The sequence below is a fragment of the Piliocolobus tephrosceles genome, chromosome 16 (assembly GCF_002776525.5).
Source record: "Piliocolobus tephrosceles isolate RC106 chromosome 16, ASM277652v3, whole genome shotgun sequence".
Taxonomy (NCBI): domain Eukaryota; kingdom Metazoa; phylum Chordata; class Mammalia; order Primates; family Cercopithecidae; genus Piliocolobus; species Piliocolobus tephrosceles.
Window position 1 is genome coordinate 34,428,098 of NC_045449.1, and position 72,089 is coordinate 34,500,186.

The 72,089-nt window shown below is 40.0% G+C and overlaps 1 protein-coding gene and 1 pseudogene across 4 annotated transcripts; one reads left to right on the forward strand and one right to left on the reverse strand.

Moving 5' to 3' along the window:
• Window positions 1-2,208: 2,208 nt before the first annotated feature.
• DHX40 (DEAH-box helicase 40) lies at window positions 2,209-44,428 on the reverse strand. 4 transcript variants are annotated; one of them, XM_023204644.3, is made up of 18 exons: window positions 44,175-44,428; window positions 43,182-43,349; window positions 39,647-39,792; window positions 37,028-37,147; window positions 36,305-36,532; window positions 36,018-36,084; window positions 34,866-34,997; window positions 33,028-33,127; window positions 30,872-30,958; window positions 30,551-30,733; window positions 22,405-22,485; window positions 20,316-20,473; window positions 12,115-12,229; window positions 11,485-11,593; window positions 8,375-8,469; window positions 4,856-4,925; window positions 4,388-4,616; window positions 2,209-3,516 (listed from the first exon to the last, which is right to left on the reverse strand). In XM_023204644.3, exons 1-18 carry the CDS (start codon window positions 44,284-44,286, stop codon window positions 3,377-3,379), a joined length of 2,340 nt encoding a protein of 779 aa, XP_023060412.1. In that variant the 5' UTR covers window positions 44,287-44,428; the 3' UTR covers window positions 2,209-3,376. The 4 variants fall into 4 exon arrangements, with proteins under 4 accessions (XP_023060412.1, XP_023060413.1, XP_023060414.1 ...); XM_023204645.2 differs by having other exon boundaries at window positions 2,214-3,516; window positions 44,158-44,351; XM_023204646.2 differs by lacking the exon at window positions 39,647-39,792 and having other exon boundaries at window positions 2,214-3,516; window positions 44,175-44,400.
• Window positions 44,429-71,385: 26,957 nt separating this feature from the next.
• Window positions 71,386-71,537, forward strand: LOC111537715 (annotated as a pseudogene).
• Window positions 71,538-72,089: the final 552 nt, after the last annotated feature.

Genomic DNA, 72,089 nt, shown 5'->3' on the forward strand with positions numbered 1-72,089 from the left:
CTGAGACAGGAGAATCGCTTGAACCCGGGGGGGCAGAGGTTGTGGTGAGCTGAGATCACACCATTACACTCCAGCCTGGCCAACAACAGCGAAACTCCATCTCAAAAACAAAAAACAAAAAAACAATCAGTCAGGTGTGTTGGCACACACCTGTACTCTCAGCTACTCAGGAGGCTAAAGTGGGACATCTGCTTGAGCCTAGGAGATCAAAGAAGTAGTGAGTCATGCTGTACTCCAGCCTGGGCAACAGAGCTGTATGAAAAAATTAATTAAATAAGAGCAATTTATTCTTCACCACCACCACTATTCAGGAGTATTAATTATTGCTAATCTGATGGAAATGAATGCCACCTCCCTAATTACAAGTTAGGTTCATTGTCTTCTTTTATTTATTGACCTTTCTTGTTTCCCCTTTTATAAAAGGACCAGCCATGTCCTTTGCCCATTTTTCTATCATAACATTTGTCGGCTGCGTGCAGTGGCTCATGTCTGTAATCCCAACACTTTGGGAGGCGGAGGTGGGTGGATCACGAGATCAGGAGTTCGAGACCAGCCTGGCCAGCCTGGTGAAACCCCGTCTCTACTGAAAATACAAAAAAATTAGCCAGGCATGGTGGCACACACCTGTAATCCCAGCTACTTGGGAGGCTGAGGCAGGAGAACTGCTTGAACCTGGGAGGCCGAGGTTGTGGTGAGCCGAGATCGTGCCATTGCACTCCAGCCTGGGCAACAAGAGCAAAACTCCATCTCAAAAAAAAAAATTTGTCTTTGATTCTTTTTGTTTTGTTTCATTTAGTAACTTGAAGGTGTATTCCCATTCTTTTAAGAACAAACTCCTCCATAAAACCCACCTTTCCTCCAAGGCTGCTTCCACGTTCTTGCCTTAACTAGATCCAGCATTCCCTTGATACTACTACTCTCACAGTCCTCGAAATGCAAACTGAGATACAGAAATTTTTTATCAATAACACTGTCACAGTTATCACAAAACTGTAATGATGTCCTTCCCTTCTAACAAATCCATAAAGTAATTCCAAATTCCATAGATTGGTTTTCAAAGCTTTCTATAATCTGACCTCAACATTTTCAGCCACCTACTCTCCTATATATATTCTATGCACCAAGTAAACTCAACTGTTTGCCACCATCTCAAACACCCCCTGTGCTTTCTGTAAATAATTCTCTATCTTGATCCATGCTCTTCCTAGCACCCACCTGTTCATCAGACATTCATCCTTCAAGGAAAACTCTTCCTTACAATATAATACCAACAAATATAGAAAAGAATTAGAAAAAAAAAAAAATCACCATTTTGCAGCCATAAGAATAAAATAGATTCAGGCAAGAATCATCAATTGATGGTAAATCCAAAATGTCATATTTTATAAGGAACAATATATTTTATATAATAAAAGTATCTCCCCCTCACATTATTTATGAATTATAAGGATAACCAGGTTGATATAACTTTAAAAGCACCCTAATAAGTAATTAAAATTAATACCACCAGTAAGGGGAAAATGCCACGTACCTCCAGATGTGATACCATGACGCTACTACTTATGCAGTATTCTAGTTAAAAATGCATAACCATGAAGAAACATTGGAGAAACCCAAATTGAGAACATTCTATAAAATAACTAGCCTATATTATTTTACAATGTTAATGTTATGAAAGAAAAGGACTGAGGACTTTTTCCAGATTAAGAGACTAAATACAATACATGATCCTAGACTAAATCTTGAACTACAGAAAAATGCCATAAAGGACATTACCAAAACAACTGATATAATTTGAGTGTGATGTGTAGATTCAGAATGTGTGCTTAATATTTACTAAACTAGAAGAGCTTTCATTCCAAGAATCCACACACAATCCCACCACATCTAAGGAAATGCCCTTATATAATACACCTGAGAGGAGAGATTGACAGAACTAAATGATTAATATGTGCTAATAACAGTGTCTAGAGCACTAAAAATAAAAATGAACAAATTAAAACACTGGAAAGGTTTGGAGAAACCATCATCACTCACCTTACTTTAGGGACAAATACATGAATTTGGGTCCTTGTGATTTTTGATAAAGATTTCAAGTTTCTATTATTGAACATAAAACTAGATTCCAAAGGAAATAACTAGAAGAGTTACTGATAAAAAATTTAGATTCTTAACTTTTACACAAAATATCTAAAAACACACATTATACTGTCTTTTGAATTTTAATGACACTAATAGCTTTATTTAACAAACATTGAGTGACTACTATGTGCCAAGCACTATGCTAGGTGCATGAAAGATACAAAGATCAAAATAAGACAGTCCCTGCCCACAAGGAGCGTATAATCTAGTGAGGGAGACAAATACACAAATAACTAGAATACAAGGCAGTAAACAAGAGTGGGCAAGTGCTGAGTGTGGCCTGAGTGTGATACTAACTAGCCTCAAGGTTCCAATTTGAAACACGATGAAATAGTGTTGCCTGCTTTGAAAATCCCATCCCAAGTTTGGCATAATGGAAGTTAAATGGCCCTTCCCAAGCAAGTGGAAATAACAGAGTAGGCCAGGTGGAGGGGCTGTTTGAAAGTACTATCACACCTACATACATGGTGCTGATATAAGTACGTAGGTACAGCTAAAAAAGAACTTATATGTGTATATATATATATATATATCATCTGTCCTTTGGTTAATGGCTATAGCTACTGTTTTAAACAATATACTTTGATATAAAAAGGAATTTGTATAATCCCAGAAAAATCAATTTAAGGATTAATATTAATTCAAGAAAGAATCCTGCCATAGGCAATTTTATTTACTAACTGATTAAGTCTTTTCTCTAAATATCTATAAAGCTCTGTAGCAATTAAATGGTTAGACATCTAAGTATTGCTGAGTAGAAACCTCTTATGTTCAGCCTTCTGAAAGAAATGGTCACATACCTGATATATAGCACTATTCTAACAGCGACAAGAAGGCCTTAAAGAGATTTTAAGGAAAATAATTTTTAATGCTTCAATGCAAATGGAGTACAAGCTGATTAAATACAACTCAATGTTCTTTGAAAACATCTCAATGACAGAGTTTGATACCAGTTAAGGCCAGCAAAACTGTACCGAGGAAAATATTACATGTACTGTCTTTCATTGGTTTCATGTATCATTGCTTATGACTATGGCAACCCAATCTTTTCTTTGACAATTGCATTTATGGAAACTGATGAGCTTTGATTTATGAGCTTTGATTTGCTTTAGTTCATAGGCCAATAACAAGTGCTGACCACTTCCTCTTGGTAATGCTGTCTGAAATAACTGGCAAAGTAGAAGCACATTTCCTGGCTGCTTTTCCTACTTCCTGAATTAGAGGATTCACCACTTTAGCCTGTTTCCTTCCGTGTGTCACTGTGGTCCTGGGTCCTCTGCTGCTTTCTCTCAAGGAAACGAGCCCGTGCATCAGATATGGATTTGTCATCATTTCTTCTTTGCATTTTCTTTAAGACGTCTTTTGATATTCCATCTGAAAACATTACAAATTAATCCAGTAAAACTTAGCTTTGAGATTCAGTATTAGAAATGTTAAGAGAAAGAGAAGCCCTGATTTTTCAATGTTAACAAAGTAAAAAGAATAAAGAGAAAATTAAATTTTGCCCTTTCAAAAGCAAGTAGTCTATGGTTACAAAATTAAGAGCACCAAGGTCAATGAGTCAGAAAAACTGACCCTAATTCAAGCATGTGGCACAGTGTTATAATACTGTAATAAAACACCTAGTGGCTAACATTTCTAAAGACTTTTCTATGATTTCTTGGGTAAAAGTCTTCACCGTTCTATTTTTCAGTGATGTCAAATAAAGAAAATACAATATGCTTCATGATTCAACCTCAAAAAGCTTTACTAAAAAGTTTTCTGTATATGTGAGCTGATAAACTTTCTGTCCTATTTCAGTACCACAACTATTTATGCCTCCCAACCAGGGTCCTAATATTTCATAGAAAAAGCCCCTTGGATATACAAAATTAGCCCCTTGGAAACAAAGGGAATTCTGAGTAAATAATGCACAAATCATATATATATATATATATATATACTTTTTTTAGAGATAGTGCCTCACTCTGTCACCCCCAGGCTGGAGTGCACTGGTGAAATGACAGTTCACTGCAGCCTCAAACTCCTGGGTTCAAGCGATCTTCCTGCTTCAGCCTCCCAAGTCACTGGGACTATAGGTGCACACCAACATGCCTGGCTAATTTTCCTTTTTTTTTTTTGATAGAGATGGGGTCTCATCACATTGCCCAGGTTGGTCACAACATGTTTATAAACAAAAATAGTAAAGTACTACTAGGAAGCAGTATGGCATAGTGCTTTAAAATAGAACAAATGATTTACTCACCCTTTAGCTGCTTTACATTTTCCTTATTTGTCCATCTCCTTCTTGCATCTTCTCTCACTTCACGTCGGGCCACACTGCTCAAATCATGTGCATTAAACTCATGCAACTTGGGTAACAAGTCTCTTACCCATTCATAACGGATTGGGCATACAATTCTTGCGTAGACTTTGGTGGTAACCAATACCTCATGAAAAATGATCCATTCAAGTTTGGTTTCCTGTTCATGAAGCTATACAAAACATTTCTTTTAAGGATGATAACTCAATAACCTGCCCTATTCCACATTAGACAAACCATATAGCCCTATCTTCTTCAATCAGGAGGCATGGGCCAACCAATACCCTATAGATCTATGTAATATAGATATATGTAAATTTAACCCCAAAGTGAAAAGTAGAAGACATTTGTATATTACTTATTTCTACAACTTTACAAATTTCTTCCCTTTATTAAAAATGAACTACTTACTGCTGAGGAAGGATGAATGTGAACTGGGCTTCCACGCCCATCCATTGTGCAAAACGTTCTCCCAACAGATCTATAAACAGAAAAACAAAATGATAAAGACTACAACAGTAAAGGAATGAAGTAAAAGGAGCATTACATTCAGCAATGAACAATTACAGTATGTTCTATTACAAACAGCATTATAAGCAAAGGCTTACATTTATTCAACTATCACTACAACCTCTGTACCAATTCATCTTAAATTAATTATACAAGTTAAACAGTCACTACAATTAGGTATAAGTCCCTACAATTAGGTATAAGTCACTACAATTAGGTATAGGGAATCAGTATTAATATTAACAATAATCTATGAACTTTGAGAGCCAGGAACTTTATTAAAAGGTCAAAACTGAAACTCAAATAAATTAGCTAGACTTCTCAAGATCACCAGCGCTAACGCATGGTAAAACCAAGTCCTAAACGGTTCTTCTGACTTAAATATGGTTTATGTTATATTATGCTGCATCTCTTTTTAAAGGGATGATTTTTCACTACTCTAAAACTTGACAATTAGTTAATCTATCATTTTTCTAATTCATGCCCTTATTTTCTTCTACATTTCCCTACCTATCATTCCAAAAAACTTGTCAAAATAATAACCTTAGTTCGTCATACTTTATTTCCCATAGTACTTTGTATGTACTCATAGTATAACCCAGATCAGACTGCATTGTAATTATTCACTTACATATCTGTACCCTCCATTAGATTCAGGTATCATCAAGAATGATGTAAGGACTTATGTTACTCTACCTTTCTATTTTTAGTACCTGCCCAGTGTTTGGCATACAGCGGGTAACCAAGACATACCATATTTTTAAAAGTGCAAAACAATCGGAATTTACAGAAAAGTTGCAAGTAAAAAAACCTTTTTTTTTTTTTTTTTGAGGCTGAGTCTCGCTCTGTTGCCCAGGCTGGAGTACAACAGCACGATCTGGGCTCACTGCAAGCTCTACCTCCTGGGTTCACCCCATTATCCGGCCTCAGCCTCCCGAGGAGCTGGAAATACAGGTGCCCGCTACCATGCCCAGCTAATTTTTTTTGTATTTTTAGTGGAGACGAGGTTTCACTATGTTAGCCAGGGTGGTCTCGATCTCCTGACCTTGTGATCCAGCCACCTCGGCCTCCCAAAGTGCTGGGATTATAGGCATGAGCCACCGTGCCCGACCAAAAAAATCTTTTTTACCCGAATCATGTGACAGTAAGCTGCCAACCTAATACCCCATCATCCCCAAATACTTGAGTGTGCACTTCCTACAATCAACAATCAAGAACATTCTGATATGATTATAACCATCAAAACCACAAAATTAACACTGATACATTACTAACATCTAATCCTCAGACCCCACTGACATTTCACCGAATGTCTTAATATCCTTTATAGCAAAAGGATGTAATTCAGAAGCATACATTGCCTTTATTTTTCATTTTCCTTTGGTCTCCTTCATTCTGGAATACTTCCTCAGTCTTTGACTTTCATGATCTTGGCACCCTTAAAGATGTCAAGGCTAGTTACTGTGTGGTATGTCACTCAATTTGAGTTTGTCTGTTTCAGGATGATTAGATTCAGGTTATGCATCTTTAGCAGGAATATCACAGATATAATGCTGTGTTTTTCTCATTGTATCCTATCAGGAAGAACATGATTTTGATTTACTTCATTATGTTCACTTTGATTGCTTGATTTAGGTAGCATATGTCAGGATTCTCCACTGTAAAGTTTTGTTTTGTTTTGTTTTTGAGACGGAGTCTCGCCTGTCACCCAGGCTGGAGTGCTGTGGCCAGATCTCAGCTCACTGCAAGCTCCGCCTCCCGGGTTTACACCATTCTCCTGCCTCAGCCTCCCCGGTAGCTGGGACTACAGGCGCCGCCACCTCGCCCGGCTAGTTTTTTGTATTTTTTTAGTAGAGACGGGGTTTCACCATGTTAGCCAGGATGGTCTCGATCTCCTGACCTCGTGATCCACCTGTCTCGGCCTCCCAAAGTGCTGGGATTACAGGCTTGAGCCACCGCGCCCAGCCTCCACTGTAAAGTTACTTTTTGCTTTTGTAGTTAACAAAAATTTTATGGAGAGGTGCTTGTAAACAATTCCATTTCTCATTAAACTTTTACGCCTTTATTTATACCACGATAGAAATATGATTTCACATTTTATTTAGTGCATAATAATCCACTATTATCATTACTTATTTTGATGCTTAAAATGTCTCATATTTGATCACTTGGGGCCTCTTCACGCTGGCTCCTATGTTCTTCTGACATAGCCTCAACCTTTGTTAATCACTTCTTTACTTGCTGGCAAAATAAGATGTTCTGGGCTCATCTTGGATTTTCCCAGCCCCATTTCTCCAAAGACCCCTGATTCCTTTAAGTGGCAGATGGATGTCCCAAGTCAAGATCTGGGCACTACGTCTATTCATTGTTATTATCTCAGAGCTAGGGCATATATACGTATAAATATTTACATACATACAAATACACATATATATACCCACTAACATCTATTTTTATTCCAGTGTCCATCCATGCATCCATCTATAATGAAATGCATAACTTCATAATGATACTCTGAAATTTCAATCCAACAGCACAGAGATCATTCCTAGTTTCTCACTTTCGGTATTTCTAACTCACTTCACCATTATCTTTTTTTTTTTTTTTTTTTTTTTTTTTTTTTTTTTTTTTTTGAGGCGGAGTCTCGCTCTGTCGCCCGGACTGGAGTGCAGTGGCCGGATCTCAGCTCACTGCAAGCTCTGCCTCCCGGGTTTATGCCATTCTCCTGCCTCAGCCTCCGGAGTAGCTGGGACTACAGGCGCCCGCCACCTCGCCCGGCTAGTTTTTTTGTATTTTTTTAGTAGAGACGGGGTTTCACCGTGTTAGCCAGGATGGTCTCGATCTCCTGACCTCGTGATCCACCCGTCTCGGCCTCCCAAAGTGCTGGGATTACAGGCTTGAGCCACCGCGCCCGGCCCACCATTATCACTTACAGAGTTATGTGATCAATTCCTCTGTATTTAACGAATCTCCATCACCATCACTGTTACCCCTTTATCTATAAAGATGCCTTCCTCACTATACTCAGACTGATGCCCCAAACCAAATAACCCCTCCCCACCCTTGCTCAAGCCCTCACACTCCATGCCAAGCTACCCTTCCTCAGGGATGCTACGCTCAACCTACTTGGCTTTCACACTATACACAGGGCCAGCCCTCTGTAAGAAAACTCTTGTTACTTACCTTAAGTGAAGATAACCCATGCTGGACAGCCACCCTACAAACATACCCCTCCTACCCTACTTGAGCTCTAATACCACATTCTGAGCCACTGCAGCTGTCCCTGGTCATTGTAATTCACATCATAATCATCACAGAGCTTAAATCAATATTCAATGTTTAATATTAAATAGTCCAATATTATAGTGAGTCAAATACAGTATTATATCTTGATCCATCTCTCAAGTCCTTATTGCTTACCTTCGAGCTACATTTTTGAAATAGCCTGCACAAAGACACCTTCGTAGTACTTCATGTTTAGGGCCTTCAAAGGTCTCTCTTGGGAAATCACTTTGCTGTAAAAAGAATATACAGAGTGGTAAATCTCATAGTACAATTTGAAATAATCTTTTATTTTGAAAAACCCCCATTTCTAAAGACCTCTGTTTCTGGCCAACATAGATTAAGAGAGACCAGATTTACCCTTCCACCTAAAACAAAAAAAATGGACAAAATATATGAAATAATGATTTCCAAAACACTATAATATCAGGCAATAAAGGACAGAGACAGGAAATAAATGCAGTACGCCCAACAACTGCCCCAACTTCAACCTTAAGAAAGACTACAGACCAAGATACAGGGAAGTGAAGCCCAAATGGAACTCAGAGAACTTCCTGGGTTAGGGAGACAAAGCTGGGAGTCCAGGAAGACCAACATGGCTAGAATTCACAGACCAAGAGTTCAGGAAAGAAGAGAAGTGCACAAAGACACAGTTCCAGAGAGATGCAGACCGTCCTCCTCAAGTGTTGAGCTGAATAGTGATTAACACACGAATGTGAGGAAACTACCAGCCCAAGAAAAGAACCGCTTAAAAGGATAAGAAGTAAGAGCATGGTGTTTTCACAGGGCTAGTAATGGTGCCTATTCCTATAAGCCACATGAAAATACTACACCACAATAATTCATGTGATGTTAGGAAGAGTACTCAGATGGGCCTTGCCTCAGTAGAGGGGAATAACTAGCCCTGCACTGAGCACTGCTCTGATTCCACCTAACAAATCATGCAAGCAAGACCCAAAAAGAAAGACCAAAGCCCATTTCCAAGTAACTAGAACACAAAAATACCCAGCACCCAACAAGGTGAAATTCACAATGTTTGGCATCCGCTGAAAAATTATCAGGTATGATGTAAAGCAAAAAAACATAATCTATAATGAGAACATCAATCAAAATCAACCTAGAACTGACACAGATTTAATTATATTTTATTATAATTTTCTGTATAGCTGGATTACGTATGTTCAAAGAGTAGAGACCTGAAAAATAAAATGTAAAAATTTAAAGACTGAAATCCAACACGTGGAGATGAAAATACAACACCTGAGATGACAAATATACTAGATGGGATTAATGGCAGATTAGACTAGACACTGCAGGAGAAAAGATTAATGAACTTGAAGACAAGGCAAACAGAAAACATTCGCAGCAAAACAGAGAAAGTATAACAGTGGTCTCCAGAGGTTGGAGAAAGAAGATAATGGGTAGGTTTTTTTATTTTTGTTTTGAGTCTAGGTATTACTCCGTCACCCAAGCCGGAGTGAAGTTCTGTGATCACAGCTCACTGTAGCCTGGATCTCCCAGGCTCAAGCAATCCTCTACCGCAGCCTACTGAGTAGCTGAGACTACAGGTGTGTGACACAACCCCTGGCTAATTTTTTTTTTTTTTTTTTTTAGTAGAGACAAGGTCTCCCTGTGTTGCCCAGGCTGGTCTCAAACTTGCTGGGCTCAAGTGATCCCCCTACCTCGGCTTCCCAAAGTGCTAGAATTATAGCCGTGAGCTACCATGCCCTGTCGGGAATGGGGAGTTATTGTTGAATGGTTATGGAGTTTTATTATAGTATGGGATGATAAAAAAAGTTCTGGAGATGGAGAAGTGGTAAGAGTTGTATAACATTGTGAATGTTTTAAGTGTACACTGACCTGTACACATAAAAACAGTAAAAAAAATTTTTTTTTGAGACAGGGTATTGCTCTGTTGCCCAGGCTAGAGTGTGGTGGCATGATACCTCACTGCAACCTCGAACCCCTGGGCTCAAGTGATCCTTCTGCCTCGGCCTCCTGAGTAGCCAACACTACAGGTGTGTGCCAACACAACCAGCTAATTATTTTAATTTTTTGTAGAGATAGGGTCTCACTGTTTCTCTGGCTGGTCTTGAACTCCTGGCCTCAAGTGGTCCTCCCACTTTGGCCTCCCAAAGCACTGGGATTACAGGGGTGAATCACCAATGCCCAGTAGAGGTAAATTTTATATTAAATATTTTACCAAAATAAGATATGTAAATTGAAAAACTAATAATCATGAGTAAAAGATGCCAGACAAAAAAAGAGCATATACTGTTTGATTCCATTTATGTAAGATGCTAGTAAATGCAAACTTATATACAGTAAGTCCTCAATGTCAATAAGTTCTTAAAAACTGCAAAGTTAAGCAAAATTTTAAATTTTTTTTTTTTTTTCTCATCAGTGTTAATGGTGAATAAACCAGTATTTTTCTAGGGCCTGCTGCATATCATTTTGCTTCAAGTCACAGTTTCCAAGAAACTACTGATGACATTAAGTGAGGACTTACTGTATAATGACAGAAAGCAGATCAGTGGTTACCTGAGTAGGTGAGGCAGGAGGGCCTGCTAGGTGAGACAATGGATTATGAAAGGGAATGAGGCCAGGTGCAGTGGCTTATGCCCGTAACCTCAGCTCTTTGGGAGGCCAAGGCAGGTGGATCACTTGAGGTCAGGAGTTCGTTGAGACCAGCCTGGCCAACATGGCAAAACCCCGTCTCTACTAAAACTACAAAAATTAGCTGGGCATGGTGATGCAAGCCTGTAATCCCAGCTACTTGGGAGGCTGAGGCAGAAGAATTGCTTAAACCTAGGAGGCAGAGATTGCAGTGAGCCGAGATCATGCCACTGCACTTCAGCCTGGGTGACAGACTGAGATTCCGCCTCAAAAAAAAAAAAAAAAGCGGGGGAATGAGAAAACTGGGAGATGATGGAGATGTCCCATTATCTTGATAACTGTTATATGCAAATATCAAAATTCATCAAAGTGTATACCTTAAATATGTGTAGGTTATTGCACGTCAATTATACATCAGGAAAGCAATTTTTAAATATCTTCATTTCTGCACATACAACTCCTTTATTACTACTAGGAATCTTTCATGGGGTCAGGGAGATGGCTGTACATAGAAACAAACAGAAAGGAAGGGTGGTAGAATAGAAAGGGTGCTAATGTACATCAATGAAAATTCAATATGAAATATTTAGGTCCAAAATGCTACTCAAGAAAAAAAAAATTACGGCAATCACCTGTTTAAGCTTCCTGATTAGTTCTCGAAGTTGAGCTTCCACACGAAATGCAGAAAATAAGCACCTCCAATGAATCCAGTGTTTTTGGCACCATGAAGCTGGAGCTCCACTGCAAAACAAAAAACTGGTATCTTTAAAATATCTTCCCTAAGTAAAAGACAATCTAAAATTCTCATTTCTATTACAAAAGTGGAAACCCATAAACAACTGTCAGTTCCTTCAGGAGACCTGTCCAAGTACTAAAAAAAATTTTAGGAAATTTGAAAAAAATAATTAAATTAATGAGGGTGCCCCTGACTAAATTAGAAAATAATTTGTAAATGAATTTCTTTACTTATATATGCAATAACAAATATTCAATCATTTTTTAATGTAGGCTACCTATATAGAAGCAAAATTCTATAAGGTCATTTTCAGGAAAGGTTTGAGGAGAAAAGAGGAGAATCAATATTATATAATAAATGCCTACTAAGCAACAGTCATCTGACATAGATAACTTCACTGAAATCCAAAATACCTTGAAGTCAGTATCATCTTCACTGAACTTTATAGTGTCACAAGCCATGTAAGTACGTACTGGAACCATACATCAAATTGACATTTTCCAGGACAAAGGACTACCTTACATACCTTGATTTGCATTGTTCAAAGATGACAGCTAAAGTTGCAAAGTCATTAAATCCTCCAGCTTTAGCTGCCAATTCTCGATGTCTCTGTTCTGCTTCCTTCTGGTACTCTGGATCAACTAAAAGAATTGGACAGGCAATTCAGTTATACTTTACAGTAAGTGCCTACAATCACTTTGTTTTCAAAAACTTATTAAAATCTGCCTCATCCTCTGGGGTGAAGTAAGGTGGAACTATATTAACTCTTCTTAACTCCTCTTGGGAAGCTCTAATTTCTCCCACAATTCCTTTTTTTCTTTTAATATCACTTTGGAGATTTTACCTGAATAACAACATTATTTCTCCCAATCTATTTGTCTTTTTAAAATAGTATTTGTAATTTACTTTTTAAATTAGTTTTGTTATAAGAGTAATCCATGCTTACAGTTAAAAAAAAGAAATGTAATGGTATAAAAAAAATTATGTGAAAGTTCAATGTTCCCCAGTCACACTACCCATAAAACAATCTTCAAGGCTAACTACTGTTCATTATTTAGTGTGTGTCCTTCCAGGTAATTTCTATGTATATACAAGCATATGTACATAGTGTTTCATTTTTCTATAAATGGAATATATAATCTGAAAATGTTTATTCATTTAATAACAGCTCCATATCAGTACACATAGAATTATTCATTCTCAAAAATAGCAATATAGGGTCAGGTATGGTAGCTCACGCCTGTAATCCCAGCAATTTGAAAGGCCAAGGCAAGTGGATCAATTGAGCTCAGGAGTTCAAGACAAGTCTAGGCAACAAAGCAAGATCCTGTCTCTACAAAAACTACAAAAATAAGCCAGCAATGGTGATGCACGCCTGTAGTCCCAGCTACTCAGGAGGCTGAGGTGGGAGGATCACTTGAGCCTAAGAGGTTGAGGCTACAGTGAGCTGTGATCACATCACTGCACTTTGGCCTGGGTAACAGAGGGAAACCTTGTCTAAAGAAAAAAAAGATACAGTATTGCCAAGGAGTATGGGGAACGTAACACAATTTAACCAGTTCTTATTTATCCAATTCCCAATTGTGGGCAATTAGACATGATCTCCATATATGCAGAACTGACCTACTATGAACATTTTCTTTTTTAATGTAATATTGAAGTATAACATGCATACAGAAAATTACACAGGACATAAGTGTGTAGCTCAATTAATATTCACCAACATAACATACCAATGTACCCAGATCAACAAACAGTATCACCAGCATCTCAACAGCCCCCCTTTATGCCCTCCTTCGAGTAACTACCCATTCCCTTCCACAAGAGTAACTATATCCTGACTTCTAATCCTACAGATGGATTTTGCCCATTTTTAACCTTTGTATAAATGAATCATATAATATGTACTTGATATGTCTGTTTTTTCTTGCTCAACATTATGTTTTTGAGATTTATCTGTTACTGACTTTGATACCACTTCCCCTGACCCCATTCAGGACTGATGTGCTCTCTGATTGCCCAAATTCCCCATATAGCACTTTATCCAGGGCTAATCTTTCAGAGTCCCATTTTTTCAAAACTGCATAGGGATCCTTCCTTCAATCTAACACGTCACACCACAATTCCTATTCCCTATACTTATCACAGCTAGATTTAGCAGAGGCACAATGTTGCCTGATTCCAGGGAGCAACACTTACTATAGAATACAATGTGAATCTGCAAAGCAGCAGTTCCTGTTACTAGGAGGAAAGCAATTTGATTAAAGAAAACACTGATGAAGGTATAAAGTCTTCTATCTCATGTTTTAAGTAGCTTCCAACTGTTACCTAGGTAACAACTGAATGAAGCAGCTAGAAACAAAAAAATATATATATATGATTTATCTCAGACCATACAAATGACCCTGGTAAGGAAAATATATAAGTGATTATTAATCTCCATTTCTTGAACTGCTCAGGGATACTAATTTTGTTTTTTGATTTTTGTTTGTTTGTTTGTTTTGTTTTGTTTTTTTTGAGACAGAGTCTATGTTGCCCAGGCTGGAGTGCAGTGGTGCAATCTTGGCTCACTGCAACATCCACCTCCCAAGTTCAAGCAACTCTCCTGTCTCAGCCTCCCAAGCAGCTGGGACTACAGGCACACACCACCACACCCAAATAATTTTTAAATTTTTTAGTAGAGATGGGGGTTTCACAATGTTGGCCAGGTTGGCCTTGAACTCCTGACCTCAGGTGATTCACCCACCCCAGCCTCCCAGAGTGCTAGGATTACAGGCTTGAGCCAACACGCCAGCCAGGGATACTAATTTTTAACCCAAAATATATCATTTCAAGCACCTAACTGCCATCCCCCAGAAGATATCATGCCAAAAATCAAACTGCACTAGACTCCAGCATCGACCCCATCCTGGCTCTCAACACTAGGAGGCAAGCCTACCTATGAGTCAGTGCCTCCTGGAATCCCTAGAATCATGGCACCATGCAGTCTGTGTTTGCATGCATTTTCGATAAATTTTAACTTTTTATAATAGATTTGTATATATTTTATGGTAGTAAATTATAAAATAGACTAGTACTAGAACAGGAATTAAAAGAAATTAAAGACCGTATAAGCAAAAACTCAGCTGTATGTAAGAAAACCTACTTCCCCCTGAGGAAGAGAAAGAACTGGAGTCCTTTAAAATTAACTGACTGTTTTTCTCTCTGTGGCTAGTGAGCCTTATCTCTCCTATTCCCAGGCATTGTGATGACTCCGTTTCTCCACCTGTGCAGCTGTAAGGTCACTAGACAGATAATCTCAAGTCGTAAAACATGTTGTTTCTTGAAAAGTAAGAAATAAAGTAATGCATGTCTTAATTAAATAACTGTCATTGTTTCTCGCTTCTGTAATATGCCTCCCCCTGCACAGGTCTCCCCGCCACCCCACGAAATGCTTAAAAGGTAGCTCGACTCTTTGTTCAGGGCTCAGTCCTTTGGATGTTAATCCAACTGAGTCGGTGCACCCAAATAATTAAGTAATTCCTCCTCAACCCCTCAGTCTCTCTGATTCCTTAATTATCCCGCAGCATTTCCTACACATATTTTATGTTCATGACGTATGTTTTCCTAATTTTTTTTGATATTTCCAGGCTATGGAGTTCATCTGTGAGTTTTTTCAAAGTGTCACAAATCTCTGAAAACTTTTCCAATATATTTATTGAAAAAAACTGGCCAGGCACGTGCCTCACACTTGTAATCCCAGCACTTTGGGAGGCCAAGGCAGGAGGATCACCTGAGGTTGGAAGTTTGAGACCAGCCTGACCAACATGGAGAAACCGCATCTCTACTAAAAATACAAAATTAGCCGGGCATGGTGGTGCATGTCTGTAATCTCAGCTACTTGGGAGGCTGAGGCAGGAGAATCACTTGAACCTGGGAGGCGGAGGTTGCAGTGAGTCGAGATTGCGCCATTGCACTCCAACCTGGGCAACAAGAGTGAAATTCTGTCTCAAAAAAAAAAAGAAAGAAAGAATCTACAAATAAGTAAACCTCCACAGTTCAAACCTGTGTGTTCAAGCGTCAACTGTATTGGGAATGGTAGTGTGAGGACGTAGGTAAAACTTCTTTTCTAGAGAGACATCTATTAAACTAGTCAAAATTACCAAAGACAATCATTCAAAGTCTCTGGAGATTGATTAAAAAGCTGAAGACAAGCCTAATCTATGGAATTCAGTAAGGACAGTAGGAAGAAGGCCCCACCCTCCACAGCTGTGTGTGTGGAAGGGCTATGCAAGAGCCTTCAGGGCAGCCTGAAAGCGGCAACCTTTCCCTGACTCCTAAATGCTACTCGGTAGGGAAGATCAAAGCGTAACAGCTAATGACAGCTTACACAGTCCTCTATTCCCCACAGCTCTGTGTTGCAGAAGAGTTGTTCCACTGGGTTCAGCAGCTCAGTGGTAGTTCCCACTACTCCCAGTTTCCTAGAGCTATTCCAGGTTTGTATGTTTGCAACCAGTGAACATCCAGAGATTGCATCTCACAAGGCTTTGTGCTGATGAAGATGCAAAGTGAGCCGCAGTATCAGCTCCTAACTCCCCAACCCCAAGCTTCTGCTATTTAGGGAGGACCCAGATAGGATAGCCAGTGAATAACAGGTCCCCATTACCACCACCACCCTCTCTACCTCCTGCTTCATAGCACAGAGATTGTTTCCGGGAAAGGATGGGGAAAGGATTATCAAAGACTGGCAGTACCTTGCCCCTGCCGAGGTGCCCAACTTTATTTGGATCAAGACTATAGAGCAATTTATGCCCTGGGCACTGTCAAAAACAACAGAGCCAGCAGCTACCAATCAGTGGTGACTAACAACTTGCTGTGACACCAATAGAGACAGACCAGTTAAAAATTCAATGGAGAAATCGGTGAAGGAAAGAGAGACCTGCTAAGAGCATAGTCTTCCTGGTGTTCTAGAAGACTGTTCTCATGCCCAAAGCTGAGCCTTCTGAGACAGAGAAAGAACATCTGAGCCTCTACTCTTTGGCTGAACACAGTACAAATGTATCAGCTCCCCCTCAGCCATGAAAGTAGTCTCCGAACCACAAACACAGATTCAACAGTAAAAGGTGAAAACATCACTGGCTTAAATTAAAAGGCTTAGGTACAACCTCCGACGAATCACTGACTGACCACTAGAGTTGACAAGGACAAAAAACAAAATGAAAACTGCCACAGAGGGACTCAACAGTAGATTTGGGCTGACAGAAGAAAGAATCCATGAATTAAAGTTTATTTTAAAATTTAAGACAAGGGGCTGGACATGGTGGCTCACACGTGTAATCCCAGCACTTTGGGAGGCCAAGGCAGGGGGACCACCTGAGGTCAGGAGTTTGAGACCAGCCTGGCCAACATGGCAAAACCTCATCTCTACTAAAATTACAAAAATTAGCCGGGCATGGGGATGCAAGACTGTAATCCCAGCTACTTGGGAGGCTGAGGAAGGAGAATTGCTTGAACCCGGGAGGCAGAGGTTGCAGTGAGCCAAAATCATGCCACTGCACTCCAGCCTGGGCGACCCAGTGAGACTCCATCTCAAAAAGACATGGGCAAAATATTTTAACAGACACATCACAAAGGAAGACAGATAAATGGCCAATAAGCACATGAAAAAGTGCTCAACATTATTAGTTATCAGGAAAATGCAAATTAAAACCACAAAGAAGTACATAATAGAATGTGTAAAATAAAAGTGACTGGCAATACCAAATGTTTAGAAGGGTGTTTAGTGCAAGCTGTACTCTCAAACATTGCTGATGGGATTTTTAAATGGTACAACTATTTAGGGAAAAGGTTGGCAGTTTCTTTTTTGTTGTTTTTGTTTTTTTTTTTTTGAGATGGAGTCTTGCTCATCACCCAGGCTGGAGTGCAGTGGCACGATCTCGGCTCACTGCAAGCTCCGCCTCCCAGGTTCACGCCATTCTCCTGTCTCAGCCTCCCGAGTAGCGGGGACTACAGGCGCCTGCCAATGCACCTGGCTAATTTTTTGTATTTTTAGCAGAGACGGGGTTTCACCATCTTAGCCAGGATGGTCTCGAACTCCTGACCTTGTGATCCGCCCACCTCGGCCTCCCAAAGTGCTGGGATTACAGGCGTGAGCCACCGCACCCGGCAAGGTTGGCAGTTTCTTAAAGGTTCACATATACCTACTCAGTGGCACAGCAAATGTCTTTCTTAGGTATTTACCTTATCTAAGAGAAATGAAAATAAACACCTACAAAAGTTTTGTGCAAGAATGTTCAAAACAACTTTACTCAAAAATAGAACAAAACAAGAAACAATTCAAATGTCCATCAACAGGATAATGCACAACTGTATGTTCCTAAAGTGGAATACTAGTCAACAATAAAAATAATAAAGTATTCATACATACAACAATATGAATAAACCTAACATACATTATGTTGACCAAAAGAAGTCACATACAAGAGAGTGTATAATTCTATTTATATGAAGTTTTGGGCTGGGCACGGTGGCTCACACCTGTAATCCCAGCACTTTGGGAGGCTGAGGCCGACGCTGACGGATCACCTGAGGTCAGGAGTTTGAGACCAGCCTGACGAACATGGTGAAACCCCATCTCTACTAAAAATACAAAAATTAGCCGGGCATGGTGGCACATGCCTGTAATCCCAGCACTTGGGAGGCTGAGGCAGGAGAATCACTTGAACCTGGGAGGAGGAGGTTGCAGTGAATTGAGATGACACCATTGCACTGCAGCCTGGACAACAAGAGTGAAACTCCGTCTCAAAAACAACAACAACAACAAAACCTGTTTATCCTTAGTTTTCTGTCCTAGGACTAAGGCACGGTAAACCCTCAGTAAATGCTTGGGAATTACTGGCAGTCTAAATAAATGAAGAGATATTCCACGTACATGGATAGGAAGACAATACTGTCAAGATGTCATTTCTTCGCAACTTGATCTATCTTAATTACAACACAATCCCAATTAAAATCCCAGCAAGGGCCGGGCACAGTGGCTCATGCCTGTAATCTCAGCACTTTGGGAGGCCGAGGCAGGCGGATCACAAGGTCAGGAGATTGAGACCATCCTGGCTAACACAGTGAAACCCCGTCTCTACTAAAAATACAAAAAATTAGCCAGGCATTGTGGCGGGCGCCTGTAGTCCCAGCTACTCGGGAGGCTGAGGCGAGAGAATGACAAGAACCCAGGAGGCGGAGCTTGCAGTGAGCCCAGATCAGGCCACTGCACTCCAGCTTGGGCCACAGAGAGAGACTCTGTCTCAAAAAAAAAAAAAAAAAAAAAAAATCCCAGCAAGTTATTTTGTGAATTTCAATAGACTGAAGTTTATATGAAAAAGACCCAGAATGGCCTCAACAATTTTGAAGAGGAAGAACAACACTTCAAGAGTTACTGTAAAGCTCCAATAACCAAAACAGTGTGGTATTGGTGGAAGAACAATCAGATAAATGGAACAATATACAGAGCTCAGAAACAGACCCATATAAGTATAGTCAGCTGGTATTTAACAAAAAAGTGAAGGCATTTCAACATAAAAAGGATAGTGTTTTGAACAAATGGTACAACAGTACACCCAAATACTAAAAGACAATAGAAGAGAAAATCTAGATGACTTTGGGCAGGACAATGACTTTTTTAGAAACAACAATACACAATCTATGAAAGAAATAATTGATAAGGTATACTTCATCGAAAATAAAAACTTCTGCACTGCAAAAGGCAATGTCAAAACAATTAGAAGATAAACCAGGCCGGGTGTGGTGGCTCATGCCTATAATCCCAGCACTTTGGGAGGCCGAGGCGGGCAGATCACGAGGTCAAGAGATTGAGACCATCCTGGCTAACATGGTGAAACCCCGTCTCTACTAAAAATGCAAAAAATTAGCCAGGCGTGGCGGCGGGCACCTGTAGTCCCAGCTCCTTGGGAGGCTGAGGCAGGAGAATGGCATGAACCCGGGAGGCGGAGCTTGCAGTGAGCTGAGATCGTGCCACTGCACTCCAGCCTGGGCGACTGAGTGAAAAAAAAAAAAAAAGAAGATAAACCACAGACTGGGAGAAAATATATACAAAAGATGTATCTGTTAAAGAACTATTTAAAATATGCAAAGACCTCTTAACAATAAGAAAACAACCCGGCTGGGCGTGCTGGCTCATGCCTGTAATCCCAGCACTTTGGGAGGCCAAGGCAGGCAGATCACCTGAGGTCAGGAGTTCGAGATCAGCCTGGCTAACATGGAGAAACTACGTCTTTACTAAAAATACAAAATTAGCCAGGCATGATGGCACATGCCTGTAATCCCAGCTAAAACCATATAGCACAAACGGTGATCCCTTTAGTTAATAATAATGTGTCAATATTGGCTCACCAATTGCAACTTATGTGTCACACAAATGAAAGATGTTAATAGGATAAATTGCTGTGGGAGGTTGAGGGGATGAAAGTGAACTCTTTGTACTTTCTACTCAATTTTTCTGTAAACTTAAAAATTCTCTAAAAAATAAACTCTAGTAATTTTTTTCATTGCATTTTTTCTTTTTTTTTTTTTTAGTAGAGACAGGGTTTCACCATGTTGGTTATGCTGGTCTTCCAACTCCTGACCTCAAGCAATCCACCCTCCTTGCCCTCCCAAAGTGCTGGGATTACAGGCGTGAGCCACCGTGCCCGGCCAAGTTTATTAATTTTAAAAAACACAACTTAAACATCTTACCAGGTCTAATGAAGACGTTTTCCACAGACAACATTGCTGCTATTGGAAGTAGTAGATCTTCACAATCCAGGGAAGCAGCTTTTATTACTGCACATGTCAGATGTGGAGGCAAAGGAAACTCCACCATAGACAAACCCAATCTGGTGACATGGCCACTCCTTAACACAAAGAAAAAGTTTTCAAGTCTTTCTACATTGGGAGAGTGCAAATGTAACATTCATCATTCAGAATAAATCAGATATAATTTACATTACCTCCAATCACCTCCGGAAGTTCAATTCAAGAAAATTAGGCCAGGCGTGGTGGCTCATGCCTGTAATCCCAGCACTTTGGGAAGCTGAGGCAGGTGGATCACCTGAGGTCAGGAGTTCAAGACCAGCCTGGCCAACATGGCAAAACCCCATTTCTATTAAAAACACAAAAATTAGCTGGGTATGGTGGCATGCACCTATAGTCCCTGCTACTTGGGAGGCTGAGGCAGGAGAATCACTCAAACCCGGGAGGCACGGGTTGCAGTGAGCTCAGATCGTGCCCCTGCACTCCAGCCTAAATGACAAAGCTAGACTCCATCTCAAAAAACAAAAAACAAACAAACAAAAAAAAAAAACAAAAAAAATTAAATACTGTGTGGTTACTGCTAAGAGAAATACAAAGATAAATCCCTACTGTCAAAAGCTATAATACATCCAGTAAGCAACGAGGCAGAATAAAGGAATATAACAAAAGATACAAACATGTTACAAAAGCATAGAGAAGCCCGGTGCGGTGGCTGATACCTGTAATCCCAGCACTTTGGGAGGCCGAGGTAGGTGGATCACTTGAGGTCAGGAGTTCAAGACCAGCCTGACCAATATGGTGAAACCCTGTCTCTACCAAAATATAAAAAAATTACCAGGGCATGGTGGTGCATGCTTATAATCCCAGCTCCTTGGGAGGCTGAGGCAGGAGAATTGACGAACCTGGGAGGCGGAGATTGCAGTGAGTTGAGATTGCACCATTGTTGTACTCCAGGCCAGCCTGGGCAACAAGAGCAAAACTCTGTCTCAAAAAAAAAAAAAAAAAGAAAGAAAGAAAGAAAATGTCTTTGAAGACATGAGAGAATAATTGTATTTTTTTTATTTTACTTTTATTTATTTATTTTTTTGGAGATAGGGTCTTGCTCTGTCCCTCAGGCTGGAGTGCAATGGCGCAATCTCCTCAACTCACTGCAACCCCCACCTCTGAAGCTCAAGCGATCCTCCCACCTCAGTTTCCTGAGTAGCTGGGACTACTGGTGTCTGCCACCATGACCATCTGATTTTTGTATTTTCAGTGGATATGGGTTTTACTATGTTTCCCAGACTGGTCTCGAACAACTGGACTCAAGCAATCTGCCCGCCTTGTCCTCCCAAAGTGCTGGAATTACAGGCGTGAGCCACCATGTACATCCAAGAGAACAATAATTATTAATATCAAACTTTACCCCATCACACAAACATAAAAACAAGGACTCTGGCTCCTTTATCATTTTTATGTATCTAGCATAATGCCTGGCACTAAAAGGGTACTCAGAAATTACTTGTTAAACAATACCAATATTTATTAAACAAAAGGGGTTTTATCTTGTAGTTTTTCTCTCTCTTTTTGTTTTTTTTCAGACGAAGTCTCGCTCTGCCACCCAGGCTGGAGTGCAGTGGCATGATCTTGGCTCACTGCAAGCTCTGCCTCCCAGGTTCACGCCATTCTCCCGCCTCAGCCACCCAAGTAGCTGGGACTACAGGCGCCTGCAACCATACCCAGCTAATACTGTTTTTGTATTTTTAGTAGAGACAGGGCTTCACCATGTTAGCCAGGATGGTCTCGATCTCCTGACCTCATGATCCACCCACCTCAGCCTCCCAAAGTGCTGGGATTACAGGCATGAGCCACCGCGCCAGGCTAGTTTTTCAATCAGAATTGTGATGAAAGACTAACGACAAATTCTAACTTCAAATAAACAATCCATTCAATGTAAACAAATTATTTCCTACTGATAGAGAAAGGTATTTAGAGCCCTGTTTAAAAAGAGATCAATATCTGTTTTGGTTGTGCGTTTTTCTTTTTTATTTACCTGTCAATAGCATCACACTGGTAAAGTTGTTTAAGAGCTTCTAAAATAAGTCTCTCATTAGGTGGATCCAAATAGGGAAACCTGTGTGTTTAAATAAGATATGAAGTGAGAGGCATTCCTTAAACATGGTAGGATTTTATATAGATATGACGAAAATTTCTTTAAAAGGTTTTATTTCTATTTTTTAAGTCATCGTTTTCTAAAAAAAAATTCTATGATCATGATCAGCATTCAGCAAAAGAGGAAATAATTTTTTTCTGAATCACACTCCTCTACTTCAAGAAGTGATTCTTTTTGACTCCCCTTAGCTGAAATACTCTCACCAGTCTCTCTACTTATCCTAATCCTGCCCCACTCATCCTTCACAGCCAATGTCAAGTGTATTCTTTTCTGTACTCCATAATTTTTTTCCAAACTTTTATAAAAATAGTAGAGAAATATTAATTGAAAGTGGCTGAAAATTATAAATTGTTCAATAGTACCTTAAAATGCTTTTTTTCTTTTTGGAGACGGAGACTCACTCTCTTGCCCAGGCTGGAATGCAATGGCACGATCTCTGCGCACTGCAACCTCCATCTACCAGGTTCAAGCAATTCTCCTGCCTCAGCCTCCTGAGTAGCTAGGACTACAGGCACATACCACCACGCCTGGCTAGTTTTTTTGTATTTTAGCAGAGACAGGGTTTCACCATGTTGCCCAGGCTGGTCTTGAACTCCAGTGCTTAAGCAATCCGCCCGCCTCGGCCTCCCAAAGTGCTAGGATTACAGGTGTGAGCCACCACACCTGGCCTCAAAATACTTTTTAAATTTAATTTTTTTTTTTTTTTTTTTTTTGAGACGGAGTCTCACTCTGTTGCCCAGGTTGGAGTGCAGTGGCGCAATCTGGGATCACTGCAAGCTCCGCCTCCTGGGTTCATGCCATTCTCCTGCCTCAGCCTCCTGAGTAGCTGGGACTACAGGTGCCTGTCACCACACCCAGCTAATTTTTTGTATTTTTAGTAGAGACAGGGTTTCACCGTGTTGGCCAGGATGGTCTCGATCTCCTGACCTCGTGATCTGCCCGCCCGGCCTCCCAAAGTGCTGGGATTACAGGCATGAGCCACCGCACCCGGCCTAGAACAAATTTTTTAAACAGAGCCATAGCTATAAGCTCATACTAAGTTTGTGATGATCTGATAATTTCAGTTCTCTACCACATGTATTTGCTATTGTACATCCCAAACGCAGGATATAAGATATATCCTTTCAAATTTATACCCTGTTGATTTTTGCCCATGGTTCTAATCTGTTAGTCATTTTAAAGCTTGGTTTTACCTGCTCCTGAATGACTACTGGGTAAATAACGAAATGAAGGCAGAAATAAAGATGTTCTTTGAAACCAACGAGAACAGACACAATATACCAGAATCTCTGGGGCACATTTAAAGCAGTGTGTAGAGGGAAATTTATAGCACTAAATGCCCACAAGAGAAAGCAGGAAAGATCTAAAATTGACACCCTAACATCACAATTAAAAGAACTAGAGAAGCAAGAGCAAACACATTCAAAAGCTAGCAGAAAGCAACAAATAACTAAGATTAGAGCAGAACTGAAGGAGATAGAGACACAAAAAAACCTCCAAAAAAATCAATGAATCCAGGAGCTGGTTTTTTGAAAAGATCAACAAAATTGATAGACCACTAGCAAGACTAATAAAGAAGAAAAGAGAGAAGAATCAAATAGATGCAATAAAAAATGATAAAGGGGATAACACCACCAATACCACAGAAATACAAACTACCATCAGAGAACACTATAAACACCTTTACGCAAATAAACTAGAAAATCTAGAAGAAATGGATATATTCCTTGACACACACACATCCTTCCCAAGACTAATCCGGGAAGAAGGTGAATCTCTGAATAGACCAATAACAGGCTCTGAAATTGACGCAATAATTAACAGCCTACCAACCAAAAAAAGCCCAGGACCAGACAGATTCACAGCCGAATTCTACCAGAGATACAAGGAGGAGTTGGTACCATTCCTTCTGAAACTATTGCAATCAATAGAAAAAGAGGGAATCCTCCCTAACTCATTTTATGAGGCCAGCATCATCCTGATACCAAAGCCTGGGAGAGACACAACAAAAAAAGAGAATTTTAGACCAATATCCCTGATGAACATCGATGCAAAAATCCTCAAAAATACTGGCAAACTGAATCCAGCAACACATCAAAAAGCTTATCCACCATGATCAAGTGGGCTACATCCCTGGGATGCAAGGCTGGTTCAACATACACAAATCAATAAACATAATCCAGCATATAAACAGAACCAATGACAAAAACCACATGATTATCTCAATAGATGCAGAAAAGGCCTTTGACAAAATTCAACAGCCCTTCATGCTAAAAACTCTTAATAAATTCGGTATTGATGGGATGTATCTCAAAATAATAAGAGCTATTTATGACAAACCCACAGCCAATATCATACTGAATGGGCAAAAAATGGAAGCATTCCCTTTGAAAACTGGCCCAAGACAGGGATGCCTTCTCTCACCACTCCTATTCAACATAGTGTTGGCAGTTCTGGCCAGGGCAATCAGGCAGGAAAAAGAAATAAAGGGAATTCAATTAGGAAAAGAGGAAGTCAAATTGTCCCTGTTTGCAGATGACATGATTGTATATCTAGAAAATCCCATCATCTCAGCCCAAAATCTCCTTAAGCTGATAAGCAACTTCAGCAAAGTCTCAGGATACAAAATCAATGTGCAAAAATCACAAGCATTCTTATACACCAATAACAGACAAACACAGAACCAAATCATGAGTGAAATCCCATTCACAATTGCTTCAAAGAGAATAAAACACCTAGGAATCCAACTTACAAGGGATGGTGAAGGACCTCTTCAAGGAGAACTACAAACCACCGCTCAACAAAATAAAAGAGGATACAAACAAATGGAAGAACGAACATTCCATGCTCACGGACAGGAAGAATCAATATCATGAAAATGGCCATACTGCCCAAGGTTATTTATAGATTCAATGCCATCCCCATCAAGCTACCAATGGCATTCTTCACAGAATTGGAAAAAATTACTTTAAAGTTCATATGGAACCAAGAGTCCGCATTGCCAAGTCAATCCTAAGCCAAAAGAACAAAGCTGGAGGCAACACACTACCTGACTTCTAACTATACTACAAGGCTACAGTAACCAAAACAGCATGGTACTGGTAACAAAACAGAGATATAGACCAAGGGAACAGAACAGAGCCCTCAGAAATAATACCACACATCTACAACCATCTGATCTTTGACAAACCTGACAAAAACAAGAAATGGGGAAAGGATTCCCTATTTAATAAACGGTTTTGGGAGAACTGGCTAGCCATATGTAGAAAGCTGAAACTGGATCCCTTCCTTACACCTTATACAAAAATTAATTCAAGATGGATTAAAGACTTAAATGTTAGACCGAAAACCATAAAAACCCTGAAACCCTAGAAGAAAACCTAGGCAATACCACTCAGGACATAGGCATGGGCAAGGACTTCATGTCTAAGACACCAAAAGCAATACAAAAGCCAAAATTGACAAATGGGATCTAATTAAACTAAAGAGCTTCTGTACAGCAAAAGAAACTACCATCAGAGTGAACAGGCAACCTACAGAATGGGAGAGAAGTTTTGCAATCTACTCATCTGACAAAGGGCTAATATCCAGAACCTACAAAGAACTCAAACAAATTTACAAGAAAAAAACAAACAACCCCATCAACAAGTGGGCAAAGGATATGAACAGACACTTTTCGAAAGAAGACATTTATGCAGCCAACAGACACATGAAAAAATGCTCATCATCACCTGTCATCAGAGAAATACAAATCAAAACCACAATGAGATACCATCCACACCAGTTAGAATGGTGATCATTAAAAAGTCAGGAAACACCAGGTGCTGGAGAGGATGTGGAGAAATAGGAACACTTTTACACTGTTGGAGGGACTGTAAACTTGTTCAACCACTGTGGAAGACAGTGTGACAATTCCTCAGGGATCTAGAACTAGAAATACCATTTGACCCAGCCATCCCATTACTGGGTGCATACACAAAGGATTATAAATCATGCTGCTATAAAGACACATGAGTACGTATGTTTATTGTGGCACGATTCACAATAGCCAAGACTTCGAATCAACCCAAATGTCCAACAATGATAGACTGGATTAAGAAAATGTGGCACATATACACCACGGAATACTATGCAGCCATAAAAAATGATGAGTTCATGTCCTTTGCAGGGACATGAATGAAGCTGGAAACCATCATTCTCAGCAAACTGTATCACAAGGACAAAAAACCAAACACCGCATGTTCTCACTAATAGGTGGGAATTGAACAATGAGAACACTTGGACACAGGAAGGGGAACATCACACACTGGGGCCTGTTGTAGGTGGGGAGAGTGGGGAGGGATAGCATTAGGAGATATATCTAATGTAAATGACGAGTTAATGGCGTCATTAATGGGTGCGGCACACCAACATGGCACATGTATACATATGTAACAAACCTGCACGTTGTGCACATGTACCCTAGAACTTAAAGTATGATAAAATAAAAAAAAAAATAAAGCTTGGTTGTAATAATCTACCTATTAGATATTAAGATATTTTCCAGAAAAAATAATCATTGCAATATTTTTATTCAATATCATTATTAAAAATGTTTATCAAGAAAAAAACTAAGTTCAGCACAATACTAGTAAAACTTTCACCTAGTCTATACTAAGCAATTAATTAATACTTTTTTAGAGTGGGCTATTTGGCAACTATAATCTACAGACTATCATCTACAGATGACTTTTTTATTCACAAAGATATCAAATGCAGTATTGTTAAGTACTGTGCTGAAAATAAACATTAGGTTAACTTTCAATAAATTCTTGTGGGGCACCCATTATGTGGATGGTCCTGTCCTCAAACTGAAAAGGAAATGGCTTATAATGACATATTCGGCCAGGCGTGGTGGCACACGCAGGTAATCCCAGTCACTCAGAAGGCTGAGACATGAGAATCGCTTGAACCTGGGAGACGGAGGTTACAGTAAGCTGAGATTGCACCACTGCTCTCCAGCCTAGGTGACAGAGTGAGATCCTGTCTCAGAAAACCAAAACCAAACACAACAACAAAAAATAACATATTCATTGTGAACTTTTAAAATTCATACTCATTAATCATCATTAAATGTCCTTAAACCATTCTCAGTAAGTTTATATAAGTAATAGAGTTCCCTAGTAATCAATGTCAAGCTTACTGGGTAGTTGTTTCCAGAACCCACCCTTTTTTACTAAATGAAAAAAATCAAGACATTTGCCTTTCTCACCATTTTCTGATAACCTATTCTGCATAATTTCTCATAGATGACCTACAATGACTCTGACACTAAATCTGCAAGTACTTTTAGCACCACGGAAATAATGTCTAAATGCTCAAGACAAAATCATTTATGGTGGTTGGGTTTTCCCTCATTATTTCCTAATCCATCTTAGTCATCATTTCCTTCTTATTCAGACCTATTCTTGCATTTCCAGTTTTAAAATCATTCTTCCTGATGGAAGAGAAAGGGAAAGCAAAATAATAACTGAGAAGCTCCATTTTCTTTCTGTCATCTGTGAATACTACACCATCTATCCCAAACACTGGGTCTACCTCTTATTCTTTATACTTTTTAAAAAGGAAGTCTCTGTTTGTTTTTTGTTTCAAGCATTTTGAAACAAAATTTTGCGATTTTTAGTACACTATAGGTTTTAAGACTTAAGATGGAAAAATAATTCAGTGCAGATGATATTAATTACTGTTCCTATTTTTCTAATATATACTCATTCTTGGTTACAGGCTGCTTTGCTATCCTTTGTGAATATACTAGAAGTCAATATTAAGCTTACTGAGCAACTATTCCCAAAAACGGCCCTTTTTCCCCAAATGAAAAAAATCAAGACATTGTTTTAAAATCTAGGTTCATCTGAAAGTTTTCTGTTTGGCTATCTGGATTTCTTTAAATGGCTCTTTCCTTCTTTTCACTGGTATAATTTATTGTTACAGTCAGAATTTCATGTATTACATGTTTTCTCTTTCTAGTATCTACATATTCTCATTCAGAAAATCTCTAGTCTAATGATAACTATTAAAACATTTTGAAATTGGCAAATTGGCTTTCCAAGAGTATACAATGAGTATTTGTGGGTTTTGGGGTTTTTTTGTTTTTTGTTTTTGGAGGCAGAGTTGCACTCGTTGCCCAGGCTGGAGAGCAATGGCACGATCTCGGCTCACTGCTACCTCTGCCTAGCAGGTTCAAGTAATTCTCCTGCCTCAGCCTTCCAAGTAGCTGGGATTACAGACGAGCACCACCATCCCGGCTAATTTTGTATTTTTAGTAGAGACAGGGTTTCACCATGTTGGCCAGGGTGGCCTTGAACTCCTGACCTCAGGTGATCAACCCATCTCAGCCTCCCAAAGTGTTGGGATTACAGGCATGAGCCACCACACCTGGCCTACAATACATTTGGATGCACCTAATAATCACTTACTATGAATTTAAAAACTGCACGGTTATCCTCCCCCAAAATTCCTGAACACTTTTAAATTCCAAGAGGGAATTAAGAACAAAATAAAGAACAAGATAGTACTTTCCTCCATTAATTCCTCTACTATGTATGATAGAAATTTCAATCTACAATAATATTCTATCCTATACCAATAAATTATATTGTTTAACATTTGGCTAATTTAACTGTTCTAAAGGATAGAACTGTTATTCTGTCCTTTATTTCACATGTCTGAACCTTGTTTCCCTAATATAACTTAAGCTTAAGCTTAGTGAAAGCAAAAAACTACAGAGTATTACTCTGTTTTTCATGGTATATAGTATAATGCTGGCCATACAAAAAAAAAACACTCCACTTTCCAACGTATACCCTTTTTTTTTTGAGACAGAATCTCGCTCTGTTGACCAGGCTGGAGTGCAGTGGCATGATCTCGGCACATTGCAACCTCTGCCTCCTGGGTTCAAGTGATTCTCGTGCTTCAGCCTCTGGAGTAGTTGGGACTACAATCACATGCCACCAAGCTCAGCTAATTTTTGTATTTTCAGTAGCTACGGGGTTTCGCCAGGATGGCCAGGCGGGTCTCAAACTCCTGGCCTCAAGGGATCCTCCCACCTTGGCCTCCCAAAATGCTGGGATTACAGATGTGAGCCACCGCACCCAGCCCCTTTCTTTTGAAACAGGGTCTCACTCTGTTGCCCAGGCTGGAGTGCGCTGGTGCAATCATGGCTCACTGCAGCCTCTACCTCCCAGGCTCCAGCGATCTTCCCATTTCAGCTTCCAAATATCTGGGACTCAAATATGCACCATATCAGACTTTTTTTTTCTTTTTATTGTAGAGACAAGGTCTCACTATGTTGCCCAGGCTCACCTCGAACTCCCGGGCTCAAGCAACCTTCCCACTTTGGCCGCCCACAGTGTTGGGATTACAGGCATAAGCCATTATGCCCAACTCATTATATACCTTTCATTAGAAATAAACAGTGGTCATTAAGTGATGCAAATAAACATCAGCACAACCCCCCAACCCCACCATTAAGCCAAGGTTAATCAAGAGCAAGAGATCCTACTAAAGCAATGCAAGGAAGTCTTCTGTGTTAGTTTAATTGAAAAGCAACCAATAGGACCAGGCACAGTGGCCTATAATCCCAGCACTTTGGGAGGCCAAGGCAGGTGGATCACCTGAGGTCAGGAGTTCGAGACCAGCCTGACCAACAAGGTGAAACTCCGTCTCTACTAAAAATACAAAAATCAGCTAGGCATGGTGGTAGTTACCTGTCGTCCCAGCTACTCAGGAGGCTGAGACAAGAGAATTGCTTGAACCCGGGAGGTAGAGGTTGCAGTGAGTGGTAATCATGCCACTGCTCTGCAGCCTGGGCAACAGAACAAGACTCCATCTCAAAAAAGAAAAAAAAAAAAAGAAAAGCAACCAATATAAAAACCAACCTCCTAAACTCTCAGGGATGTATGAGTCAAATATTTCAAAATAATTTTTGAGCCAATAACTTGGCTCCATGCTAACAAGTTTTTCTTTTTTTTGCTAGTTGTCTACATACCGTATGACATCGTGTATGGCAAGGCACTTTAAGGTCAGAACTACAGATGTCAAACTAGTTCTCTTAATTTCAGGGATCACATGGTCAGGCATACACTGGTTCCAAAAATCTTTACTATAGATCCGAAAGCATTTTCCTGAAGAAGTCCTGCCAGCTCGGCCACTTCGCTGTAATGCCTCGCTCCTACAGAAGGAAAATAATGCAAAAAGTCTCCAAAATGTTCTGTGGGTTTCTCAGGTAATTTACTTTCTCTCCCCAAACCAGCTAGAAATTACCTAATCAGTTGTTCTTTGAATAAAAAGATTTGACATAGAGACTTACTTTGAAATTGGAACCACCTCCAGGATGTCCAACCCTAATCTGGGGTTGTGATTTAACTGCTTCACAAAGCCACCATCTACCACATATCTAAGAAGAATCAAAGCAAGTTAAGTTTCTGGAAAATAAAAGAAGACTTGTTCATTTTTAACCACTTTGGTTTCTCCTTTTCTAGCAAACTAGCAAGTACACAATGCCTTTTATGTTACATGTAAAACTTGAAAGTCAAGAAATTGGAACCCTCATATGTTGCTGATGGGAATGTAAAACGGTTCAGCCAAGGTGGAAAATTGTTCAGGGGGTCCTCAAAAAGTTAAACACAAAATGACCATATGATCCAGCAACTCTGTTTCTAAGTATGCACCAAAAAGAACTGAGAACAAGTACTCAAACAAATACTTATAGACCAATGTTCATATTAGCACTATGAATCATAGCCATAAGGTAAAAACAATCTAAATGTCCATTAACCATTAATGGATGAAGGGTTGAACAAACTGCTTTGCATATATGTATGCAGTATATATACACACACACTCACACTATGCATTATTATTCAGCCACAAAAAAGAATGAAGTACAGATAGATGCTACAATGTTGACAAACCTCAAAAATATTATGCTAAGGGAAAGAAAGCAAACACGGAAGGCCACATATTATATGATTCTATTTGTATGAAATATTAAGAATAGAAAATACATACTGCTTCCTGCTGACACATCTAAAGAATTTAAAAAAAAAGAAAACACATACAAACAAAAAGTAAGACTGGTAGTTGCCAAGGGCTGGGGTCGAGAGGGGAATGTGGAGTATGTGCTTAATGGATACGGGGTCTTATTTTGAGGTGTTGAAATATTTTAGAACTAAGTAGAAGCAGTGGTTGCACAATACTGTAAATGTACTAAGTATTACTTAATTGTTCATTTTTAAATTATTAATTTTATGTGAATTTTGCCTCAATAAAAAAAATATACAAACTTGAAAGTCAGTTTCAGACCATGTTAACAGATTCAAAATCTAATTTCAGCTAGCCCTGAACATGCCATTCTAAGCCAATTAAATGGTGAACAAGTCAGGTAAGGAACCAAAGCAGGATAGCAGTAACAAGACAACATTCTGAATCTTGTTATTTAATGGCTTTTGCCTGTGTAGGAAACAGAAAACTACAGAGGTTAATTTACCCAGGAGAGCACTCCCTTAATCCCTTAGCATTATTTTTTAAGTAATGAAGAAAAGCAGAGGAAATTAAGACTTCCTCTCAGACCTGGGTGATCATTTTACCCAGAAGAAACACACAGGATTTCTGAGATTCAGGTTCAGCCTTCCTTAGGCAGACAATCAGACATAGCTAAAGACATAAAATATATTGGGTAAATGATAAATCACCCAGTCTTAAAGAACTTTGCATTAGTTATCAGTCCAGACTTAAAATTTCTTAGTGTTCCCTTACTAAATTTACTCAAAAATTTGATAGCACTATTTACTATATCCAGAAAAGATAAGGGACCTGAATCATAGTTAACTTTCACAAAAAGGTAAAAAATCAGAGACAATACATCCAGATAAACACCGGATATACAACTAACTCTACCAAGTGAGGCTGCAAGGTAGAAGGAAATATCAAATCATCTAAGGTATATGCTTATAATGGGAGTACAGAAAAATAGGTTTGGCTTCCTATTTAGTGAAACCCATGAAGTATTATATACAATCTACATAATCTTAAATTTGAAAAGAGGAAGCTTCAAGTTGCCAAGCAGTTAAAAAGTGTGAACAGCCAAGTATGGTGACACATGCCTGTAGTCCCAGCTACCCAGGAGGCTGAGGCGGGAGGATTGGTTGATCTTCCTTCAAGGCTGTAGTGTGCTACGACTGCACGCCTATGAATAGTCACTATACTCCAGCCTTAGCAACATAATGAGACCCTGTCTCTAAAAAAAAAAAGGGTGAATAGGAATATAGCATGTACCTTCTACTCCATTTCCTGCTCAAAGCAATCAATTACAAAAAAAAGACAGGTGATTACATGTTAAGAACATTAAAAAGTAGGAGAGAAGGGAATTAGTGGAGGGCACAGAAAAGCAAACTCAGTAATGTTCAGCTAATGTTTAGTAATGATAGGTTTCCTTGACTTTAAGAGAAAGTTCAAAAGTTATACCTGATTCCATCTATTGTCAAAGATGTTGCAGAAATATTGGTGGATATGACACATTTTCTAATTCCAGGTGGAGGTGGCAAAAATATTCTCCTCTGTTGATCTAAAGTATATATAGAAAGAAAATACCAATTTACAACATGCATGTGTCAAACTCAAGTTTTGAAAAACTCAATTTTTCACTAAAAGTCATGTAACTAGGCCAGGTGCAGTGGCTCACGCCTATAATCCCAGCACTTTGGGAGGCCGAGGCAGGAGGATCTCGAGGTCAGGATATCGAGACCATCCTGGCTAACACGGTGACATCCCGTCTCTATGAACTGCTTGAATCCGGGAGGCAGAGGTTGCCGTGAGCCAAGATCGCACCACTGCACTCCAGCCTGGGCGACAGAGCGAGACTCCATCTCAAAAAAAACAAACAAAAGAAAACGGAGGCAACAGAAGATCCAGAACATTATTTTCAATATGGCAGTAAGAAAGATGAAATTATTTACTCTGTATAGAAAAACATATGTCTACGTATATATTTAGTTAATGGTTAATAACAAACCAAACATAATGGGTTTTTTATCAGTTACAAAGTAAATTATAAAAGCATCGGTGAACCAAATCTTGAGAAAACAATGAGAACCTTAAACAATGATCCTAAGAATTTCCCTGAAGATGTAAAAATCTAAAATAGATATCTATGCTTCAATAGAGTAAGGAGCTAATATCATCATAAAAGAGATTTCCAAAATAGCACATCTGTGTTCTTTACTGACACATATATTCCAAAACTTTGTTAATATAGGGATAAGAATCACCCAATCAACAAAAACTGTTAATACACATACACGTAAAATCCAAAAACATTCAAATGCTAATTCCAACTTCAAATAGGAGGCTAAGGTTAATTTCCCTTTAATTTTACAAGTTAAATTCCATAATAAAAGTTTTACAAAACAAATTCTAAACCTCATTCAATAGTATTTACTATGACCAAAATATCAAATCAAGAGTTTGTATCTGCTCTTGGAATTCACCAAAGAACAGGATCATGCTTGAAAAGCAGACTAAGGCATGGTTACTTTAAAAGGAAAATGATCCACAGCCGGGCATGGTGGCTCATATCTGTAATCCCAGCAATTTGGGAGGCCAAGGCAGGCAGATGACCTGAGGTCAGGAGTTTGAGACCAGCCTGGCCAACATGGCAAAACCCCATCTCTACTAAAAAACAAAGCAAAAAAAAACGAAAAAAAAACTTAGCAAGGAATAGTGGCAAGCACCTGCAATCCCAGCTACTTGGGAGGCTGAAGAAGGAGAATCGCTTGAACCCAGGAGGTGGCAGTTGCAGTGGGCTGAGATTGCGCCACTGCACTGCAGCCTGGGTGACAAGAACGAGACTCAGTTACAAAAAAAAAAAAAAAAAATAGGAAAACAATCCACTGTGTTTAGACTTAGATATACCTGGATATATACAATTTCTAAAAATTCTGTGGCAATGGCAAATTAGGTTTGACTTACAGTAATACCAGCAAGAAACTACTGTCCTCATTTCAAAGAATTCTCACCAACAGTTTTGTTTTGCTAGGAGAAACAATACTCTTAACGATAATAAGGGGGATATCCAAGGCTCTTGAAAAAGTGAAATGTAAAAAGACTTCAGGCAAAAATCACTTCTCTCAAGGAATGCTGGTTCTCACTGATTTGTTTCACAATCTGGATGTGGGTTACAAAGGTGAGGTTGGTTTGTGAAACTTAACCTAACCACTTAAGACCTGAATGCTTTTCTGTAAACCTGATTATTCAATAAAAAGGTTTTTTAAAAAATCAAATTTTCTATTCTAATGAGAAATTACCTGTGGTCATAGATCCATAACATGGCAATATTAACAAGCCATCGAGGGTGGTATCTTGAACATCGTAATCATAATCAACAGACTCTGCCATCTGAAAAAGTAACTCACAACTTTTTTCAATTTCAAACTGGCCTGAAACAGAAAGAAAAAAAAAACTTCAGCAACTGAACAGAAAAATTAATTTAAGAATAAAGAAAATGTCAAGATTAAAATTAATTTTGCCTAGAAATTACTGTAAATCTCTCATTTAATGTAAAGGAGATGAACACCTAAGCTGTACCATATTTCAACCAAAAAATTTGAAGTAGAAGAATCAGTTTCTAAGGAACTTAAATCTCTAAAGGAATAAAAATATGTATCATCTTCAAGTTTTTCACCCTGTTAACACAGTATTTAAGAAGACTCACTAAATTGTTAACAAAGGGGAAAAGCTAGTCCAGGTGCTATTGCATTTGGGTAAATTTCAAAATAAGTAATCTCCAAAAGGCAAAGATTGTTACAATCCCTCACTTCTGACATTAGTACAAGGCAGAGGAAAAAAGTAAACAAGGAAACTACTAATTCCTATTAGGAGGGTGCTGCTACTTGAAAAGTTACACCACTAGTCTAGGATTTAACTATTTTATTTTTGATCTCCAAAAATGCCACATGCTTGTCTACGATACATAGATTCTACACCTTATGTGTTGTTATCACACAGTACAATGCCACCACCCAAAGAAGAACCTGGTGAGATGTCCTTTGAAATAATGGAATTAACCACGTCTGTTTAGTCAGGTTACATTTCTAGCTAAGACAGACCAATAAAAACAATATTTCACTATTTAATTTCTTTCAATTAAAAGGTCAGTGTGTTTTACATATATTTACTAATGAGCCTGATGTCTTTGACATTTGATACATACACACACACTACTATGCCTTTGACATAAAATATATATATACTATTATGTCTTTGACATACATATATATAATTCTCTTTGGCAGCTAGCTTACAATTTTTATATATCTTTTACCTAAAATTATTCAGATAATCAAAAAAAGCTAGGGCAACACTTGAGAAGGGCACGGAATTCCCAACAAAGGTAGCACTCTACTGGGTGTCACATTCCTTACAAATAGTAAGTTTTTTAACTTGATACTAATGCTCACCAGTCAGAAAAACCAAGATGTCTCCAGCCATTTCATTCAAATGGATATCCATGGTGACTTTCACAATCTGAAGCAAGAAATGCAGGCATAATATGCTAGTGAAAATACAGTCATTCCCTTACCACCATTTTCCTTGCCCCACAGAAAAATTAAACTTGATTCTTAGAAGTTCTAGGACCTGTGAGGGCTGTCATTAAAATAGTAGGGAACAAACGAATTATCAAATTACCTAATTAGTAAGAATCACAGATATTAAAAAAAGACATTAAATGAATGCCAAGTAATACCGCTTGAATATACGCAGTATTTTCTCTGTCTCGTGGACCAATCAAATTGCAGAATTTCTCTCTGACTGGATAAAGCCTTCCAGGTATATCAAATATTGGACAATTTCCAAAGAATGCAGAGAGCTTGGCTAATTCCATAGTTGCTGACATTACCACCACTTTTAAATGCTCCTTCCTATTAGGAGACTTCTCCTGAAACAGCTTCTTCAATAAACCAAATAAGATATCCTGAAAGAAAAGTAAATTTCTAGTAAGTCACAAGTGCACTTAACAACCAAGCTATTTTAAATACACTGCTATTCTATCCAAGGAATTCCTATTTTAATAGATTAAAATATAAGAGCCAAATGCAGTGGCTCACACCTGTAATCCCAGCACTTTGGGAGGCCAAGGTGGGAGGCCAGGAGGTCGAGACCTGCCAGGGAAACAAAATGAAACAGTCTCTACAAAAAATGTTCTTAAAAATTAGCCAGACACGGTGATGCATGTCTGCAGTACTAGCAACTCGGGAGGCTGAGGTGGGAGGATCACTTGAGCCCAGGAGTTCGAGGGTGCAGTGAGCTATGATCATGCCACTGCTCTCCAGTCTGGGTGATGGAGCAAGACCCTATCTCTAAAAAATTAAATTCAATTAAAAAGTTAGAGGAGGCAATTCTCTATATAGTAAAAAGCTACCCAAACAAGTAAACTATTTGCTAATAATAAAAAAAATAAAATACTCACTGTAGTTAGAGTTCTTTCATGGGCTTCATCCAAAATAATGACACTGAATTTGGTAAGATTTGGATCTCCCAGAATATGTTTCAGTAAACATCCATCAGTCATATACTTGATTGCTGTCTCCTAATGTTCAAATAGCAGAGTCACAGAAATTCACCACTACTTTCCCAACTAAATTTTTCCTCAAGAGGTTCAAACATTAAGTGATCAAACCAATCTGACTAAACAAAAGGGTACATAAAATAGTCTAACTTTACAAAATGATGGTAAGTCACAACGCATGCTGTCTATACAAAAAAAGGGACAAATAACTCACTTGGGTATTCTTGGACAAAGCAACAAAAATCACCAATAAGGAGATAGAATAAAGTCAGAGGAAAGTGGCAAGATGATGCAATGGCATTAGGTGAGCAAGTAGTGGGAAACAACAGTGAAATGAGATTTATCTTTCTGACTCAGCCCCTATTTCAGAGGATTCAGCAAAAATGAGAAAATGGTAGGTGCATACTTTTCACCCACTATCTCCTCTTCTCTACCCCACTGTCCTACTAAAAAATGTGTTACTTAGGTCAGACACGGTAGCTCAAGCCTGTAATTCCAGCACTTTGGGATACTGACACAGGCGGATCACTTGAGTCCAGGAGTTCAAGACCAGCCTGGACAACATAGCAAAACCACATTTCTAATAAAAATATGAAAATTAGCCAGGTGTGGTGGCGCACACCTGTAGTCCCAGCTACTTGGGAGGCTGACACGGGAGGACTGCTTGAGCCTGAGAGGCAGAGGCTGCAGTGAGCTGAGATCATGCCATTGCACTCCAGCCTGGGTGACTGAGCAAGACACTATCTCCAAATAAAAATGTGTTACTCAACAAGCATTAAAACAGGGTGAGTAAAAGGTCCAAAGGCTAGGAATAACAGCAATGACATCCATAAAACAAGGGAAGGAAGAAAGAAAAAACAGTGACCACTAGGAAGGCAAAGATAGTATTTTTGGGGGTCAACTTGTGCCATATTTGATGGCCATTCCTATTAGGGAACATATGTAAACCAAGGATCGTTTTGTAGCTGGGACAGGATTAAGAAATTCGCAGGGAATGTAAATTATAATATTCACTATTAAACAGAAAATCTTAAATTTGTTGGTGCCATGAATATAGAAGATGCTTAACACTTGCTGATTTTGTTAATTGATTGATTTTGTTAACTCAGCTTTCCACTGACTTCAAGAATACAGACACACAAAATAAATGAACCTGAAAACATAATCAGTGAAATAAGAGAGATACAAAGTACAAAATACTGTGTGATTCCAGTTGTATGAGGTAGCCAGAGTAGGCAAATTTGTAGATACAGGAAGTAGAATAGAAGTTAAGCAGGGCATGGTGGTTCACCCTGTAATCCCAGTAAACCTTTGGGAGGATGAGGGGGGTAGATCATGAGGTCAGGAATTTGAGACCAACCACATCTCTACTAAAAATGCAAAAAATTATCTGGGTGTGGTGGTAGGAGCCTGTAATCCCAGCTACTTGGGAGGCTGAGGCAGGAGAATCACTAGAACCTGGGAGGCGGGGGTTGCAGGGAGTGGAGGTCGCGCCACTGCACTCCAGCCCAGGCAACACTGTGAGACTTTGTCTCAAAAAAAAAAAGTTACCAGAGGCTAGGGGGAGGGAGAAATGGGGGTTTTAATCTATTGTTTAATAGATAAGAGTTTCTGTTTGGGATGATAAAAAAAAAGTTCTGAAAGTAGAAATGGTGATGGTTACCCAACACTGTGAACTTTTTTTTTTTTTTTTTTTTGAGATGGAGTTTTGCTTTTGTTGCCCAGGCTGGAGTGCAGTGGTGCGATCTCGGCTCACCGCAACCTCCGCCTCCCAGGTTCAAGCCATTCTCCTGCCTCAGCCCAGGTTCAAGCCATTCTCCTGCCTCAGCCTCCTGAGTAGCTGGGATTACAGGCATGCACCACCATGCCTGGCTAATTCTGTATTTTTAGCAGAGACAGGGTTTCTCCATGTCGATCAGGCAGGTCTTGAACTCCCGACCTCAGGTGATCCCACCTGCCTCGGACCCCAAAGTGTTGGGATTACAGGAGTGAGCCACCGCACCCAGCCCATTGTGAACATACTTAATGGCACTGAATTGTATACCAAAATGGTAAAATGGTCAATTTTAAGTTATATATATTTTATTACAATAAAGCATTTTAAAAACCTACACGTCAAGAAACCTTACAGTTAAAAAACATAAATAAGAGAATCTTAAGAAAATAAACTGTCATTTATAAACTAAGGAAGGAGAAAATGGGATGAATATCAGACACTTGAGAGCTAAAGCATTAACAATGAATGACAAAAATAAATTATTTAAAATATATATTGAACTTTGAAGTTAAAAATCTTTCAGAACTCTCTCCACTCTTTCCGTTAAGTTTATAGTATTAGCTGGGCATAGTGGCATGCTCCTGTAGTCCCAGCTACTCAAGGGGCTGAGGTAGGAGGTGACTTGAGCCCAGAAGGTAGAGGTTACAGAGAGCCATGATTGTGCCACGCACTCCAGGCTGGGCGACAGAGCGAGGCCATGTCCCGAAAAAGAAAAGAAACAAATACCAACAAGACTTTTGTACCTTAGAGCTGCAATCATCAAAACGAACTTGGTATCCTACTTTGGATCCCAAAGTGCATTTCATTTCTTCAGCTACTCTCTGAGCAACTGATATAGCAGCTACTTTTCGTGGTTGAGTTACACCAATCATACCATGTTGTGAAAACCCTATCAAAACCAGAGATAAAGAAATACAACAATGTTAGCAATTGTCTTCCCATTAGAGCTAAATTGTTTTTGGCCAATGAATACAAAACTGCTTGAATGTTTCCAAAAGAATATCCTGCAAATTAAAAACACATTGCTACGTCCACACCATGAAAATTTAAATATTAATTTAAAATAATACATATTAGTAACCACTCAAAATAAAAATTTAAAAAAAAAATATATATATATATATTTTTTTGAGACGGAGTTTCACTCTTGTTGCCTAGGCTGTAGTGCAATGGTGCGATCTCAGCTTACCGCAACCTCCGCGTACCGGGTTCAAATGATTCTCCTGCCTCAGCCTCCCAAGTAGCTGGGATAACAGGCTTGTGCCAGCTAGAGTCTTGCTAGATAACAGACAGAGTCTTGCTCTGTCGCCCAGGCTGGAGTGCAGTGGCGCAATCTCGGCTCACTGCAACTTTCACCTCCCAGATTCAAGCAATTCTCCTGCCTCAGCCTCCTGAGCAGCTAGGATTACAGGCGCACGCCACCACACCTAATTTTTTGTAAAAAATATATTTTTAGGCTGGGCGCGGTGGCTCAAGCCTGTAATCCCAACACTTTGGGAGGCCGAGACGGGCGGATCACGAGGTCAGGAGATCGAGACCATCCTGGCTAACATGGTGAAACCCCGTCTCTACTAAAAAATACAAAAAACTAGCCGGGCGAGGTGGCAGGCGCCTGTATATATATATATTTTTTTTTTTTTTTTTTTAATTAGATTTCACTTTGTTTGGTTTTGTTTTTTCTGTCTAAAAATCTACTCTAAAGGTAAGCCAAGAATTTTGACACATAGGAATTCATAAAATTCCACACACTTCCCAAAATAAATTTACCTTTGCCACAAGAGTAAAACTGGATTTATTTATTTATTTATTTATTAGACAGAGTCTTGCTCTGTTGTCCACGTGGGAGTGCAGTGGCACAATCTCAGCTCACTGCAACCCCTACCTCCTGGGTTCAAGCAATTCTCCTGCATCAGCCTCCTGAGTAACTGGGATTACAGACGCAAGCCACCACACTCAGCTAATTTTGTATTTTTAGTAGAGATGGGGTTTCATCATGTTGGCCAGGCTGGTCTTGAACTCCTGACCTCAGGTGATCCACCTGCCTCAGCCTCCCAATGTGCTGGGAATACAGGCGTGAGCCACCGTGCCTGGCCTAAAACTGGATTTAAATATGCCACCTTTCTGCTGGGAGCAGTGGTACATACCTGTAATCCCAGCTACTCAGGACCCTGGCTACTCAGGAGGTTGAGGTAGGAGGACTGCTTGAACTCAGGAGTTTGAGACCAGCCTGGGCAACACAGTAAGATCTCATCTCAAAAAAAAATCTATATTTATATCTATAGCTATACACCTTCCATATACCATTTTAATATCTTTGGGAATGGAGCTGCATCTTAAAATTGATGGCGTGTTTCCATTCTTACTAACACGGTAGTCCCTCTTTACCCTTGGTTTTGCTTTCCAGTGTTTCAGTTACCTATAGTCAATGGAGATCCAAAATTACAGCACTTTGAGAGACAGAGAGACCACACTCACAAAACTTTTACTACAGTATACTGTCATAACTGTTCTATTTTATTGTGGTTGCTGTTAATCTCTTACTGTGCCTAATTTATAAAGTAAACTTTATCACAGGTATGTATGTATGTACAGGAAAAAACATAGTATATGCAGGTTTGGTATTATTGGCAGTTTCAGGCATTGAGTGGTCTTAGAAGGCATCTCCCAAGAAGCATTAGAATAATATATGTTATTGTTTAAGGCAAATCATATCCAATGTAATACTGTTCTTCACAAACCTTATGACAGAAAGTTCTGTCATACTGAAAGACACTTGTCAAAAGACAAAATTACAACAAATTTAATCTTTTTTTTTTTTGACACAGAGTCTCACTCTGTCTCCCAGACTGGAGTGCAAAGGCATGGTCTCAGCTCACTGCAAACTCCGCCTCCTGGGTTCAAGCAATTCTCCTGCCTCAGACTCCCGAGTAGCTGGGATTACAGGCGCCCGCCACCATGCCTAATTTTTGTATTTTTAGTAGAGACGGGGTTTCACCATGTTGGCCAGGCTGCTCTCAAACTGCTGACCTCGTGATCCACCCACCTTGGCCTCCCAAAGCGCTGGGATTACAGGCTTGAGCCACCGTGCCCGGCCTAAAAAAATTTTTTAAATTTTATTTTTATTTATTCATTTTTTTTTTGAGACGGAGTCTCACTCCGTCTCCCAGGCTGGAGAGCAGTGGCGTGATCTCGGCTCATTGCAAGCTCCGCCTCCTGGGTTCACGCCATTCTCCTGCCTCAGCCTCCTGAGTAGCTGGGACTACAGGCACCAGCCACCACGCCCAGCTAATTTTTCTTTTTGTATTTTTAGCAGAGACGGGGTTTCACTGTGTTAGCCAGGATGGTCTCGATCTCCTTTCCTCGTGATTCGCCCGCCTCCGCCTCCCAAAGTGCTGGGATTACAGGGGTGAGCCACCGTGCCCGACCAAAAATTTTTAATTGGCTTTTGTGATTCCAACTCTAGAATCACATCAACTCATCATCTCATAAAATAGAATGAGTGTTCCAATGAGCTGAGCAGAGGAGGCGGATTGTATAGACAGAAAAGGGCTGAGGAAAGCAGAAACAGAAAATAAAAAGCAGATTGCTAATTTCAAAGTTACTTTTTTTGTAAAAGTTAAAGCAGAGGAAACTTCTTGATGCTGGCTAAAACTGGTCTGTTTGGGGATTTGGCTATTATCTCTTTCTCCTGATTTCTCAGATTAGATGAAAAATTTAGTTTCTAGACTTGGTGGTGTGGAACTTCAGTATGAGTAACTCCATTTTGGTTTGGTCTGTTGGGTCTAGTGCGGGGGATCAGTCCAAACCAAAGACCTCCTATTAATTTTATTTAACATATTTTAAAGGTAATTTGTTAGTTGGCTTGTGCCGGCAAAGTCAGGTGATAAATATTTACCTGATAATGCTCTAAAGAACCAAGAAGTACTAATGGCAGCAACAGACATCACATATCTCTTCCCCCTCAAAATTAATTCAGTATCCAATGGTTAATAGTTTACTGCTAGACAACCTTATTCTATAAAATGGAATTAATATCTAGATGTAATTCTATTTGAGATTATTATGGTAATTAAAAATGGGAAAATCTGCCATTCCAACTAATTCCTGAACCTGAAATAGACCATAAAGAAGCAAGGGAGACATAGGGGAAGGGGGTGTGCCAAGAGAAGAGGGACTATAAAGCAAATAGTAGGCAACCATGGAGTACAGAATTCCTACTGGCCTTTGAAAACAGGATATTTTAAAAATATTTCCAATATTAGAACAGAAAAAATTCACCTGCTTCATATAGATATTTTGGAAGTTGAGTTGTTTTACCACTTCCTGTATTTCCAGTAACAATAAGGAATGAATTGTCCCTCACAGCTTGAATAATCTTTTTTCTTTGTTTCTGAATAGGAAAAGTTGGAGTAGTTCCTCCCTCCTGGGACGTGCATCCTTTCTCTTCTGTAATAACAGAAAAACAAGTCAATTAAAAGACTTGTAAAGATATCTCTGACTCAACTTCTCAGGACTGAAACCAGAAAGGCAATATTGAATTTTAGGGCTGGAAGGGATCATCCATGACTTCTCAGTTAAATCGCTCATGTACAATTTGTAAGTGAGGGTTAATGAGCCCAGAACAACTTTTTGGTGAAATTCAGCAACTTGAGCATTTGTTCACGCGTAACTCAAAGTACTTTTCAAACCAAGTATAGCTCAAGGCAACGTATACACATGCATACTTACACAGAAGCACAAAATCCAATTTTATTTAACAACAGACCAAAAACTGGAACACAGCACAAAATTCTCAGCTGGATTAGAAGCCACCTGTGTTTGCTTCTGATTCATGGTTCAAGTTAGGTCCCTGTTCAGAGTGACTGATATCCCAGAAGGCCAAGTGGTGGGTAACCATGGAAACTGGCTCCTGGAAACTGGCTCCCTTCATACCGTACCCAAAGGCAGGCTGGCGGCCCGACGAAGGAGGGGGGAGGATGAATGGGTAGAGAACAAAGGGTTTGTGAGCCTGTTTAAGAACAGAATGCATTTCGGGCGTTGGGGTTCACTTTTTCGCCCCCCAGTAAGGTTTTCGCCCAACTTGGTTCTGGGACCGCCCCCCTCTAAGGCAAAGTGCTCATTGGACGCAAAGTTCGCCTCGGGCTTGGAAAGCCAGGAGAACGCCACGGCTTCCTCACTACTCTTCTCAGCCGGCCAAAGGCGTACTTTCATCCCCCTCAAAACCCCCACGCGTAACTCCCGCTGGCTTCCGTACCGTCCCGCGGACCGCACCTCTATCGGCGATGCAAACAGCCGAGGGCCGCTCTTCCTGGAGGTCTCTTGACCGCTCACCCTCCTCCTGCCGCCTTGGCGCCCTGCCCGCGACTGCGGGAAACCGGGACATAGACCTGGCCCCGAGTGGAGGCGAGCACGTCCACCGATCTGAGGAGATGGGAGGGGAAAGGCGAGGACGCGCCCTGATGACGTAGCGGTGTTTACTTCCGCGCGTGCGACTTGTAGCAAAGGGAGGGGGGAGCTGCTCGATGACGTGGCACGGGGCGGCCGGGCCGCGAGCCAAGGCTCCACCCCCAGGGATTTCCCGCCAACTGCCACGTGCGCTTCGCCTCGGGCGGCTGAGGCATACCTGAGGGCCCGAAGACCCCCTCTTGTTTCGCCTCTCCGGCGCCAAAGGTCGCGACCACACCTTTTTCAACGCCACACTGGTCTCTGCAGGCTATTCTGTCTTGGCACCCCTGACACAATGTGACCCTCTGCCTGGAGCTGGAACCATGATCCTGGAGTGCTGCGTTCGGCAACTCATTCTCGCTTCACCTTTCCTGATCTGATATGACCTGTCCAAGACACACAGCTACTGAGTTGTGGAGCCGAGCTTTTAGTCGTGTTATTATCAAAACTTAGGTCGCCAAGGCTGTTCACTTCCCTCACAGGACCCTGAATTTAATTTATTTGCATGTTTCCTCTTCTGCCCAGCTAGATTGTAAAGCCCCCAAAAAGAGCCGGAATATGTAAACACCACTACATCCAGGGTCCCAGTGATTCAAGGTGGGCTGTCAATATTTGTTGACTTTGCTGGAATGGAGGAATGAATAAATGACTTCCTTAGGAATTCAGCTCATTTTTGATAGAGGTGCATTCCTTGGAAACCACAGTAGCTGAAAAGTTCAACAGATACACGACATCTGAGGCAGGGCAACTTTTTCAGAAAAGGTACTTTGGGGACAGGTCTTTCTGTTCTAGAGCCTGCCAATTTTTAAATTAGTGTCAACTGTAACAAAATCAATGCAATGTGAACAAGATTGTTTCTTGGACTCCTGAATTGTTCCTGCTGTTAGAATTAACCAACACTTACTACCAAAGAAAACAACTCAAAACTGTCACTTCGCCATCACCTAAAGACCCCACTGTGTGACCAGGCTTCAAAAGATGTGCCATAAGGCTGTTGGATCCCCAGATTTTTCTGTGCTCATTTGAAGCGAAGTCATGGCCGTGCATGGTGGCTCATGCCTGTAATCCCAGCACCTTGGGAGGCTGGGACAGGTGGATCACTTGAGATCAGGAGTTCGAGACCAGCCTGGCCAATATGGTGAAACCCAATCTCTATTAAAAATACAAAAAAAAAAAAAAAATAGCCGAGTGTGGTAACAAGTGCCTGTAATCCAAGCTACTCAGAAGGCTGAGGCAGGAGAATCGCTTGAACCTAGGAGCAGGGGTTGCAGTGAGCCAAGATCGTGCCACTGCACTCCAGCCTGGGCAACAGAGCGAGATTCCGTCTCAAAAAATAAAGTAAAATAAAGTAACTCATACCAACTGCTCTTAAATGGGACTGATCAACACTTCTTAAAATGCAAGCTCATCAGATTTTGAATGATACCAAATAAGTTGGAACTTTGTGACAACTTTATATCTCAAAATGTGGGTATGAGAGGAAGCAATCTGGTAAATAGGAGAATATTCCAGGTTTCTCTCTTTCATTAGGAGCATCTCCCAGCCTTCTGGATCATGTTAGGATTTCAAAATATAGAAACAGAATTCAAAATAGAGAAACAGAAACCAAAATGGCAAAAATACATTTGTAGTACAGGCAAGGAAGGTATTGGTAATCCCAGTATTTTGGTATAGGGCATCTCTATCAGTGATATAATAAAATCACTTTCTAAAAATCATCATTCCGGACCAATGATGATTACCACTTAGCTCATAGTAATCAAATCTTTCTGATACAGTTGACCCTGGAACAATACAGGTTTGAACTTCACAGGTCCACTTGTAGGCAGATTTTCTTCTGCACCTGCTAAGCTGGAGATAGCAAGATCAACCCTTTGTCTTCCTCCTCCTTCTCTTCAGCCTACTGAACAGAATGGAAACCTTTATGATGATCCACTTACACTTAACAGACAGTAAATATATTTTCTCTTCCTTATGATTTTCTTAATATTTTATTTTATCTAGCTTGCTTTATGTTAAGAATACAGTATATAATATGTATACAAAATATGTATTAATTGTTTATGTTATCTGTAAGACTTCCAGGCAATAGTTGGTATTAATAGTTAAGCTCTGGGGAATTGAGTAATACACAGATTTTGGCCCAATGCAGTGGTTCACACCTGTAATCCTAGCACTTTGGGAGGCCAAGGCGGGCAGATTGCCTGAGTTCAGGAATTCAAGACCAGCCTGGGCAACATGGCAAAACCCCATCTCTCCTAAAAATACAAAAAAAATTAGCTAGGTGTGGTGGTGTGTGCCTGTAGTCCCAGCTACTTGGGAGGCTGAGGCAGAAGAACCACTTGAACCTGGGAGACAGAAGTTGGGGTGAGCCGAGATCGCGCCACTGCACTCCAGCCTGGGTGACAGCGAGACTCTGTCTCCAAGAAAAAAAAAAAAGTTATATGCAGATTTTGACAGTGCAAAAGATTCGTGCCCCTATCCCCACCTTGTTCAGGTTTCAACTGTAAATTATTTCCTTTATTTTTCAAAAAACTCACAGAATTTGGTTATTACTATCCCTAATTTTTGTGTTAGAAACTTGCCTGTGGTAACAAAACAAAGAACTAAGAGGGCCAAGATTCAAAGTCACACTAATAACCACTAAACTGCATTGGGAAATGGAACTATTTAGATCTTGGTGCCAAAATAATGCATCTTCTTCCAGTGTTTGTAACTCTGATAGAACTGACTCCATTCTTGTATGAGAACCACCTATTGAGAGTATACAATATAAAACCTGCAAGCCAAAAATGAAGAAAAATAAAAGCAAAAAATTCAAGTGATGTTTAACATTATTCCTTTTATAACCAAGGACATTTAAAGCATGTTACCATTAATAACCATGTGCTTGGGGCTATTCTAAATTAGAAGACCAACAATTATTTCCTAACCAGTGAGTTCACAAATTACAATGACAAACAAAACTGAAGTACAGAGTAAAAATAGAAAATACATGGATTGAATCTGGGAAGAAAGGTCAGTGTCCCCAACGACATTGAATCTATTTCTTTTCTTTGGGTTAAATTAAAAACCTGAGGCCAGGCCTGTTATCTCAGGACTTTGGGAGACCGAGGTGGCCAGATCACCTGAGGTCGGGAGTTTGAGACCAGCCTGGCCAACATGGTGAAACCCCATCTCTACTAAAAATACAAAAAAATTAGCCTAGGATGGTAACAGCCACCTGTAATCCCAGCTACTCAGGAGGCTGACGGAGGAGAATCACTTGAACCCAGGAGGTGGAGGTTGCAGTGAGCCAGGATCTCACCAGTGTACTCCAGCCTGGACAACAGAGTAAGACTCTGTCTCAGAAAAAAAAACAAAAACAAACAAACAAAAAAGACAACTAAAAGAACTGGTATTTAAAGAAGTGTAAGAAGTCTGAATTGCCCCCTGCTGCTATTGCTTCATAAGCAGTCTTTCAAAATATTCTACAATCCAAGCAACCTGTTTCAGAGCATCCAAAGGAGACAGGAAAGAGGCTCAATATTAAAGATTTACAAAAATGGAAGAAAATTTTTAAATCATCTTCAGGAAAGAAAGGAAAGTATAGGACCACTGTTGTGATGGTTAAAAGGAGTAAGTAAAACCCACACAAGAAAGGAAAATTATCAAAGATATTATTACAGTCACAACCAGAAAGTTTAAAATGCAAAAAAATGGTGATATGTACAAACCTAATTAATAACAGAACCTAATTGTTCACAGGAGTGAGCAATGGTATCAAACTACGTGGATTTTTTAAAAACTCATTAATTGGACCAAAACAAGACTTGTCTTGGTAAAGAGAAGCAGACAGAAGCCAGACTGTGAGTAAATGAGAATTCAAGAGTAAACTGAAAATGTACCTAATACACTTGGGGATGGCTGGTTAGAATCAACTAGGGTAAATGAAAGGGAGAGAAAAGAGTAGCTGGAAAAAGATGCCGCTACTACAGTGTATATGTGATGATTAAGAAAAGACTTGGTCAATGAAAGTATTGGGGTACAATGAGAAGATGTGTTCAGGAGAGTTGAAACAGAGATACTGATGAAGGAGAAATACCAAGTTCACATTTTGAGGAAGGATATAGGACTGGAGGAGAGAGAACAAACTTTTAGCCCAGATAGGTATTATAAACTTGCATTTGTGGTGGATTTGTATCCCAAAATGTGAATCTGATTGTTTTTCTGTATTTTTCTCCCCTTTTTCTATCTCACTGGTAACCCATAGGCCTATCTTCCTCTTCAGCCCTCAACAAAGCAGAAACAAAAATCCAAAGACTCTTGACCTGAGGTCCCAAACCAGAGCCTTCTGTGCATGCTCAAATTACTGATTACTTCCTTTCTCCAATGGATAAGCCTGGGCCTAGGCAGAGGGCAGAGAGTGGGGAGGATATAATGAGAAAGGAAGGACTGACAGAAGGGATAAACAGCCCTCCTATGGGGCACGAGAAAGATCATCTTTTGTTAGAAAGTTCTAATGGGGCCAGGTGTGGTGGTTCATGCCTGTAATCCCAACACGTTGGGAGGCCAAGGCAGGTGGATTGCTTGAGACGAGGAGTTTGAGACCAGCCTGTGCAACATAGTGAGACCCCATCTCAAGACTCATCTCTACAAAAAATACAAAAATTAGCCAGGCTTGGAGGTGCATGCCGGTATTCCCAGCTACTTGGGAGGCTGAGGCAGGAGAATCACTTGAGCCCAGTAGGACAAGACTGCAGTGAACCGTGATGGTGCCATTGCACACCAGCCTGGGTGACAGAGTGAGACCCTGTTTCAGAAAAAAAGAAAAGAAAGAAAAAAGAAAAAAAGAAAAGTTCTAATGGAAGGAATTCGAGAAGATAAACCATTCTCAAGTGTGGACCATTCCCTTCCCAATTAAAAATAAATCAGAAACAAACATCTATGACCAGTTTTTCATCTAGTAGTCCTGGATACATGTAGACCTTGAAAGACAGGGAGGGGAACTTCATTCTAGAGAGAAAGTAAACATGAAAGAAAACCTCATGCCCTAAACTAGATGGAACTAGACAAAAAATTTGGGAATTTTTCTGAGTCATATAGTGGTGGACTACATACCGCAGTTACATATTTTATTAACAAGCTTATAGTAGCAACTTGGGGGTTTGGAGGAAAATAATTAGATGGTATGGCCATATCATAAAACAGAGAAATATCTAACTTTCAGTCCAAAAGTAAAAAAAAAAATCAGCCAGGTGTGATAGCTCACACCTGTAACCCCAGCCCTTTAGGAGGCCAAGGCAGGCAGATCGCCTGAGGTCAGGAGTTCAAGACCAGCCTGGCCAACATGGTAAAACCCCATCTCTACAAAAAAATACAAAAGTTAGCCCGCCGTGGTGGTACTTGCCAGTGATCCCAGCTTACACAGGAGGCTGAGGCACAAGAATCGCTTGAACCCAGGAGGCAGAGTTTGCAGTGAGCCGAGATTGTGCCACTGCACTCCAGCCTGGGCGACAGAGTGAGACTGTCTCAAAAAAAAAAATGTAAAAGATATAATCACACCTTCTTCTCTTTAAGTGTCTAGATATTAAGATTTGAGTAGTTATCACAGAGCCAGTGACCAAATACTCATTAAATCATTCATCAACAATATTGTTTGAGAGCTTAATAGAGATTGAGACCCTGCTAGTTGTCAATGAAAATTGCGCATATAATCTTTAATATATGTGTAGAATTCCCATTAATTTACTAGTAAAATGGGGCCTCTTCCAAGTGAAAGCTCAATGTTTACTCTAGCTTCCTATTTATTCATTTATGTGTTCATTCAGTATATATTATAATGCACAATTCTTTTTGTTTTTTTTTTTGAGATGAAGTCTTACTCTTGTCACCCAGGCTGGAGTACAATGGCGCGATCTCAGCTCACTACAACCTCTGCCTCCCAGGTTCAGGCAATTCTCCTGCCTCAACCTCCTGAGTAGCTGGGATTACAAGCACCTGCTACTATGCCCGGCTAATTTTTATATTTTTAGTAGAGACGGGGTTTCACCATGTTGGCCATGCTGGTCTCAAACTCCTGACCTCAGGTGATCCAACCACCTCAGCCTCCCAAAGTGCTGCGATTACAGGCATGAGCCACCGCACCCGGCTAAAATGCGCAATTCTTATATGCACCCTTTTTAGTAGCCACGCAGAGGCATAAAATATGTGTAGGACATGGTTATTACTTTCAATGACATTACACGTAATCAAGGAGATAACATATTTAGAGGAGGAAAAACTGGCTAGAGTGATCAGTGAAGCCTTCTAGGAGTTAGTGACATTTGAACTGAGCTTTGAAAGTTGGGAAGATTCCAGTAAATGCTAGGGAAAGATTCTAGATAGAGTGCATTTGACAAACGCACAACAGAGGGATCAAGATATTATTCATTATGGATTATTGAGAAAGATGCAGTATTAGTGTTCTGACTATGGTCTCTGTAAATCTTTCAATGGCCTGAAGGTGGCAAGCTGGGTTTATTTCAGAAATTTCAGCATCAACATTATTTAAAAGAAAAATGAAACAGTACTATGTATCTGAAAAAAATTTTTCATTGACATTTAACTCATAAAATCAAAAAGTGAAACCAATTGAAACATAAATAAACATTTATTCCTTGTCTTTAGTTAGGACTTACCTTAAAGCACACAGATTTTGTATTGCAAATGCTTTCCATTTTATATTTATTTATGTATTTATTTTTTGAGATGGAGTCTCACTGTGTCACCCAGGCTGGAGTGCAGTGGTGAGATCTCAGCTCACTGCAACCTCCACCTCCCAGGTTTGAGCGATTCTCCTGCCTCAGCCTCCCGAGTAACTGGGACTACAGGCACACGCCATCACGCCCGGCTAATTTTTGTATTTTTTGTAGACACAGGGTTTTGCCATATTGGCCAGGCTGGTCTGGAACTCTTGACCTCAAGTGATCCACCTGCCTCAGCCTCCCAAAGTGCTGGGATTACAGGTGTGAGCCACCATACCTGGCTGGCCTCATTTTTATATCTTAATTTTTATTATCCTTATTGATTTCTCAGTTATGATACAATTTTTTCATAGCAGAAGAAAAGGAACTTACATATTTAAGTATTGTAAGAGTTAAAGAAAGAGGAAGGAAACATGAAAAGCGGCTCAACAGTCAAAGACAGGTTTATTTTAGAGAATATACCTGAGAGGGGTTTTTGGCCGATTTCAGTCAGGGGCACTCTCTTACAGACTAAGAGTATTTAAGAGTTCAGGGCTAGAGAACTTGCACAGGCTTGGCATGTTTCTGTGTGGGGGAGAAGTTTATTGCGGGGTTGGAATGTCTCTGGTTGGAGGGAAGGTTATCTTGGGGCTGACATCTCTCCAGTCAGGGAGGGGTTTATCTTATGGTTGGAATGTTTCTGGTCAGAGATGTCATTTGTGGTTTATGGTCATGCTGACCTTAGCCATTAGGCTGATGCCTTTTGGATTTAGGCGGTTTTTGATCAAGGGGAACTTTAGAATGGCAGTGCTTGTCCGAGATGGCGATATTCCTGCTCTGTCAAGTATTACCATTAAAATCTGAGGAAAGACCAGCAGCAGTGGTTGGTGCCTATAATCCCAGCACTGCTTTGGGAGGCTGAGGCAGATAGATCATCTGAGGTCAGGTGTTCCAAACCAGCCTGACCAATATGGTGAAACCCCATGTTTACTAAAGAAATACAAAAATCAGGCTGGGCGCGGTGGCTCAAGCCTGTAATCCCAGCACTTTGGGAGGCCGAGGCTGGCGGATCACGAGGTCAGAAGATCGAGACCTTCCTGGCTAACACGGTGAAACCCCGTCTCTACTAAAAAATACAAAAAACTAGCCGGGCGAGGTGGTGGGCGCCTGTAGTCCCAGCTACTCGGGAGGCTGAGGCAGGAGAATGGCGTAAACCCGGGAGGCGGAGCTTGCAGTGAGCTGAGATCGCGCCACTGCATTCCAGCCTGGGCGACAGAGCGAGACGCCGTCTCAGAAAAAAAAAAAAAGAAATACAAAAATTAGCTGGGCATGTGTCACACGCCTGTAATCCCAGCTACTCAGGATTCTGAAGCGCCAGAATCCCTTGAACCCCAGAGGCGGAGGTTGCGATGCCCCCAGATCTCAGCACTGCACTCCAGCCGGGCAACAGTGGGAGACTCCATCTCAAAAAAAAAAAAAAAAATCTGTAAAAAGCATTGTGAGAAGGCTTTTTGTGGGGCGGTCAGGTTTATCGGGGCATAATTTCCAAATGTTATAGTTTTAGTGTGTAGTTTTGTTACCCACACAATGAGTGGGTTTGATCACTTAGCCAGTGACAGTCCAATACCACAACCAAAGAAGATTTAACAAGGGGATTTTATGACTTAAAACAAGTAAGGAGGCTATCGGGGATAATTCCCCAAAGCAGTGTCTCCCTAAACCAAGGTGACAGAAAGGCTTTTCTTAGGCAGGTTAGCTGAGTCATCATATGTAGAGGTGTCCACGCAGCTCAGGCCCAGTCTGAGATCAGGCTTCTGCTTTTTTTTTTTTTTTTTTTTTTTTGGAGACAGAGTCTCTCTCTGTCGCCCAGTCTGGAGTGCAGCGGCGCAATCTCAGCTCCCGGGTTCAAGCGATTCTCCTGCCTCAGCCTCCTGAGTGGCTGGGATTACAAGTGCGCGTTACCATGCCCAGCTAATTTTTGTATTTTTAATAAGACAGGGTTTCACCATGTTGGCCAGGATGGGCTCCATCTCGTGACTTTGTGATCCGCCCTCCTCGGCATCCCAAAGTGCTGGGATTATAGCCGTGAGCCACCGCACCCGACCCCTTAAACTTTTCTGAAACAACAAAAACTTCAGCAGTTACAACTGGATGCTTTTTCTTTTTCTTTTTTTCTTTTTATTTATTTATTTATTTTTTTTTTTTTGAGACAGAGTCTTGCTCTGTTGCCCAGGCTGGAGTGCAGTGGCATGATCTCAGCTCACTGCAAGCTACACCTCCTGGGTTCACGCCATTCTCCCGCCTCAACCTCCCCAGTAGCTGGGACTACAGGCGCCCTCCACCACGCCAGGCTAATTTTTTGTATTTTTGGTAGAGATGGGGTTTCACCGTATTAGCCAGGATGGTCTCAATCTCCTGATCTCGTGATCCGCCCGCTTCGGCCTCCCAAAGTGCTGGGATTACAGGCGTGAGCCACCGCACAGGACACAACTGGGTGCTTTTTCACCATGTGTTCTGGAAAAGGAAAACCCTGGAACTCTGGGTTACAGATTTTTGAGTTTTATCAGTTTTGACAAGTGCATATGGTTGTGTAACCACAACTATAAATATAAGCTAAAAAAATGATTTCGTAACTTCAACAAATTCCCTTCTACCCCTTTATGGTCACCCCTTCCTTTACCTCCAGGTCCTCAAAACCACTGATTTGTTTTCTGTCTGCATAGTTTAGCATGTCCTGAAATGTCATATGAATGAAATTGTGTAGCACGTACTCCTTCTTTGGTCTGCCTTCTTTTATCTTCAGCATTACTGCTTTGAGATTCATCCATGTTGTAGTGTATATCAATAGTTGAATCCTTTTTATTATTAAGTGATATTCCATTGTATGGATGTACCACAATTTACTTATTAATTCAGTAGTTGAGAGACATTTATGTTGTTTCCAGTTTTGGGTAATGACGTGTACATTCACTATAAACATTCATATATAGGTTTTTGAGTGACAAAGTTTTCATTTCTCTTGGGTAAATACGTAGGAGTGGAATTGCTGGGTCAAATGATAAATATATGTTTATAAGATTGCAAACTGTGTTTCCAAAGTGGCTGGACCATTTTGCACTTCTGTCAGTCATATATGAAAATTCCAGTTGCTCTGCATCCTTGCTAGGACTTGACATTGTCAGTGTTTGTTCATTTGTTTGAGCCATTCTAATAGGAAACAATGGCATTGTTAACAGGTATTTAGACAGGCATGAGCAGGGCAGGAGAGGGCTCTCCCCCTCCACCAGGAATGTCAGGAAATGGCTCGGCAATTATCATATTGCCTCTCTAAAAGTGACAAATTGGCAGCAGTGACATATTGGCATAATTAGATGGCATGGCCATATCATAAAACTTAAAGAAATACCTAACTTTCAGTCCAAAAGTAAAAGATATCATCATGTCATCATCACAATTTCTTCCCGTTCTTTCTGAGTGTCCAGATATTAAGATTTGAGTAATGATCACAGAGCCAGTTACCAGTCATTAAATCATTCATCATCAATATTGTTGATGAGAGGCTGATAAATTGCCAGGGAAAAGCCATTTCCTGATAGTTTACACCTGTCACTCTAAAACGTTAGTTGAATGTAGACACCAGGGAGAGGCAACTTCCTTGGCACGCCCTTTAAGAAACAAAATGATGGAGTATGACCTTCCCAGGCAGTCCACCGGAAAAGGAAAGAAAGCCTCAGATGGGCATGCCTACAACTTCCTAAACACACTGTGTGCTCACCTCCCAAACACATAGAGGGCATTGCGCCTGTGGGCAGCCCACCCTAAGGGAAATATCGTGGGAAAGGGGTACTAGACATCAGAAGTGGGCCAGTCTATAAAGTTCTAGGATCGGCTGGGCACGGTGACTCACGCGTGTAATCCCAGCACTTTGGGAGGCTGAGGCGGGCAGATCACGAGGTCAAAAGATCAAGACCATCCTGGCCAACACAGTGAAACCCTGTCTCTACTAAAAATACAAAAATTAGCCCGGCGTGGTGGCTCACACCTGTAGTCCCAGCTACTTGGGAGGCGGAGGCAGGAGAATTGCTTGAACTCAGGAGGCGGAGATTGCAGTGAGCCGAGATCGGCCACTGCACTCCAGCCTGGTGACACAGCAAGACTCTATCTCAAAAATTAAATTAAATTAAATTAAATTAAAAAGTTCTAGGATCAAGGTTAAATGTCGCACTTAACCATCTTGGTGCCCGTTTGGGTCTCTTCCGAATATACTTTCCTTTCTTTCCTGCTCTAAAGCTTTTTAATAAACTTCCACTCCTGTTCTGAAACTTGCCTTGGTCTCTTTTACTGCCTTATGCCCCTCAGTCGAATTCTTTGTTCTAGGAGGCGAGAATTGAGGTTGCTGCAGACCCACAGGGATTCGCCACCAGTAACAGTGGACTATCTTCCACTGTTAACAGTATATTATTACAGCTTTAATTTGCATATCTCTATGACAATATCAAACATATTTCTACAAAAGGTATTGATTTGTAGTCTGTACAACTTTTTTGTAAAGTGTCTGTTCAAAACTTTTGCCTGCTTGTACGTGTATGGGAAGCGCTGCCTATTATCTTACTGAATTTTGAGAATTCTTTATGCACTTTGAATACAAGTTCTTTGTCAGAAATATGGTTTGCAAATACTTTGGCCTAGTCTATGTCTTGTCTTTTAATTTTCTTAATTGTGTCTTTCAAAGAGTTCTCAATTTTGATAAAGTTCAATTTATCAATTTTTTTTCCTTTTATAAATTGTGCTTTTGGTGTGGTATCTTAGAAATCTTTGCCTAATCCAAAGATGTTTTCATATATTTTCTTATTTATTATTTTATTTAATTTTCTTTCTTTTTTTTTTTTTTTTTGAGACAGGATTTCTGTCTGTCTTCCAGGCTGGAATGCAGTGGCACGATCATACCTCACTGAAGCCTCAAACTTCTGGGCTCAGTGAACCTCCCACTTCAGCTTCCTGAGTAACTGGAACTATAAGCATGTGCCACCATGCTCAGCTAATTTTTGTACTTTTTTTGTAGAGACTGTTTTTTTTGTTTTTTTGGTTTTATTTTTTCATGTTGCCTAAGCTGCTCTCAAACTCCTGGGCTCGATCGATCCTCCCACCTCAGCCTCGAAGTGCTGAGATTACAGGCATTAGTCACTGCACCTAGCCAATGTTTTCTTCAAGTATTTTTATAGTTATATAATTTTACATTGAGATTTGCAATCCATTTTTAGTTGAGTTGATGTTTTTACATGGTACAAAGTATGGTTCAAGGTATGCACACACACACACACACGTGCACACATATATATACACACACAATTATTCTAGAACCATTTTTTTCCATAGGTGAAAATTTCAACCAAGGAAGGGACTTACACTCTTTTTTTTTTTTTTTTTTTTTTTGGGACGTAGACTTGCTCTGTCACCCAGGTTGGAGTGCAGTGGTGCGATCTCTGCTCATTGCAAGCTCCACCTCCTGGGTTCACGCCATTCTCCTGCCTCAGCCTCCCAAGTAACTAGGACTACAGGTGCCCGCCACCACGCCTGGCTAATTTTTTTGGTATTTTTTTAGTAGAGACGGAGTTTCACTGTGTTAGGCAGGATGGTTTCCATCGCCTGACCTCATGATCCACCCGCCTCAGCCTCCCAAAGTGCTGGGATTACAGGTGTGAGCCACCACGCCCGGCCTGAATTCTTACCAGATGCCTCTAAGGTTTACCCAATGCCACTGGGTTTACAATCTCATTATAAAGTAAGCACACGCACAAAAAAGGAAACAGTCTAGACACTAGGGATTACCAAAATGCTGAAATTTTAATTCATAATTCTAAGACTTCGCACAGATGCGTAAGTTTTACTTTACATATTAAGTTAGCTATGTCTCTTCATTTAATTGTAAATTAGACAGAAATTTTACCTTTTTTTGCTGCATGGGACTTCCAGCAGTCTGGTGGGTTAAGTCTGGATGATCCAGTCTCATCTGATGCAACAAAAATATAGATATTCTTGATAAAATATAAGAATCTTCAGATGCCAGAAATGAAAAGGGAATGCAAATTCCCAAGAAAATGCAAAGCTATTCTGTGGGGACAGTATCCTGTGAGGAAACGGAGGATGGGATGGGAAGACCAATAGATGTCTAAAAGGAGTTCCAGAGTAATGGAATATGTCTATTTGAATAGGAAGAAAAGCAATATTTGAGTAGATAATCGCTGAGCCCCAGACAGGAAAAAGTAAAAACTACATACACCTGAACAAAATGAAACATCGACCACGCTGGAAAGAGAGAAAATCTTAAAAGCAACAGAATTAATAAGATTTCCTATAAAGGAACAATAACACATTATCAGCAGATTTCTCAACAAAAATAAAAAAGACTACACAATGATAGGCATCTCCACATTATTAAGCGAAAATAACCAAGAAGTCTATACTCAAACTTTCATTCAAGAGTGAGACTGAAATCAAGATATTTTCAAACACTAAAATAATATATAGTAACAAGCCATTGCTTTAAAAAAAAATTCAAATATACACTTCAAATGAAAAAATTAAACTGGTGGCCAGCCCTGCTGCACCAGGCCTGCTCTGTCTGCCTCTTGAAAAAAAGAAAGAAAGAAAGAAAGAAATTAGACCTAGGAGAAAGGACCTGGTGTAAGTACTAATTTTAAACAGAAAAGTTAGTAAAAATACTGGTAAATCTATATTAATATTGACTGTTAAAAAGCAATAATAGACTGGACACAATGGCTCATACCTATAATCCCAACCCTTTTGGAGGCCAAGGCAGGAGGATTGCTTGAGGCCAGGAGTTAGAGACCAGTCTGGGCAACATAGCAAGATTCAGCTCTACAGAAAAAAAATTTTTTTTTTTTTTTTTTTTTTTTTTTTTTGAGACAGAGTCTTGCTCTGTCGCCCAGGCTGGAGTGCAGTGGCCGGATCTCAGCTCACTGCAAGCTCCGCCTCCCGGGTTTACGCCATTCTCCTGCCTCAGCCTCCCGAGTAACTGGGACTACAGGCGCCTGCCACCTCGCCCGGCTAGTTTTTTGTATTTTTAGTAGAGACGGGGTTTCACCGTGTTAGCCAGGATGGTCTCGATCTCCTGACCTTGTGATCCGCCCGTCTCAGCCTCCCAAAGTGCTGGGATTACAGGCTTGAGCCACCGCGCCCGGCTGAAAAAAAATTTTTTTAATTAGTGCCATGTGGTGGTACATGCCTGTGGTCCCAGCTACTCAGGAGGCTGAGGTGAGAGGACTGCTGAAGCCCAGGAAGTCAAGGTTGCAGTGAGCTGTGTTTATGCCACCACACTCCAGTGTGGGTGACAGAGAGAGACCCTATGTCAAAATAAAACAAAATAAAAGCAATAATAATAAATACCGAGGCCGGGCATGGTGGCTCACATCTGTCATCCCAGCACTTTGGGAGGCCGAGGCGGGCAGATCACTTGAGGTCAGGAGGTTGAGACCAGCCTGGCCAACATGGTGAAACCCTGTCCTACTAAAAATACAAAAATTAGCCAGGCATGGTGGCATGTACCTGTAATCCCAGCTACACGGGAGGCTGAGGCAGGAGAATTGCTTGAGTCCAGGAGGCAGAGGTTGCAGAGGCAGAGGTTGTAGTGAGCCGAAATTGCACCACTGTACTCCAGCCTGAGCAGCAAGAGTGAGACTTCATCTCAAAAATAAAGAAATAAAAAATAAAATTAAAATTAAAATAAATAAATTAATACTCTAAGTTGAGAGAGTTTTTGAAAAGGTGAAACCAAATTACTATAATAACAGGAAGAATGGGAGGAATAAAGTTTCTCAGATTGTGTATTGTTCAAAAGAGGCTGACAATATCTTAGACCAAGTTGAGCCACACATGTTATAAATTAAAGAGTAACCATTGATTGAATAAAAGAAAGTGATATTGTTTTTATAAATAAAAAAAGCAAAAGTAAGTTCTTGTTAATTTTACCACTGTGAGGAAAATATACTTGATAACTATGAACTTCCCACCAAAGGGAAAGTATACAAAGAAAAATGGATGAAACAAACAAGAAAAATTTTAAGCTTCTACGTAATTACGATGGGGAAAAGATTGATTTCAAAATTGTGTAAGCCTGTAAGAAAATAGCAAGCTTTGTTTACTGATACTTTTTTCTATATCACATAAAACTTTATGTTATAAACCTGAAACCCCACCTTTTCTATCAGAGAAACTCCTTTTTAATCCATAATAAATAAAGGTTAATTTTTAAACACAACTTTCAAGTCAGTAGAGGTGAAAAATAAATCAGTAACTCAATAGAAGGTAGGAAAGTATTAAAAAAAGTAAAGAAAATACATGGTAGATAAAAAACATTAAATAAAAGACAGTAGAAATAAATTACTTTTGCAACTTTGCTGACAAAATAGAGAACTTATTTCTACTATATAAATAGTTAGAGATATGTGAAGGAGTGAAGAATGTGCCATCCCAAAATATGCCAGATTGGTATAGTAATTATTTCAAGTTGAAAACAGTTGAGAAATTGTAATTTCAGAAAGGGTGAGCTGACCTGTCTCTTCCTCCATGCAGCAAGAGATACAGATTCCTCTGGGAGGGGCACCCTGTCCATACCAGGGCAAGAAAACCCTTATCACCAGAGACTTAGAATTGGAGGCTGCAGGCCACTCACAGTGGCTCACGCCTGTAATCCCAGCACTTTGGGAGGTTCAGGCGGGCAGATCGCCCGAGGTCAGGAGTTCGAGACCAGACTGGCCAACACGGTGAAACCCCATCTCTACTAAAAATACAAAAATTAACCGGATGTGGTGGCAGGTGCCTGTAGTCCCAGTTACTTGGAAGGCTAACGCAGGAGAATCGCTTAAACCTTGGAGGCGGATGCTACAGTGAGCGAGATCACACCACTGCACTCCAGCCTGGGGTATAGAGCGAGACTCCACTTCAAAAAAAAAAAGAATTGGAGGCTACAACAGACCTGAATAAATGTACTTGATGAAGTAACCCTATCTTCCACCTGTTTCACATCCTCCATACATCTCCTAGTAACTCCTCTAGAAAATTTACTGCCCCTGGCCAGGTATTCTTTGTCCTGTCATTCCTTTTCAAATGTATCATTTTTTGTCTAAAAATACAAAAGCATCTTGCTTTGGCTACTTATTCAGACTTCACGCTCTTGTGAATATCCCCATGTACATGTAGAACTAATACAATTTGTATGCTTTTCCCTTGTTAATCTGCTGGGTGTCAGTTTGGTTTCTAGATCTAAAGAAGTCACTAAGAGCAAAGTGGGGGTTGATCTCTGGCTCCCCTAAACATGCACTCTGGTATAGAGACAAATTTGATCCTGAGACCCCCACATAGATGTGAGGCTGTTCCTCTCCTTGCCATCCTAGATCACAAATCCTTCTGTATAGCTAGACATTGTTTTGAAGAGAAGCAGAGGGAAGCAGGAAGAAATGTGAAAGATTCTGCATTTACCCAAAAGAAAACATGTTATTCAAAAGTGATCATTTATTTATTTATTTTATTTTTATTTATTTTTTGAGGCAAGGTCTCAATCACTCAGGCTAGAGTACAGTGGCACAGTCATAGCTCACTACAGCCTTGAACTCCTGGACTCAAGCAATCCTCCTGCCTTAGCCTCCTGAGTAGCTGGGACTACAGGTGTGCACCACAACACCCAGCTAATTTTTAAAGTTTTTTGTAGAAATGGGGGCTTGCTATGTTTCCCAGGCTGGTCTTGAACTCCTGGCCTCAAGCCATTTTCCTTCCTTGGTCTCCCAAAGCACTGGGATTACATAGAGAAGTAAGCCACCACAGAGGGCCAAAATAAACTATTTAAACTAAAAAAGGTTGTTGCCTGGAATTGACAAGTTTAATGTTTGGTTGGTTTTTTTCCTCTCATTAGAGCGCAAGGTGGAAGCTTGCAAGGAAAAATTAGGTCCATGATAGAAATTAAAAAGTAGTATTTTCTTTGCACATTGGAATTATAACGTGGGTAAATGTTTGACCCCACTGTAAACATTTTTGTAGGATTATTTTTGCACACTGTGTTTTTCCTCCTGGTGTTAATATTTTTCTGCAATTTGCATGTGTTATCCCTTTTGAAATTAATTGTAGTCCCCATTGTATAGACCAAGGAGCCACAAAAGGCTTTGTCCAGTCTGGAAATGGCAGGTGTAAAGCATAAAGCAAGGGGCAGAAAGGGTAAGAATAGACCCAGTTCTTTGCGATCACAAGAAAGTGTCCACCCAGCCATTCTGCCCTTTTTAATTTGTTCCTTTCCTCGGATCTAAATGCACTGACAATTAGGACCATAGAAAACCATATGCATCGTGACCACCATTACTCACCCCCCTGACCATTCCCCTGGGTAACACAGAACATTTAATAGGCCTGTCCCAGCATCTGATAACAAAGGAAAAACATATGGCAGATCACGATAATGATTTTGTGTCTTTCTGTAATGATGAAAGAAAAACCTGATCCTGCATAATAATCGCTTTGTTATTCATAGAACTTAAACGGCATTTCCTCATGAATTTTAATGTGCTATCCATTTTCTCACTACTTATCCCCACAATTCTTTGTGAGCCTTTGCAGAACATTATTCTCTTATCTCTTTCTTTCTTACAGTGATGTAATTATTCTGTCTAAACTATAAGACTTTAGGATGTGTTTTTACTGCATTGGTCACACAGGGCTGGTCTAGGTTGCCATAAATAATCTGAAAAGATCAAGCTGTGAACTTAGGATTTCTGCACTTCTGTTTCCTGTACACATGTTACTTAATTTTAAAGAGTTTACTTTTTAAAAATTATCTGGAAATCCTGTAATCATAAATTTGTGCCTTTTAAAATAAATTATAATTAATTAGTGGCACTCATGAATCTTTTGTTTACTATTCTAAAAGTTCAGGGAGAATTTGCAGTACTTTTTCTTCCTTATTCTTCTTTAGTGGGCATAATTCATATTGAAATTCAGTCCCATATTATGTGTAGACAGAGTAATCTCAAAATTACATACGACTAGACTAGATTTTTAGCTATTTAAGGACATAAACTGAGTCTTACTTATCTTTGTATTCTATGAAGTATCTATCCTAGCTCAAGGACTTCTAAATAGAAGGCCCTCATAAATATTTGCTTAGAAAGTAAAAAGTATCATTTGCAGAAAACAAATCAGTGGTTGCCAGGGGCTGAGGGTAGAAGGGGAAAATTGCTTTCAAAGAGTTACAAAGGAACTTTTTACAGTGAGAGAAATATTCTACATATTGATTGTGATGCTGATTACGGTGTGCGTTTGTCAAAAATTATACACTGAAAATTGGTGAATTTAGTTATATGTAAATTATATTTAATTATGTATAATTATAATTAATTTATGCCTTAATAAAGCTGATTAAGGCAAAGATCTTGTGATGACATCATTATTTCCTTATAGGAAATAACTAACAACAAATGTTATTAACAAATGACTACCACATTCTTTACATGAATGAATAACCTGGTTTCAGATCAACCTTAAAAATTCTTAATATCTTGATTGAATGACCAACAATTTATTAAATATTACCATGTATCTGGTCCTGTACTAGATTATTTATTTATTTATTTTATTATTAGTTTTTAAGACAGGGGGGTCTCACTCTGTCACCCAGGCTGGAGTGCAATGGTGCCATCTCAGCTCACTGCATCCTCAACCTCCCAGGCTCAAGCATCCTCCCCCCTCAGCCTCCTGAGTAGCTGGGACTACAGGCACACATGCCCAGCTAACTTCTGTATTTTTTGTAGAGATGGAGTTTCACCATATTACCCAGGCTGGTCTCAAACTCTTTGGTTCAAGTGATCTGCCCACCTAGGCCTCCCAAAGTGCTGGGATTATAGGCATGAGCCACCACAACTGGTTCTCTTTTCTTGTACCAACAAATGCTGTCAAATGATTATTATTTCTGATTTTTACAGGAATAACAATTTTACACTTAGGCTCTGAGAGGTTAGGTAAGCTTGTCTAAGTCCAGATATTTTATTTTTTTAAAAAATCAGCTGGGCACTGTGGCTCACGCCTGTAATCCCAGCATTTTGGGAAGCCGAGGCGGGCAGATCACCTGAGGTCGGGAGTTCGAGACCAACATAACCAACATGGAGAAACCCTGTGTCTACTAAAAATACAAAATTAGCCGGGCATGGTGGTGCATGCCTGTAATCCCAACTATCTGGGAGGCCGAGGCGGGAGAATTGCCTAAACCCTGGAGGAGGAGTTTGTGGTGAGCTGAGATCATGCCATTGCTCTCTAGCCGGGGCAACAAGAGTGAAACTCTGTCTCCAAAAAAAAAAAAAAAAAAAAAAAAAAAAAATCAGTGCATGCAATAATATGGCTTCAAAGAGGCTAAACTAGCTGTATGTGGTGGCTCTGGCCTATAATCCTAGCTACTCCAGAGGCTGAAGCAGAAGGATGGCTTAAGCCCAAAACTTCAAGGCTGCAGTGAGTTATGATTCTGCTACTGCACTCCAGTCTGGGTGACAGAGGGAGACCCTGTCTCTAAAAAAAATAATACTACAGCTACACTAAATATATATTTGTGATTAGGAATTTTGAGGAGTCAGGTGATTTTCTCCAAAACGTACCTATGGTAATAAAAATAAAAATTTTAATTCAACAAATAAGTATTTACTTTGTGACAGGACTGTACTAGATATTTCAAGGACTATCATGCTAAAAATATCTTTGCTTTCAAAGCGTATACCACATTAGTCAGGCACCATGGCACATGCCTGTAGTCCCAGCTACTTGGCAGGCTAAGGCAAGAGGATCCCTTGAGCCCAGGAGTTTGAGACCAGCCTGGGCAACATAGCAAGACTCCGCCTCTTAAAAAAAAAATCATACGCCAAATTAAATGGATATGAGATGTGCAAATAAATAGCAATAATACCAGACAAAGTGTAGGGCTAGAATAAGACTAGAAGCAATTTTGGGCAGGGTGCAGTGGCTCACACCTGTAATCCCAGGACTTTGGGAAGCAGAGGCAGGCAGATCTCTTTTTTTTAAGACGGAGTCTGGTTCTGTTGCCCAGGCTGGAGTGCAGTGGTGCAATCTCGGCTCACTGCAAGCTCCGCCTCCTGGGTTCATGTCATTCTCCTGCCTCAGCCTCCTGAGTAGCTGTAACTACAGGCATCCGCCACCACTCCTGGCTAAATTTTTTTTTTTTTTTTTTGTATTTTTAGTAGAGATGGGGTTTCACCATGTTAGCAGAGGCAGACAGATCTCTTGAGGTCAGGAGTTGAAGACCAGCCTGGGCAACATAGACCTCGTCTCTATTAAAAAAAGAAAAATAAAGAAAGAAAGAAGTAATTTTGTATTCAAGAAGGAAGAAGTGCCTTCAACTTTGGCTAAATTGACTAACCAGCCAGAAAGAAGAATTTAGGAGAGATTCAGGCTTAGATGTTTTTGTGATTAACAAAAAAAGAAGAAGGAAAGGCAAAACTTTTCTTCTTCCCTTGCTCTGTTTATTCTCAATTCAAAGCGAATCTAACAATCTATGAGTATACATGGTTAAAGTAGATGCTATTTCTTAGACTTCTAGGCTGATACTTCCCTCATTCTGATCTCTGCTTAAGTTTCCTTCCCAGAGAAGCCTTTCCTGATGATGCTACCTAAAAGAGTATCTCGTCACTCTTTATGTGTTCTTCTTTATTTTTCTTCTTCTTTTTTTTTTTTTTTTTTTTTTGAGACGGAGTCTCGCTCTGTTGCCCAGGCTGGAGTGCAGTGGCACGATCTCAGCTCACTGCAAGCTCTGCCTCCCGGGTTCATGCCATTCTCCTGCCTCAGCCTCCCGAGTAGCTGGGACTACAGGCGCCCACCACCACGCCTGGCTAATTTTTTGTATTTTCGGTAGAGACAGGGTTTCACCGTGTTAGCCAGGATGGTCTCAATCTCCTGACCTCGTGATCCCCCGCCTTGGCCTCCCAAGGTGCTGGGATTACAGACGTGAGCCACCACGCTCAGCCTGTTTTTCTTCTAATCGTTGATTACTATTTGATTTTATATATATATATATATATACATACACACACACTTTGTTTTGTTTTTATCTTTTTGAGACGGAGTCTCATTCTGTCACCCAGGCTGGAGTGCAGTGGCACGATCTCAGCTCACTGCAGCCTCTGCCTCCTGGGTTCCAACGATTCTCCTGCCTCAGCCTCCTGAGCAGCTGGGATTACAGGTGCCTGCTACCACGCCTGGATAATTTTTGTATTTTTAATAGAGATGGGGTTTTGCCATGTTGGTCAGGCTGGTCGAACTTCTGACCTCAAGGGATCTGCCCACTTTGGCCTCCCAAAGTGCTGGGATTACAGGCATGAGCCACCATGCCTGACCAATATTAAGTATTTTTTAATTTATCGTTTGTCTCCCCACATTGTTTTTATGCTCCTTTCAGAAGGATCCATATGTCTTGTTCACTGTTGTGTCTCCAGCCCTTAGATTAGTACTTGGCAGTCTGTTGAATGAATTAATTAATTTTACAAAAGGGTCTTTCTGACTACAACAACTCATCTCCAAGTATTCCAGTCTTCACTTGAAGTTCTACCAATTTTTCATTTTATGGTTATTTGACTTTTGCTACAGATTAATATCTTAACTGTATCGAAGTAGAAATATACATTTTTGAAGCAAGGCACATGAAAGAAGATTTGAACCCTAAGACATGACTGTGGTTTCACGTAATCTTTCTGAAAGTGAATTGTTTCAGAATACTTCCCTCTTCTCTCGGCTGCAGCCTGGGTTCCCTGGAAAACAGAACCTGAAAAAACGCTCATAGAGCTCATTTTTATTGTGAGGAGAGGGAGGAAGATGAGTACCATCCTAGAGAAGGAAGAATCAAGGCTACAGCTTCTCAAAGAAACACAACTGGCTGCCTAATCAAATGGGAACATCTCTGGAATGGCTGTATGGGTGTCAATAATCTGTTGGAGGACACAGAAGAAGAATAAATAATTCATCTCCCATGAGTCATTACCTGACTTCTCCAAGAAGCCACTGGGGAAGCCAGAGCCTGCATACATTCAGTCATGAGAAACTAGGTTCTGGAAACTGCTGCTGTAGCCCAGTTCTCACCCCCAAGAGGTTGTCTCTCCCTATTCCTTTGGTTGTAAAGCCCTGGACTCAGCTACCATCTCCTAATACTCCTCCGGCAAGGAAGAAAGCCAAGTGACTGAAATCCTGGGAGGAAGACAGAGTCAAGCAGATCAAGGAGGACATTTTTGTTTGTTTTGTTTTTCGTTTGTTTGTTTTGAGATGGAGTCTCACTCTGTCTGCCAGGCTGGATTGCAGTGGCTCTCCGTTCACTGCAATTTCCGCCTCCCGGGTTTAAACAATTCTGTCTCAGCCTCCCGAATAGCTGGGACTACAGGCACGTGCCGCCAGGCCTGGCTAATTTTTGTATTTAGTAGAGATGGGGTTTCACCATGTTGGCCAGGATGGTCTTGATCTCCTAACCTTGTGATCCAACCGCCTCCACCTCCCAAAGTGCTGGGATTACAAGCATGAGCCACTGCGCCCTGCCAAGGAGGGCGTTTATAAACACATCCCATCCCCAGAAATTATTCAGGGCAATTATTTCTAGCAACCAAAGCCCAGGCACATGTGTGACATATGGATACATGTAGATTGTCTCCAAGTGCTCACTCTTCGGTGGTATTTTTAGTATAAATTCCCTAATTCTACACCTCATTTCTTCTAAATGCCTACATTCTCTTCCATAGTACGTTTATTTTTGTTTTTTAACTTTGAGAATTTTGTTCAGCAATTTGAAATGATGAAAAACCCTATGCATGGTAAAGTTATGCTTGAATATCCTTTCTTATATCGATTTGGCATCATTAATTCATTCAACAAATATTTAGTGAGCACCTACTATATTGTAGGTACTATACTAAGCACTAATACTACTACCGTGAATAAAACAGACACACATTCCTGGATCCCTGAAGCCTACATTTTAGTGAAGGGAATCACAATAAACAATGTAAACAAAATATGTATATTATGTTGGATGATGTCTTATTTGACATAAGACATATGCGTTAGGGAAAAAATAAAGAAGGGTGATTTTCTTTTTGATTCAGTGATCTTTTGATAGACAATCCATAAAAGCCTTCAGGGAGAGGGGAAGAAGATGTTAATGGGGCATTTGGGAGTGAAGTGTTCTGTAGGATTAGAACTCTGAGTTAGGCCTGTGACCAGGGAGTAAGGAAGTAGCATGGAAGATGTAGAGCATGGTGGCGGACATAACTTTTCATAACTTTCTCCAATGAAGTAATAGGCAAGACACATGACACAGAGTAATGTCTCTGTGTGAGATACAATTGCTATTAGCTCAGCTTTACTCCACAGATTATAGGAAGTACACACTACAGAGAGCTGGATTCTATCAGTTATACAGAAGGAAAATACACATTTTTTTCTATATAACTGATGAAGCCACCTAATAATGCTAAATTACTCTTCATGCTTACAGCATGAGGTGTAAAACTCCAGAACTGGAGTGAGATGCTGAGAAGCAATACTTAATTCTCCAAAATTTCCTGAAGTACGTGCTGCACCAAGTTTTATGTTCCTTCTCTACAAATACTGGAAACTGAGCTATCATTTCCAAGCAGGGCACCTGAAATGCCCTTAATCATGAGAAGAACTTGGAAAACCTATAAAGGACCCATATTGTTGGTGACCAAGAGAGCTGAGGGGAAGAATTCTCATATGGTAAATATCAGGTTGCTCTCTTAGGTGGAGATGAAGGACTTTTCAGAGAATCAGACAACAGATGTCAGTCATTGATGACCTGTTTGATGTGAACATCTAGAAATGAGTATCTTCAAATAAGACATCATGTAAGCTGAATAGGTATTTGATCCCAGAATGGTAGAGCTGAATGGTCTTAACCAAACTAGATGATCAATTCTCATGATGCCAGGCTCAGAGTAAAGTCTGGAGTCCCAGAAGCCAAAAAGTACAAATATTAAAGTTTACTCTCTTAGACCACTGTGTAGATAATTCATTTCCTAATGAAGGATCTCATTTGTTCATGTATTCAAATAATCATAAATGCTTACAAATTACCAGTGCCGGGTACTTTGCTAGGTGTTGGAAAGACAAAGGTAAGCAAAACTTGACATGTGTCTTGCCCTTACAAAGTTTAGTTATAACTATAATTCTAACAAGGGCAATGAAGGAAAACTTGAGACGGTGCTGTGGCTCATGCGTGTAATGGTAGCACTTTGGGAGGCCAAATCAGGGGAATTGCTTGACCTCAGGAATTTGAGACCAGCCTGGGCAACATAATGAGACTTCTTCTCTACAAAAAAATTTTTAAAAATCGACCAAGCATGGGGTGCATGCCCATAGTCCCAGCTACTCAGGAGGCTGAGGTGTGAGGATTGCTGGAGCCCGGGAGATCAAGACAGCTGTGGGCCATGATTGCACCACTGAACTCCAACCTGGGCAACAGAGCAAGATCCTGTCTCAAAAAAAAAAAAAAAAAGAAAAGAAAGAGAAAAAAGATTGAGAGAGAGAGACAGACTAAGGATTGAAGTTTTTTTAAAAAGTCATTAGTAATTTTGATTTTTATTCAAAGATCAGTTGCAAATCTATTACAGGTTTTTAAGTAGGAGATTTGAATTTTGAAAAGATCGCTCTGGATGTTCATGGAGAGAAGATTGCAGATGGATAGGAGGGGTTCACAGACACCATTTAGGAGGCTGTTGTGGCAGTTTCAGCCAAGAGATAACGGTTGCTTTGACCAGGGAAGTAAGCCACTTACTCAGCAGAATTGTTTTGGAAGTGAACTTTATAATCAGCATTGTTCTTCAGCCTCCATCTCTTTCCCACCACTCCCCTGTCTACTTTGTGTTTGTTGTTGTTTTGTTTGTTTGAGGCTCCCAGGCTGTAGTGCAGTGGCACCATCTTGGCTCACTGCAACTTCCGCTTCCCGGGTTCAAGTGGTTCTCGTGCCTCAGCCTCCTGAGTAGCTGGGACTACAGGCACATGCCACGCCCAGTTAATTTTTGTATTTTTAGTAGAGATGAGGTTTCGCCATGTTGACCAGGCTAGTCTCAAACTCCTGGCCTCAAGTGATCCGCCGGCCCTGGCCTCCCAAAAATGCTGGGATTACATACGTGAGCCACCATGCCTGGTTCCCCATCTACTTTTAAAACTTGTTTACAGCCGGACACGGTGGCTCACGCTGGTAATCCCAGCACTTTGGGAGGTCGAGATGGGCGGATCACCTAAGGTCAGGAGTTCAAGACCAGCCTGATCAACATGGTGAAAACCGTCTCTACTAAAAATACAAAATTAACTAGGCATGGTGGCGTATGCCTGTAATCCCAGCTACTCGGGAGGCTGAGGCAGGAGAATCACTTGAACCTGGGAGGGGGAGGTGGAGGTTGCAGTGAACCGAGATCGCACCATTGAACTCCAGCCTGGGCAACAAGAGTGAAACTCCGTCTCAAAAAAAAACCAACCAAACAAACAAACAAACAAAAAAACCTGTTTACAAGGACATCCAGCCCTTACCACTGTGAGGTCACAGCCCGCAAAACACAGATTACTAAAGGTTTTTAAATGTCTTTGTCTCCATTTTGTATTGATTCCAATAGATGCTCTCTACAAGCATCCACACATTCTATGAGGTCATTTCAGGCTAATGTGTGTTCCTTGAACAGTACTTTATTGCTCTAAATAAAAAAATTGAAAGAACATAACATATTTTGTAAAAACTTAAATGGAAGGTGTTGCCCTCTTTTCTGAGAAACTCTTTAAGGAAAAACCCTGCTTTCTATTCAGTCATATAAACCACCTGCTTACTATGAACACTGTACAGCTGTACGAACTGAGGCTGCAAAGGTAAAAAATAAAAATAAATGAAAAATTTAAAAAACAGCCTTTGCTCTCACAGACCTTATATTCTAGAATGGGAGGAAATTACAATAAAATACATTAAGCACTATAGGATATGAAGTATAGGAGACTAAGGAGACAGGATAACTAAATTCAATATGCTATCCAAGATTAGATCCTAGAACAGAAAAGGGACTTTAATGAAAAAAATTAGTGAAAGCTGAAAAAAGTCTGTAGTTAACAGTATCATAACTGTGTTCATAACTTAGTTTTGATCATGGTGCGATGGTTATGTAACATGTTAACATTAGGGAAGCTGGATGAGGGGTACATGGGAGCTCTGTGTACCATCTTTGTAGCTCTTCTTTAAATCAAAAATCATTTCAAAATTAAATATGTAGTAGAAGAAGGAGAAGGGGGAAGAAGAAAGAACAAGAACAAGAAGAAGGAGAAAGAAGGAGGAGGGGGAGGAAGAAGAAGAAGAATAGGAGGAGGAAGAGGAAGAAGAAGAAAGGGAAGAGGAAGAAGAAAAAAGAAAGAATAAGAAAAAGAGAAAGAGGAGGAGGAGGAAGAAGAAGAAGGGAAGAAATAATAATAATAACACAGGATGATTTGGGAGCTCCTAGCAGGGCACTCAACCTAATCTGGGGGTGGGGAAGGCTTTCTGGGGAAGGGATGTTTAAGCTAAGACCTGAAGGACAAATAGGAATTAACTAGACAAGAGATACTGAAAAGGACATCCAGAAATAGTATGTAGAATGTTTACAGTGCCAGAAGCAAGAGAAAGCGTGACAAATTATAGATATTAAATAAAATTAAGTATGGTTAGAGCTTAGAATAGGGTGGGAAATGGGAAGAAGAGGAGTGATAGAAGATAAACCTAGAGTGGTAGGACACCAAGTGCCTTAAAAATCATGTTGAGAAATTTAGAGTCTAAGGACAATTTCAAGAAGAAATAAAAATGACTAATAAATATGTATATTTTAAAACCTTCTTTACTGGTAGTCAAATAAATGGAAATTAAAATAATTGGATAATATTTTAACTTACTCAATTCCCAAATATTTTAAAATTAGAGTATTCTTTGCCTCCAAGAGTATGAAAAGAGAATTTCTTTCATTCTGCTGATAATAATAATATTTCTGGAATGCTATTTGGCAATTTAAATACAAATTTCCAACAACAATGTTCATATCCCTTTATCCCTTCAGTTTTATGTCTGGGATGTTGTTTTAAGGAAATAGCCAGAAATATATTTTTAATTAATGTAAAAAGATGTTCCTCATCATTATTTATAACAGTATAAAATTTAAAACAAAATTTTAAAAATTTTAAATTTAAAACAAAATAGGGACATAGTTAAATAAATGGTTATGTTTCCATATGATGAAATAGTATGTATTAAAAATAACATTTACAGCTTTGTGCAATGGCAGTATTGTAGCCAATGAGGTTTATCTGAGGTGCGATTATTGCTAATTGAAAACTTCTCCCAATACCCCACCAATACCCCACCATAATGACTTGAAATATAGTTGGCATTGGCAATTTTTGACAGTCTCTATGGAGACTGAACATAAAAAAGAAAAAAAGACAGTAAATATAATGTACATATTATATATAATATATATCTTACATGTATATGTTACGTAGATATATAATTAGTGTGTGTGTGTGCATCATCTGTAGACAGAACTGGCTGTGTAATTTGCAGGGCCCAGTGCAAAATGAAAATGCAGTTCAAAATTATTAAGAATTTTAAGAGGGCAACAACAGAACCTCAAATCAAGTGTAGAACCCTTCTGAATAGAGGCCCTGTGTGACTTCACAGGTTGTACACCCTTGTAACTGGCCCTGTCCCTAGAAAAAAAGATGAAAGGAAATACCCCAAAATGTCAATAGGGATTATCTGTAGTTTGGGGATTACTGATGATTTTTATTTCATGAATTTAAACATTTTTTTCACAATAGACATCTTTTACAATCAGGAAAAAAAAAAACCAGTCTGTATCTTTTTTTCAAAAAAGTCCCAAGTTACACTAAAAGCAGCACTACAGTGAATTACATTATATTTTGCTTTTAGGCTCTTTTAAATATCCCTTTTGGGCCACTGCGAATAACA

Excerpts from the sequence above, each read along its gene's own strand:
- DHX40 (XM_023204644.3), bottom strand. The coding sequence starts at position 44,286 with ATGTCCCGGTTTCCCGCAGTCGCGGGCAGGGCGCCAAGGCGGCAGGAG. Across the intron at positions 36,085-36,304 it reads ATACTGCGTATATTCAAGCG|ATTGTGAAAGTCACCATGGA; the intron begins GTATTACTTGGC and ends TTCTTGCTTCAG. Across the intron at positions 8,470-11,484 it reads TAATCAGGAAGCTTAAACAG|CAAAGTGATTTCCCAAGAGA; the intron begins GTGATTGCCGTA and ends TTCTTTTTACAG.